The sequence below is a fragment of the Nuphar pumila genome, chromosome 2, assembly GCF_984573655.1.
Source record: "Nuphar pumila chromosome 2, dmNupPumi1.hap1.1, whole genome shotgun sequence".
NCBI classification, from domain to species: domain Eukaryota; kingdom Viridiplantae; phylum Streptophyta; class Magnoliopsida; order Nymphaeales; family Nymphaeaceae; genus Nuphar; species Nuphar pumila.
Window position 1 is genome coordinate 107,520,216 of NC_143250.1, and position 72,089 is coordinate 107,592,304.

At 37.7% G+C, this 72,089-nt stretch overlaps 4 protein-coding genes across 12 annotated transcripts; 2 read left to right on the plus strand and 2 right to left on the minus strand.

Moving 5' to 3' along the window:
- Window positions 1–334: 334 nt before the first annotated feature.
- Window positions 335–22,224, plus strand: LOC149846611 (annexin D5-like). Its single transcript, XM_089998096.1, has 6 exons — window positions 335–537; window positions 2,434–2,579; window positions 2,805–3,023; window positions 20,210–20,425; window positions 20,568–20,657; window positions 21,829–22,224. The coding sequence occupies exons 1-6, from the start codon at window positions 462–464 to the stop codon at window positions 22,030–22,032; spliced, it is 951 nt and encodes a 316-aa protein (XP_089854222.1). The 5' UTR covers window positions 335–461; the 3' UTR covers window positions 22,033–22,224.
- A 697-nt stretch (window positions 22,225–22,921) lies between these two features.
- LOC149846612 (uncharacterized) lies at window positions 22,922–23,329 on the minus strand. The gene has a single exon (XM_089991845.1). It carries the CDS (start codon window positions 23,327–23,329, stop codon window positions 22,922–22,924), a length of 408 nt encoding a protein of 135 aa, XP_089847971.1.
- A 15,197-nt stretch (window positions 23,330–38,526) lies between these two features.
- Window positions 38,527–53,172, plus strand: LOC149846613 (inactive poly [ADP-ribose] polymerase RCD1-like). Of its 9 annotated transcripts, XR_016430297.1 has the most exons (10): window positions 38,527–38,600; window positions 38,988–40,296; window positions 40,476–40,717; window positions 40,841–40,950; window positions 41,306–41,437; window positions 41,518–41,613; window positions 43,993–44,044; window positions 45,666–45,747; window positions 45,901–46,032; window positions 52,735–52,994. XR_016430297.1 is itself a non-coding variant. In XM_089996449.1 (8 exons), exons 2-8 carry the CDS (start codon window positions 39,110–39,112, stop codon window positions 52,867–52,869), a joined length of 1,944 nt encoding a protein of 647 aa, XP_089852575.1. In that variant the 5' UTR covers window positions 38,527–38,600; window positions 38,988–39,109; the 3' UTR covers window positions 52,870–52,994. The 9 variants fall into 9 exon arrangements, 4 of the variants coding, with proteins under 4 accessions (XP_089852575.1, XP_089852576.1, XP_089852577.1 ...); XR_016430294.1 differs by lacking the exon at window positions 43,993–44,044 and adding an exon at window positions 53,079–53,172 and having other exon boundaries at window positions 45,666–46,032; window positions 52,735–52,814; XR_016430296.1 differs by lacking the exon at window positions 52,735–52,994 and having other exon boundaries at window positions 45,901–46,197.
- A 12,262-nt stretch (window positions 53,173–65,434) lies between these two features.
- Window positions 65,435–69,188, minus strand: LOC149846614 (purple acid phosphatase 4-like). The gene is made up of 7 exons (XM_089998097.1): window positions 68,781–69,188; window positions 68,022–68,178; window positions 67,799–67,906; window positions 67,267–67,394; window positions 67,057–67,185; window positions 66,781–66,848; window positions 65,435–65,903 (listed from the first exon to the last, which is right to left on the minus strand). The coding sequence occupies exons 1-7, from the start codon at window positions 68,955–68,957 to the stop codon at window positions 65,690–65,692; spliced, it is 981 nt and encodes a 326-aa protein (XP_089854223.1). The 5' UTR covers window positions 68,958–69,188; the 3' UTR covers window positions 65,435–65,689.
- Between the last annotated feature and the right edge of the window lie 2,901 nt (window positions 69,189–72,089).

The window sequence follows — 72,089 nt, forward strand, 5'->3', positions numbered from 1 at the left end:
TCTTATTTTCTCTACGTTTTCCCAGCCTTAAAGCTTGGATACGTGGCGAATGGCTATATGTAGCGATGGCATATAGCCACCACTCCCTGTAATCGGACTCGTAATAGAAAAGCCACTTTTAGTTTAACGCGCGATTTTTTCCTTAAGTAAAAAAGTTAATAAACACCTAACAATTCCCTTAACTCATGTGCCGCCACGTACTCAAATTATCTCTTCACTCCGAAAATACCCTTATTTGCTAAAACTGGAACCAATGAATGACTGGGCTTGATTCTCTAATGTTTTGCAACGTCTCACAATCCATACGATCTTTGCCGCGTACTTCGAAAGCGGAGGGGATGGACCGTTTCAAATTTGGGGGTTTCAGGGCGAGACCTCCTTAAGGTTTCCCCGTTTCCCTCGGTTCGCTTCCCACTCGTCAAGAATCGTCTAGGGTTCGCTTCTCGCCCTTCTCCGACTCCATGGCCACTCTCACCCTCCCGCCCGTACCCGCTTCCCCGCAACAGGACGCTATCGCGCTCTACAGAGCCTTCAAAGGTACAAAAAAGATCCGCCGCTTCTCCCATTTCCCCTGCTTCCCCGATTCCCGCTTTGCTCTTCTCCTTCCCTTCGTCTTTGCTGGGCGTTTGCGTTCTTGTAAGAGCTTAACACTTCGAGGGCTCGACCTCGCGTTTCGGCTAATCGGACTGTGGGGTTTTTTTTCGGCTAATTTGGCGATTTCTGATGGTTGTGGTTGTGTGTGGATGGAAATTGGCGGGTTGATCCTTGTATGCGTTTGTTTTTTTATTTCTTTGATTGGGATTATTTTCCCGATTTGCACGAATTGTTGTTGAGAATCTCTTTATGGGGGCGATTGTGTATGAGTGGTACTACGCCTTGTTTGTCGAAGCATAGGGATGCATGAAACTTGGATCGTTGGTCGATAGAGCGCGTTGGAAGGTTGCACCTGGATTCTGAGAGTGTGGCTCATAGTTACCGGAAGCTTCTTGCTACATGGGAAGCTCGCTTTGGAAGCAGAAAACTCTCCCCTTCCCTGAAAGAAGGGGAAGCTTCGGAATATGGGACACTTGATTCTTTTTATTGGGAAGTACGTTTTCTCCTTGATTCCCAAATCGATTCCTTTTGCTTCTTTGACGTTTTCCTCTCCATCTTGTCACTCCCTTCCTATGTTTTTCATATTAAAAAATAATGATTTTTTTTTTATAACAAGCTAGCATGTTGGTTTTATACTTGTGTTCGTGTTATTTCTTATTTCCTTCCACCCACTCTTCGTATTGCTTTCTATGTATTTCCTTTTCATTCTTCATGTGCTTGCATTGTAGTTTCACGACGGCGCGTCCTGCTTCATACTACTTTTTAACACTCGCTTCTCTGCTTCTGCTTCACGCAACACTTCTCGTATCCATTTCGTTTCCTAGTAACTATGGTTTGGTGAACGGATGGTATGCTAGTGTTTTAGAAGTATTGAAGTAAGAGATGGTTCTATACGTCCTTGTGACGATAGTTTAATGCCGTTGTGCTTTGTTGGTAGCGTTGACATTATTTCAGAATAATTGCCTAATGTCTAGCAAGAGTTGCATTTAGGGATGTATACAACCATCTGGAATCCGTCTGTAGCATGCTTTTTTATATTGTTTCTCAAGAATCTAGTCTGGGTTTGAGAAATCCTTTGCTTGTTCATATGTGAAATGGAGTTGTTATCACTGATTTAGATCTGATTAGGCCTTATTTAGTTTGAATGAGTCTGAGACTCTGACCCCAATAAGGCTATGCCCGATCAGGTTGATTTGGCCACGCATGGTTACGTATCCATAACAATTTGCTGTATGTAGTTGATTTTACATCATGTGTTTTTGTGGTACACCCTGTAGGCAAGCATATCTTTTAAGGTATACATGTTCTCTTAGTGTGTGATTACTGGCGATTCAAACATCAATTTTTTTTTGTTTTTCACTGTTTAGTATAAGATATCCGGCTGTTCCAGTATGATGCTTGCTTGCCTTTGAAAGTGCATGGAAAAATTAACAATAGTTTCTATTTTGGTTTGTTCATATGCTTCATTAGGTGCTTCATCACAGCATGTTTCTGCAAAATTATGCCCATAATAAAACTTTGAACTCTTCTCTTGTCCTCTTGTGTTGAAAATATGGGACCTTAGATGCATGACAAGGTAAGATTGTTTTTGTAGATTCAGAAATATTCCCACCTCTTTGCTCATGACATCTCAACATGCTGTTATTTTCAAATTATGGCTTAAAAGATATTGAATGATAATCTATCCACAGTTTGAACTATATCATTTTTCAAAATCTGGTGTTTTTTTTTTTTTGGGGGGGGGGGAGGGGGGGGGGGGGGGAAGATAGAGTGCTTGTTGGTGTACTATAAGCACATCAAGAATGATTATGTAGATATCAAGTTGCTTTTGAATTTCAGGTTTTGGTTGCGACACTGCAGCAGTAATTAATATTCTTGCCCACCGTGATGCAACACAACATGGTATTATCCAGCAAGAGTACCAAAGATTGTATGCTGATGAGCTAAGTAGACGTCTTTCTTCAGAACTAAGTGGAAATCTGAAGGTCTTTTCAATTCAAAAGCATTAACTTTTCTGGAGAAAAAAGAAATAATTATTGCTTGATAGTTTTTCTTTACTTGTAAAATTCTGCTCGGTTTCCTTTAATTGGTTGTTCTGATAAAAAAACGTGCATAGAACCATTTCTAATGGTAGTATTGCTTTTGTGTACCGGTTTGCATTATGGGCAACTATTTCCTTTTGCAGAACTAATTCCATTGCTATGTTTCAGAAAGCAGTTTTGTTATGGATGCTTGATCCAGCAGGACGTGATGCGACTATTATCAGGGAAGCATTAACTGGTGATTCTGTTGATCTGGACGTTGCTACAGAAATAATCTGTTCCCATACCCCATCGCAGATTCATTTTTTTAAGTATGCTTATCATGCAAAATTTGGCAGCTACCTTGAACACGACATCGGCTACATGGCTTCGGGAGATCATAAAAAGGTGGCACTTTTCTCCTCATTTGTATACCATCATGCTATGTTATTTTGTCTAATAGCAATATGTATATACATGATAAATCTTAATTCCAGAAATAAGAAAAAAGTAATAGATTTTTTTCATAATACTTGCTAAGTCAACATGAAAATGTTGACTAGTTTGAGTCTAGTTCAAAAAGAACTAGACATCCTAAAAAGACAAAAAAATAAATAAAGAAAAAAATATAAAAAAATATATAAATATATATGTATTATATATAATTATATATACCTATACATTTATGTAGATACGCTTTTTAACACTCTCCCTCAAACTTACGGTACAATGAGCGAAAGTTTGTTTAAGAGAAAATGAAATCTAGGAGCGGCGAGAGGTTTGGTGAAGAAATCTGCTAATTGGTATTCTGATGTAACATAAGGCAGATTAATGGTTTCATGTAGATACTCCTCTCTGACATAGTAACAATTCATTTTGATATGTTTGGTGCATTCATAAAATGTTTGATTGCTGACAATGTAGATTGCACTCTTGTTGTCACAGTACTGTGAAAATGTCTTAAAAAAGACTATCGACACAAAGGCACTAGATTCTCAATATGAAATGTGTGTACAAAGTCACAAGATGAACATTTACAAAAGAATACAAATGCACAAAGGCATAAAATAAAAAGAACTCTTATTGAATAAGTGTGAGAGCTTTACAAAAGCTTACATTTACAAAAGGGAGGAATCCCCTATTTATATACAAATGAGGACCCTTGGAGGGGCTCCCTCATATAGACGTTAGAGCCCTTTCAACGGTCATATTACTGGCCGTTGGAGGGGCCCAACATCTATGTGATGTGGGCCCCTCTATGACTAAAAGACAAAAAGTAAAAAAATAAAAAGAATAGGAATAAAGAAATACAAAAAAGAAAAGAGCATATTCAAAAAGAATATGCGTGAAATAAGAAAAAGACTATTTTACCCCTAGTGGGTATTACAAGAATTATATATATATATATATATATATATATATATATATATATATATATATATATATATATTACATTTTAACATCCCCCCTCAAACTTACAGTGTAATGATCGAAAGTTTGCCACGAAAAAAATTGAATCTAGAGGAACAACGTGCCTTAGTAAAAAAGTAAATCAGTTGATATTCTGACCTTACACAAGGTAGATCTATGACTTTCTTCAGATATTCTTCTCTAACATAGTGGCAGTCCATCTTGATATACTTCGTGCGCTCATGAAAAATGTGGTTCTTGGCAATATATATTGCACTCTTATTATCACAACACATCACTTCGTGGGTCCTTGAACATGAACCCCCATATCTTTCAGCATCCGTCGAATCCAAACAATCTGCATGGTCGTAGTTGTCATGACTCGGTATTCGACCTCAGTAGATGACAAAGACACTTTTTATTGCTTCTTGCATCTTCAAGAAATTAATGATTCACCTACGAACACACAAAAACCAGTGGTGGAGTGACGATTATTTGGATCACCTCCCAAATCAGAGTCAATATAAACAATTAAATTTAATTCAGAAGACGAGGATAGAAATACTTTCTTGTTTATGGACCCCTTCGTATATATGATAATTTAAAGGATGACACTCATATGAACTGATGTAGGAGCGTGTTGAAATTGACTTGCAACATATACAACATGAGAGATGTCAGGTCTAGTGATGCTAAGATACATCAAAGATCCAACAAGTTGCCTGTAAGGGGTTGGATTTTCTAGAAGAACCCCATCATTAATTTTCATCCTTGTTTTATAAATTTTATCATCTGTAATTCCTGACCTGTCAATAATCTTAAGAGCAAGTTTAGTTTGAGACAAAAAATAACCTCTGTGAGAGTATGCAATTTCAATGCTTAAAAAATATGTCACAAAACCTAAGTCTGACATCTCAAATCTTTCTGTCAATGTAGTCTTGATACTCTTAATCCCTTTAGTATCATCACATGTGATTAGCATGTCATCAACATATAATAATAAGATTACAATTCCTGCATTAGATTTCTTGACAAATAGAACAGTGTCAGTATAATATGAAGTAAAACCATTTTCTATCATTGCATTATTAAACTGATCATACTAAGCCTTGGGAGCTTGTTTCAAACCATAAAGAGCTTTTCTTAGACGAAGAACTTTTCCTTTAAGAACATCCATACCTGGAGGAACATCCATATCGATTTCTTTATTTAGGTCTCCATTTAAAAATACATTTTTAATGTGCATTTGATATATGTTATATTTTTTAATGGAGGCAATAATAATAAGACACCTAACAATGACCATACGCCCAACGGGAGCAAAAGTTTCATCGTAATTTATTCTATATTCTTGACTATACCCTTTGGCAACGCGACATGCTTTATATCTTTCAAGATACCCGTCACTCTTAGTTTTGACCTTAAAAACCCACCTACATCTTATTGTCTTCTTACCTTTAGGTAGATATTGAAATTCTCAAGTTTTGGCTTTTCTAAGAGCTTTAAGTTCACTTTCCATTGCATCCCTTCATTCTACAATTTTCTTGACTTCTTCAAAAATTTTATATTTCATATATGAATAAATAGCACTAAGGCATGCTCTATGTTTAGGTGAGAAAGATTTGTAGGATATAAATTTAAAAGGAATTCTTTTAGCTCTTTCAGTCCTACGATGATTTAGATTATTTGTAGAAATAGGTTCACTAGATTCACTATACTTTTCAATTGTACTTCTAAAAGTGTTTCTATCTTTATGGGTATAGGTAATAGGTTCCTTGGATGTTCCCATTTCGGTATATTGTTTAAGAGTTTAAAAATGATAATCATTGTTCTTTTGTATATTTTCATCATTATTAGGAGCATCATATATCAATTCATCATCACTAGATACATCATCATTTCTTGATAACAATTCAAACAAAAAAGAATAATCCATATTATCTTCGTGAGGTTCATATTCTTCAAAACCACCAACACTTTCTAAAATGTTACATTTCTAGAAACATATAATTTATCATTTTTGACATTATAAATGTTAAAATATATATATATATATATATATATATATATATATATATATATATATATATATATATATAATACCCGATAGGGGTATTATCGTCTTTTCACATAGTTGTTTTAGCAAACAACTATTTCTTTTTCTTTTTCAATTTTCTTTTCCTTTTTCTTTTTATTTTCTTGTCTCAAAATCCAACCCAAAAGGGGCCCCACATAGAGTTGTTAGGGCCCCCAACGACTCTATGGGAGCCCCCTTTGGCTCTTCTTTTGAGACCCCTTTTGGGGTGTATAAATAAGGTTGAACCCCTTTGTATTCTTCATAGAGCTCTCTCTCTTTCAATAAAGAGTGTTTATTTTAGTTTGTGCCTTTCTCAAGGCTTGTTTATGTTGTCCCATAGTGGACTTGGTTATTATCTCTCTTATGTATTGGACCATTGTTGGTCATTGTGAATGCTTTTTAGCATTCTTTATTTTTCCGCATACTTCATTACATGGTATAGAGCCATTCATTTCCTAGAGGAAGAAGCATGATATTCTTTTCACACATATTGTCTCTATCCTTCACTTCCTTTGGTGACATCATGGAATCCAAAATCGACCTATCCTTCAAGTTAAATGGAAAGAACTACATGATGTGAGCATCGACAATGGAGAACAACCTCAAAGGTAAGAAACTTTGGGGTTATGTTATGGGTTCTATTCCGAAACCCCAATTGGAGCTCACCAAGATGGAAGGAGGTTATGAAAAAGCTCTTGAGGGAGATGCTCGCCTCAAAGCCATTGAAGAGCACAAAAAGAAAGTTGAAGATTGGGAAAGCAACCACGCCAAAATCCTTGCTTGGTTCATGAACAATGTCAAACTTAAGGTATGTGCTAATATAGCTAAATTTCACCGAGCCAATTAGGCTTAGTTCTTTATGAAGGGTATGTATACCCAAAACGACCTTGCAAGAGCATATTTCTTGCAAGAAAAAATTAGAACCACCAAACAAGGTGATTCAAGTATACAAGATTACTATAGTGCTTTAAATCTACTATGGGATGAGTTGGCTCTTTTAAAGCCAAAATGGGTAGCTATGGAGAATATTGAACTAAGGCAAAAACAAATTGAACAAGATCGATTGTTCCAACTTTTGTTTGGGCTACGTCCCAAATTTGAGCAAGTGAGGTCATCACTCCTCCATAGATCTACTTTTTCACCAATAAAAGGCGCCATTGCCGAAATCACACAAGAGGAAACTAGGCTTGGCATGAATAAGAACAGTGATGAGGTGCTTGTCGTATCCAAACCTGACAATAATGTTAATTAAAACCTATAAACCACCCCATTTTGGAAAACATGAAAACAATAGTGGTGGAAGAAAGATGATTATATGTCATCATTGTTATGAGTCGGGTCACATTAAACCCGCTTGCCCAAAGCTAAATGAAACATTCAAGCCTAAGGTGGCGTCCCTTGAAGAATCCTCTACCACCAAAGAAGATGAAGGCAAGAGTGACAACCTCAAAGAAACACTTGGTCAAATATCTATGGCTCTACAACAAATTCTCAAAGCTACTTCCTCCACATCGGGTGTGGCCATTGCGTCTACATCATCACCCGATACGTATTCTTGGATTTTAGATTCCGGAGCATTCTTTGATATGACCCCACATGAAAATGCATTGACCGATGTATACACTAATTAAAAAAGCTCATGTGTTTCTACGATCGATGGAACCTTTTTAAAAATCACAAATATTGGAACACTTAATTCTAAAAATTCTCAAAACCTTTTTGTTCCAAAAGTAAGAGTTGTTCCTAAGTTAAATTTGAACATTTTTTTGGTTTCCGAAATTGTCGACCATGGATGTGAAATATCTTTCCCATCTAATGGTTGCTTTGTGCAGGATCTCCAGTCCGAGAAACGGATTGGGCAAGGCCATAAGAAGGGGGACTTCTATTATATGGATCATCTAAACCTTCTTACAAACTCTTTTTTGTACTTATGTCCAAGATAAAAGCATGTAAACTTGGCATAAAAGACTTGGACATCCAAGTTATTCAAAAATGTATCTGTTTCCATTTGGATATAAATTTTGTAAAGAAAAGGACATTAATTGCAAAGATTGTATTTTTTGGAAAAATAAAGTCTATTCCATTTCCAAGTAGAACATTTCTTTCCACAAGACCATTTCCAAGTTATTCAAAAATGTATCTGTTTCCATGTGAATGCTTTTTAGCATTCTTTATTTTTCCGCATACTTCATTACAATGGTGACCTTTTCATTGTTATCCATTCTTACAAAAAGTGATAAGAGAGAGAGAGAGGGATAAAGAGAAGACGAGAGAAGAGATGAGATGAGATGAGAAAAGAAAAGAATGTAGGAGAAAAACAAAAGCACGAGCACCACACCACGAACTTTGAGTAGAATCAACTAGCACTCGAGCCAACAGACCACGCTTATCTTCAAATGCACAAGCACATGAACACTTGAATCACCAATGAACAAGAGACATCCTCTTGCTCCCACAAGTAGGAAAAATGAGATAATCAATCTTCAAAGGTCCAAGAGCAACAAGGCTATGATACCATATAATGAATCAAGAACCTTCAATCAAGAACAAAAGTATCCATCAAAGATCCAAGTGGACACACACAACAAGTGTCCACTAAAGGCACCAACAAAGCTCACAAAAGGGCATACACAAGAAGACTCAAATATAAAATAAATATTTTATTCATTTAACAAAATGCAAGAAGCATTGTTACAAGGTGAGGGGGATCATTCTTCAATTAGTTGTTACGAGGAATGGTGTCTCCTTATCTATGTCACTTTGTCAACCGGCAAGCCTACTTGTTTTATCTTGTTGATAAATTATGAATTTATCATAAAATCAACATTCAATTATGAAATATATGTGAAAGGGAGTGCCAAATATATTCCACTCACATAAGGCTTCACAAGAAGCTTAAAGAATACATGGGGCCAAGCCCCTTATTTATACACACTAAGGGACCCAAGGAGGGGCTCCCGTAGAGTCACTGGAGTCCCTCCAACGGTCATATTTATGACCGTTGGAGGGGTCCAACGACTCTATGTGGACCCCTCTCAACCAATAAAGAAAGAAAAGAAAAAAGGTAAAAAGGAAAAGGAAAAAAAGAAAAGATAAAAAGAGTATATCTTTTAGGATATGCGTGTACAATGTGAAAAGACTAATTTGCCCCTATTGGGTATTACAAAAGAAATATATATATATATATATATATATATATATATATATATATATTTATTTATTTATATATGTAGATAGACACTTAGACATAGATATGTAATGTGTATATGTGTATGTGTCATAATCTCTATATATATATCTATATATATACCATATTTTAACACCCCCCTCAAACACATGGTGAGATCATCGAGAGTTTGCTAAGAAGAAAGTAGAAACGAGGCGATGACAAAGCTTTGGTGAAGAAGTTCGCCAACTGATACTCGGTAGGAACATATGGCAGTTGAATGATACCCCGTAAGAACTCATCACGAGCATAATGACAGTCCATCTCAATGTGCTTTGTTCATTCATGAAAGGTGTGATTGCTGGTAATGTAGATAAAACTCTTGTTGTCGCAGCACAACTTCGAAGGAGTTGAGAATAAGACGTCCATATCTTTAAGCAAGCTTCTTAACCATACAATCTCAGTGGTGGTAGTGGCCATCGCACGATACTCTGCTTCGGTAGAAGAGAGATAAACTTTCTGTTGCTTCTTACACCTCCATAAAATAAGTGACTCTCCAAGAAACCCACAATAACTTGTGGTGGAAATACGATCATCGGGGTTACCCCCCAATCAGAGTCAGTATAAGTAAAGTAAGAGGTGAAGAAGAGGGTAAGACTAATCCTTTAGTTATGGTGCTTTTCAAATATCTGATAATCCTCATGACTACGGCCATGTGAATGGTAGAAGGAGCAGTCTGAAATTGGCTTGCACTATGAACCGCATGAGAAATATCGGGCCTGGTGATAGATAAATATGTTAGTGACCCAAATCAATTGACGATAAGGCATGAGATCAGCTAAAGGAGTGCCATCACTGGCTCTCATCTTGGCGTTGATCCCTTCTGGAGTCTCCACTTTCTTGTCATCTATCAGCCCTGACCGGACAATAATGTCAGAGGCAAGCTTCATCTGAGAGAGAACATACCCCTTGGGGGAGCATGCAACTTCAATTCCTAAAAAATACCTTAGAAAATCAAGGTCAGACATATCAAAATTTTCTTTGAGAATATTTTTAATAAGGCCAATACCCTTTTTATCATTACCTGTGATAATCATGTCATCAACATATAACAACAAAATTGTTATGTACTCATTAGAAGTTTTAACGAACAAAGCAATATCAGTATAACATGAAGAAAAACTATTATCGAGAACTACTTTGCTAAAAAGATCATACCAAACTTTTGGTGCTTGTTTAAGACCATAGAGAGCTTTATTTAACTTTAGAATATTTCCTTTACCAATTTCAAGACCTGGCAGAGGATCCATAAGAACTTCACATAGAGTTCCAAAAACGCATTTTTAACATCAAGTTGATATATCGGCCATTGCTTAATAGAGGCTAAGGCAATTAATGTTCGCACACTAGTCATTCTAGCTACTGGAGAAAAGGTTTTCTCATAATCAATCTCATATTCTTGGGCGTAGTCTTTTGCAACAAAATAAACTTTGTATCTTTCTAGAGATCCATCACATTTGGTTTTAACTTTATATACCCATCTGCACCCAATTGCCTTTTTTCCTAATGGTTGACGAATAATGCTCTAAGTTTGGGCTTTGTTAAGAGCCTCTAATTCAATTTTCATGGCTTCAATCCAATATGGATGATCTTTAGCTTCTTTAAATGAAGTAGGCTCATGATACAAATGTATTAACATAAAACAAGTCCTATAATTAGGTGAAAAAGATTTATAGGACACAAATTTTTGTGGTGGCCTACTATTACGAGAAGATCTCCTAGGTAATAGGTTCTTCTAAAGAGAAGTCTTGAGAATATCTTTCAAGAGCAGGTTGATGTTCATTTCCTAACCGTCGGGTATATACATTTATATCATTAAGGTTCTCATTTTGAGAAACATTACCATGTTGTGGTATATCATTATGATGTAAAATGCCATCACAAGTATTATCGCAAATAATTGCATCAGGGGACTCAATTCTAGGAGCTAAGTCAAATAGGAAGCAATAATCAATGTCTTCTCTAGATGTGTGGATATCAAAACGATTTTGTTCTTCAAGAAAGTTTACATTTCTTGACACATAGAGTTTATTGTTTTGAATATCATAGCATCTATAACCTTTTTGATTTTCACTATAGCCATAGTCATAGCTAATGAACACACATTCAAGAGCTTTGAGTGATAATTTATCTTGTCCTTAAACAAACACAAAACATTTACATCCAAAGATCCTTAGTCTATTAAAATCTGGAGTAATTTTAAATAATTTTTCAAAAGGTGATACATTTTTTAAAGAAGAAGAGAGCATACTATTGATAAGATATGTTGCGGTAAGAAGAGTTTCGACCCAAAAGTTTTTAGGAACATTTTTAGAGACAAGAAGTGTTCTTGTAGTTTCAATTAAATGTCTATGTTTCCTTTCCGCAAGACCATTTTGTTGCGGAGTTTTAGGACAAGATCGTTTGTGCAAAATTTCATTTATTTTGAAATAATTTTGAAATTCTTTAGACATGTACTCACCTCCAGAATCAGATCTAAATACAACTATATTGTTTTGAATTTGGTTTTGAATAAGAACATGGAATTCTTTAAAATTAGTGAAGACATCGGATTTATTTTTAAGAATGTATACCCATGTATATATAGTAAAGTCATCAATAAAAGTAACATAGTAGAAATATCCCCCTTTGGACATAACGGATGCTGACCCTCATACATCAGAATGCACAAGTTCAAAAGGTCTTTTTGACACAAAATTACTATGCGAATACGGAAGCGAATGAATCTTTCCAAGAATACAATCATTGCATGTAAATGTACTTGTATTACAAAATTTTTCCAAAAAAGGAAAGAGATACAACTTGAAAATACTAAGATGTCCAAGCCTCTTATGCCAAGTCTTAATATCTTTGGATTGAACACGATTACAAAATGATTTGGATGACAAAGACAAAAAATCCATATAATAAAAATCCCCTCTTCTATGGCCTTGCCCAATCCGCTTCCCGGACCGGAGATCCTGCACATTGCAATGGGTAGGTGAAAAAGTGACATCACATTCAAAATCGATAATTTGAGAAACGAAAAAAAGATTTAAATTAAGTTTTAGAATAATTCGGATTCTGGGAACAAAAAAATCTTTGTTTTGGTCATAAGTTTTCTTAAGGTTTCCAATGCCTTCAACATCAAAGGATGTTCCATCGGCGGTTAAAACATATGATTTGAATTTATTGAGACTTGGTTTTGACAAAAGTGATGCATTTGGAGTCATATAAAAGGAGACACCCGAGTCAAGAATCCAAGAGGTCATACCTGGAAAAGAGGAGATGGCGGCACCGAAAGTGGAGGGTGAGGAGGATAATGTAGAGGAATTCATCTTTATAAATTGTTGAAGAGTTTCGGTAAGATGAGCGATAGACTCCTTTATGTCTCCATCCTTCTTTGAATCTTCATTTGTGTTTGGAGGAATTTCACCAACGGAAGCCACCTTTTTCTTGAATTTGGGGCAATCCGGATGAATATGGCCCGGTTCATTACAATTATGACAAATATTTTTTCTTCCTCCACCACCATTATTCTTCCAAAAATGAGGTGGTTTATATAATCTTACATTGTTGTCGGGTCTAGACACAACATAAACTTCATCAACATATCTTTTCAAGGCTAAACGAGTTTCTTCTTGACATAAGTCAGCCAAAATGTCACTTAGAGGAGTACAAGCCCTATGAAGAAGGGATCCTCTAAATTGCTCAAATTCAGGACGAAGTCCATGAATAAATTGGAAAACCTCTCTTTTTCCATTTGCTCTTGCCTCGTGGCAATAGCACTACCTTCCCATTGAGGTTCGAGAAGAACAAGTTCATCCCATAAAGAAGATAGGGAACTATAATAGTCTTTAATACTCATATCACCTTGCTTGGTAGCTCTTACCTTTTATTATAGAAAGACATGCCTAGTAAGGTCTCTTTGAGTGTACATGCCTTTCATAAAGAACCACGGTTCATTAGTCTTCTTGCACTTTGCAAGATTTGCACAAATCTTTAATTCGACATTATTCATGAACCATGCTAGAATTTTAGCATGCTCACTTTCTCAATCTTTCATTTTTGAAGAGAAGTCAAGAATAGCCTTTTCTTTTTCCTCTTCGTTTAATGCTCTTTCCTCATTTCCTTCAAACTTAGTTAACTTCAACTCTTCGTTTAATGCTCTTTCCTCATTTCCTTCAAACTTAGTTAACTTCAATTGTGGTTCCGGTATGGTTCCACATACATAACCCCAAAGTTTTTTACCTTTGAGGTTATTTTTCATAGCGGCCGCCCACATTCGATAATTGGTCCCATCCAGTTTGAATGAAAGGTCGATTTTTGCATCCTTGTTGGCCATTTATAGAAAAAGAGCTTGAAAGCAAGCAAGAGAGGAGTGATATTACTTGTCAAGAGAGGATCCGATGAAGCTTTCTCAACTAAGGCTATGATACCATGTAATGAAGTGTCAAATGAGTGGGGCGATATCTCCAAGAGCAAGCACGAAAGCACGCACATACACAAGAAGCCACTAATGGGCAAGATTGCAACAAACCACAAAAGTGGTAAAACACACAAAATAAGGTGAAAGAATATATTCCACTCACATAAGGCTTGACAAGAAGCTTAAAGAATACATGGGGCCAAGCCCCTTATTTATACACACTAAGGGACCCAAGGAGGGGCTCCCATAGAGTCGTTGGAGCCCCTCCAACGGTCATATTTATGACCGTTGGAAGGGTCCAATGACTCTATGTGGACCCCTCTCAACCAATAAAGTAAGAAAAGAAAAAAGGTAAAAAGAAAAAGGAAAAAAAGAAAAGATAAAAAGAGCATATCTTTTAGGATATGCGTGTACAATGTGAAAAGACTAATTTGCCCCTATTGGGTATTACAAAAGAAATATATATATTTATATATGTAGATAGACACATAGACATATATATGTAATATATATGTGTGTATGTGTCATAATATATATATATATATATATATATATATATATACACCATATTTTAACAGATTATGCTCTGATACCATGTAATGAAAAGAGGCGGAAGCACCAATAGAGCAAAAGTCACTCTTTAAGAGTGACTACAAGAGCCAAGAACACAAACACCAAATGTGCACACACAAAACCTCACAAATATAGGAAATGACTTAAAGTCATAAGTTGGATTTATTGAAGAAAGAGAGAGAGGGGTGTAAAAACCCATACCTTTAAGAGGGGAAGACCTCCTCTATTTATAGAGGAGGGAAGCACTAAAAGGAACCACAAGGGGGGCTCCCTTGTAGTCGTTGGGAGCCCCAACGGTCAGAAATCTGACCGTTGGAGCCCCAACGACTACAAGTGTGGGGCCCCCTTGTGGTCATTACAAAAAGGAAAAGAAATAAAGAAAAAAGAAAAAGGAAAAAGGGAAAAAGGAAAAAATAAAAAAGAAAAAGGTACATATGTGGTTTTATAAGAATACCCCTATCGGGTATTTATCTAAATGAGAAATAGTATATATATATACATATATGTATATATATATACTTATATATATACGAATGTATATATATATAAGTATATATATATATAAGTATATATATATATATATATATATATATATATATATATATATATATATATATATATATATATATATATATATTTTAACACGCCCCCTCAAACTTTACGGGGAGAAGACCGAAAATTTGCTAAGGAGGAACATAAATCGTGGAGTTGGAAGCGCTTTGGTGAAGACGTCAGCCAACTGATATTCTGAAGTAACATATGGTAATGAGATAGTCCCTCTGAGATATTCGTCTCGAACATAATGGCAATCCATCTCGATATGCTTTGTCCGTTCATGAAAGGTGTGATTGCTGGCAATGTATATCGCACTTTTGTTATCACAGCAGAGCTTGGTAGGAGTGGAAATGAGGACGCCCATGTCAGCGAGGAGACTTCTGAGCCATACGATTTCCATAGTTGTCATCGCCATAGCCCGATACTCAGCTTCAATAGATGATAAGGAGACTTTCTGCTGCTTCTTGCATCTCCACGAGATGAGAGATTCACCTAAAAAGATACAAAGACCCGTAATTGAGATACGATCATTGGGATTGCCTCCCCAGTCAGCATCAGTAAAAGCAGTCAATTCAAGAGATGAGGAAGAGGATAAGAAGAGTCCCTTTGAGATGGTGTTTTTGATATATCGCACAATTCTCATTACGGCCGCCATATGAACCGTGGTAGGTGCGTGCTGGAACTGGCTTGCTGCATGAACCGCATGAGCTATGTCAGGACGGGTGATGGATAGATAAGTGAGGGATCCAATTAATTGACGGTAGGGAGTTGGATCTTCAAGAAGAACACCATCTTCAAGTCTAAGTTTTGTATTAATAACTTCGGGAGTCTCAACTTTCTTTTCATCAGATATTCCTGATTTGGTACAAATTTCAGCAGCTAATTTCATCTGAGATAAGATGTATCCACGTTCGGAATAAGCCACTTCAATACCTAAAAAATATCGCAAATAACCAAGGTCAGACATATCAAAAGTATCTTTTAGCATAGACTTAACATCATTTACTCCCTTTTTGTCATTCCCAGTGATGATCATATCATCAACATACAGCAGAAGCATAATAATGGAGTCACCTGTTCCTTTCACAAAAAGAGCAGTGTCAGTATAACAAGAAGAAAATCCTAAATTTATTAATACGTTACTAAACCTATCATACCAAGCTTTAGGTGCTTGCTTAAGTCCATATAAAGCCTTTTTTAATTTTAAAATTTTTCCATTTAAATCCATACCTGGAGGTGGTTCCATATACACTTCTTCATTTAAATTACCATTTAAAAAGGCATTTTTAACATCAAGTTGAAAAATTGGCCATTTTTTAACTGCGGCTATAGCAATAAGAGCTCGAACACTAGTCATTCGAGCAACGGGGGCAAAGGTTTCATCATAATCTACCCCATACTCTTGGGCATATCCTTTGGCTACCAACCTAGCCTTATACCTTTCCAATGAACCATCACTCTTAGTTTTTACTTTAAAAACCCATCTACATCCGATGGGTTTCTTGCCATTGGGAGGATCAATGATTTCCCAAGTTTGTGCCTTTTTAAGAGCATTAAGTTCAAGTTGCATAGCTTCATTCCAATGAGCATATTGTTTAGCATCATTGTAATGAGATGGTTCATGAAAAGAGTGAAGAGCAAGAAGGCATGCTCGAAAATTAGGCGAAAAAGAATCATAAGAAACAAATCTATTTGGTATTTTGGAAATCCGATTTGATTTTCTTTGAGAAGTCTCTTCGGTGATCTCATTTTGGGAAAATCTTTCAAGGGCACAAGGAGGATTCCTTTCATTCCTTCTAGAGTAGACTTGAATTTGTCTTGAAACATTTTCTTCAAGGTTTTGATCATCGTTTGGATGTTCAACAAGATCTTCACTAAGAGATTCATTAGAATCAATATGATCATCTCTGATGTTTTCGTTAGGCAATAAGTCAAATAAGAATGAATAATCAATATTTTCATTCGGTTGGTGCGAAAAACCACTTTCCTCTTCAAGGAATGTGACATCTTTAGAGATATAAAGCTTATTTTTAAGTATGTCAAAACATCTATACCCTTTTTGTTTTTCGCCATATCCCAAAAAAATGCATTCAATAGCCCTAGGGGAAAGTTTATCATTCTTGTGAGTTAAGACAAAGCATTTACATCCAAAAATTCTTAGTCTTTTGTAATCGGGAGACATATTGTAAAGTTTTTCAAATGGAGAAAGATTTTTTAAAGAGGACGAAGGGGTCCTATTGATAAGATATGTAGAGGTTAGAACCGCTTCGGCCCAAAAGGATTTTGGAATGTTTCTTGAGATTAATAACGTTCTTGTAGTCTCTATTATGTGTCTATGCTTTCTTTCCGCAAGTCCATTTTGTTGTGGAGTGTTGGGACAAGAACGTTGGTGGAAAATTCCATTTTCTTTTAAATATTTTTGAAAATCATTGGACATATATTCGCCTCCCGAATCGGATCTAAGAATAGATAAATTTCCCAAAAATTGGTTTTTGACCATTGCATGAAATTCTTTGAAGAAGGAGAAAACTTCGGATTTGCGACTTAGGAAGTAAATCCACGTGAATCGAGTAAAATCATCAATAAATACCACATAATACGAAAAACCTCCTTTAGATAAAATAGGGGAAGGTCCCCACACATCGGAATGAATAAGTTCAAATGGCCGAGTGGTAAAGTAACTTCTTTGTGGAAATGGAATAGCTTTAGATTTCCCAAAAATGCAATCTTTACAAGTCATGTGATTGTCTTTATAAGTATTGTTCAAAAACGGAAAAAGAGACATTTTTACAAAATTTGGATGGCCAAGTCTCTCATGCCATATTCCAATACTTTTGTCTTTTACAAGATTGCATGATGCCTTAGATGGGAGAGTCAAAAAATCCATAAAGTAGAGGTCACCCCTTCTATGGCCTTGCCCAATCAACTTCCCTGACTGGAGATCCTGCACGGTGCAATCCTTAGGTGAGAAAGAGACTTGGCATCCATGATCGGTGATTTGAGATACGGAAAAAAGATTTAAATTTATTTTAAGAACGATTCTTACTTTAGGAACAAAGAAGTTTTTGAAATCAAGAGATCCAATACTTTCAATTTTTAGTGATGTACCATCGGCCGTTGAAACATAAGAAGATATAGGTTCGGAAAAAATATTTGAAAGAGAATTTTTATGAGATGTCATATGAAAAGAAGCACCGGAGTCTAGTATCCACATACCTGGAGGAGATGAAGAGTAGGCAATGGCGGCCCCGGATGTTGAAGGAGAAGTCTTGAGAAGATGTTGATGAACTTCGGAGATGTGATTTAGAGTTTCTTTGATATCTCCTTCTTTGGTACTTTCTTCCTTCTTTGGAGAAGTTTCCCCAACCACGGCAACTTTACCTTTGAGTTTTGGACAAGCCGGTCTAATGTGACCCGGTTCATTACAATAATGGCATATTATTCCCCTTCTAGGCCCATTGATATTTTTGTTAAAGTGGGGAGGTCTATATGCTTTAACATTTGATCCGGGCCTATTAACGACCAAAACTTCATCATTCCTAATGCTCAAGCCAAGTCAAGTTTCTTCTTGACATACCTCGGCAAGAGCGTCTTCAATAGGTAGGGCTTTGCTTCTATGGAGAAGAGATGCCCTCACTTGTTCAAATTCCAGGCGAAGTTCATGAAGGAATTGAAAAAAGTGCTCCTTTTCAATTTGTTCCCTTCTTAGTTCAATGTCTTGTGGAGCAACCCATTTGGGTTCAAGAAGGGCAAGCTCATCCCAAAGAGGAGTTAGAGAGCTAAAGTAGTCCCGGACATTCATATCCATTTGTTTGGTGGAACGAATTTTTTCTTGGCAAAAGAATTGCCGAGCAAGATCCTTTTGGGTATACATACCATTAAGAAAAAACCAAGCCTCATTGGCTCTTCTAAACTTGGCAATATTGGCACAATTTTTAAGATCTACGTTGTTCATAAACCATGCCAAGATTTTAGCATGGTTGCTTTCCCAATCCTCGATTTTGGATTGATGTTCATTAATGGCTTTGATGCGCTCATCGCCATCTAAAGCCTTTTCCACTTCATTTTCAATTTTGGTAAGAACAAGAGAGGGTTCGGGAGTAGTCCCCATAACAAAACCCCAAAGTTTCTTACCTCTTAGATGATTTTCCATAGCGGAGGCCCACATGAGATAGTTGAACCCATTTAGCTTGAAAGAGAGCTCCACTTTAGAGTCACGTTCCATCGGCACCAAATATACTTCCTTTCTTCAAAACTTTGAGAGGCACGCTTTCCAAGATGTCAAAAGAGAAGCCCAATCACCAACCGAGCTCTGATACCATGTAATGAAAAGAGGCGGAAGCACCAATAGAGCAAAAGTCACTCTTTAAGAGTGACTACAAGAGCCAAGAACACAAACACCAAATGTGCACACACAAAACCTCACAAATATAGGAAATGACTTAAAGTCATAAGTTGGATTTATTGAAGAAAGAGAGAGAGGGGTGTAAAAACCCATACCTTTAAGAGGGGAAGACCTCCTCTATTTATAGAGGAGGGAAGCACTAAAAGGAACCACAAGGGGGGCTCCCTTGTAGTCGTTGGGAGCCCCAACGGTCAGAAATCTGACCGTTGGAGCCCCAACGACTACAAGTGTGGGGCCCCCTTGTGGTCATTACAAAAAGGAAAAGAAATAAAGAAAAAAGAAAAAGGAAAAAGGGAAAAAGGAAAAAAGAAAAAAGAAAAAGGTACATATGTGGTTTTACAAGAATACCCCTATCGGGTATTTATCTAAATGAGAAATAGTATATATATATACATATATGTATATATATACTTATATATATACGAATGTATATATATATATATAAGTATATATATATATATATTTTAACAACATACTTGGTTAGATATTCATGGTGTTTCTTATACAAGAATTGGCTTCTTGGCCATTGGCTGCATTGATGGCAATTTCAGTCATTAATTCATATCTTATTGGCTTAGAAGTTGCTTGATTTCTTCATTACTGATTAGCTATAATTTGGTGCGATTACATGCTATAATTTGGTGCAGTTACATTGTCTGCATACATCCCTTGATTCAACTAACAGTTGGCACACATCATCAACTCCCATTTTAACCTTTTGTTTTCTCTCTTTCTTTCTTTTGTACAATCATCAAATATCATTCACTTTCATTTCTCTGTGGTTTTGTTAATCTTTGTTTTTTTTCCTTTTTTTTGTTTCTTCTTGAGGATGCTTGGTTGTTAGCCTTGATTAGCAAGAAGGCAACATTTGACCACCTTTTACATTGGCTCATGTATTGAATATAAAGCAATCTGTGTTGATATGAAATGCGTTCTGCAGTTACTTCTTGCATATTTAGCCATAGCACGTTATGAAGGTCCTGAAGTCGATTTAGCAATGGCAGAGAAGGATGCCAAGGCTCTTTATAAGGCTGGGGAAAAGAAACTGGGAACTGATGAAGATACCTTCATTCAAATATTCAGTGGAAGAAGTAGAGCTCATTTGGCAGCTGTTGCTTCCTCTTATCATCACATGTACAAAAAGAAGCTCAAAAAGGTAATTCCATCATGTTGCTTTTGCAGGATTCTCATACTATTGATTACTAGTCCTATGTTGATATTCACGATTTATCACTCTTACAATTTGATCTCTTTATTTCTATATTGCTATTCTTAAACCTTGTAAATATCACATACAGGTGGTAAAGAGTGAAACATCTGGAAAGTTTGAAGATGCACTTCTCACAATCTTACAGTGTGCTGAGAATCCTGCTAGATACTTTGCTAAGGTGCATTATACTCATTTCAGTTGACTGTGCTAACGTGATTATACACAATCCTGTTGTTATTCTCTTAGACAGTGTGCCTAATATGATGGTAGCTTATTGAAACTTTTAACTTCATAAGCTGTATACTTGGGTAAGCTGCAAGTACTATCCCTTCATAGAAGGGGTGAGATATTGAGAGCTGTGGTAGGAGAAAAGTCATTTGATTGCTTCCAAACACAAGTGCAATTAGGCATAACACATATTGCCACCTCATTTGTTGAACTTGTAACATCTGTTAGAGAACTGGATTTTATTTTTGGCGAGTAATTGACAGAGAAAAATATGGCTACAAGTAGAATTGAAATATTTCTATAAATTGGATAGTGGCACACTTAACTATAAAGTACTTTGGCAAAGTTAGTCACTTAATATGGCAATTCATCATTTGTAAATGATGGTTTTTGTCTGCCTGGTGGTTTACTTGGCTGGGAAGGAAGGGAAGAATTTTCAGTGACCAATCTTCCTAGGCATTGAGCCATTCAAAGAGATATTTTAGTGTGCAAGGACAAAAAGGTCTGACTATGATAACTCATGGATTGGGCCTTCCAGGGCTAGCTGTCTCCTTTAGAAACATTCTCTGTACATTCTCGTGTATCTGGTTGTGGCGCCTCGTTACTTGCTTTGCCTGATCTTGATGACTATTGGTTCTTGTTAGCCTTGGTTCAATAACCTTTATGCATGAAAGGTGCATGTGACCACAAGCAAACTCAATAAGTATGACAAAGGAGATGAAATTTTGGAGATTACACAATCTCCTGGGATCATAAAGACGTGTGTTATTTTGTCAAAAGCTTATATAAAAAAAAGGCATTTAAGTGCTATTCCATGAGATTCCAACTCCTTTGTTTATGACTTCAGAATAATACCTTGCATGCTCTGTATGTGCATGTATATGATATTGCTATCTAGCCATTTTAGGCAACCAAATCTGATATTCTCAAATTTGGTGTTTGTTGTTTCTGTTGAATCCTTGGTTTTGGCTATGTTATAGGCCAACCTGCTGAATGTAATAAAGAACTCACATTTCTCAAATTTGGTCTCTTTGGTAGATGGTGCACTGACCTGTGATTTTTTCCTTTTCCTTTCTTTTCGAAGATATATATTTTCTTCGATTGTGATGCCTATTTTTCAGGTTTTACATAAAGCTATGAAAGGTTTAGGAACCAATGATACAAAACTTGTTCGTATCATTGTCACAAGGACTGAAATTGATATGCAATATATCAAGGCTGAATATCAAAATAAATACAAGAAGCCACTGCCAGACGCAATATATTCGGAGACTTCTGGCCACTACAGGACGTTTCTTCTTGCTCTAGTTGGGGGAAAGCACTAACCGGCTGGAGCCTTATTATTGTACTGGTGTACATACAGAGTCAGACTGTGAAGTGTTTGTTTATTTTCACGTGTTATGACCCAGGCATGGTATTGTATTTCACTTGTCATTTATCAAGTAGTATGTTTATGTGTTGAGTAATGCTATTTATTGTGAACACCACTGTTATTAATATGTATATTTCTGTTTAAATATATTCTGGTTGAAATTAGTCCTGATTTCTGTCTTCCCTCTAGCTATTGGAGACCACCAAAATGGCAGTTGAAGCAAAAGGTGAGATAGTGCACCTAATTTTGAGAGAACAAAAAGAAAATTTAGAACTAAATTCTTGTTGAAACTATGCAAGAGATAAAAATCTGGAAACTGTGGGGATGATGATGGTCAGCATCACCAAGTAATTTCTGTAGGATTTTATCATGCTACTGAAGGCTTTTCAGCCTGCCTATTTTAGCTGAAGCTTGACATGAAGCTTTGAGAATACTCAAAGGAAGTTCGGTTTTTTCTTTTTTAATTTTATTTCAATAGCTTGCTATGAATAAGTGAGTAATTTCAACTTATTTGTGAATTTTGGTGTTGTAAATTCAGAATCAGGTTTCTATATGGTCTTACCAACATCCAAGCATACTGAAAAGATTGTCATAGATCTCTATCTGATTTATCCTTTTCTGTGAGTCCGGATAGTGCTTTCTTTGCTACTTTATCATGCTGCATGTGCTTGAAGAAGTTATGTATTTTTATGTGCATGTGAAATGTTAGCATTCTTTCCTGCTCATGAGGTATGGAGTTTACAAAAGACTGATATCATGATATGCTTTAACAACGTTAGTGAAGGAAAATTTTACTACAGTCAAGTTTTTAACAAGAAAGATCGAGAAACCTAGAGCTTGATTTATAGCATCTCCTTGGCTCTGCTGTTGGGCTTTGCAACGGCAAATGTTGGTGAAGCAGGGGTTGCTTGACAGTTCATGATCTTCTTAAGTATTTGAAGAATGGAGCCTGCAATGTGGATTCTAGGATCAATCTTTGCCATTTCCTTGAACCTTGCACAGAGAGAGATGTGCACTTTGAGTGCTGCTTCCACACCCACTCCAAGCTTTGCCTGTTCTTCCTTGATGGCCTCTGCACACAGCCCACACACCCAAACCCCGCAGAACCGATCCTGCACCATTCCGACATAGCCCTTGGTGCACTCCTCACACATGCTGCAGCACACACACTTGGCCTTCACCAAGTCGACCTCTCCATTGGAGCAACTTTTGTTGCTAACTAATGCTTGGCAGTTGGAAGCGCCAGCCATCTTCTACCCAGCTACCTTATGTAGCCATGCCACCCTTGCCTTCTTGCATTATATGGTGTCTTCCTGTATGAGAACTAGACCTCCATGTCCTTTCCTTTGTGTAAAATGACAATGGGGGTTCAACAACAATTTTGGGAATTATCAAAGTTGGGACTGCAGAAAATTTTCTGAACCGACCAAAAGGCACATTGGATGTTCCAAAGAGAGCTTGTGAAATTTCTCGAGATTGTGTCTTCAATAAATGATATTATTAGGAATTGATGAACCTGTAACTTGAAATATCCACCAATCTGGTGGCCTTATTAATTGTGGTTCTTTACTTCTTTTCACGAAAATGTGAAAACATGGTTATCGTTGCTGATCATGATTGGGACACTTTGATTTTCAAGGCCAATGAAAGATTTGGGGTTGCTTTTTTGGGGATTCATGGGGTGTTGAAGGTACTCTTAGCCACTTTAGGAAACATGATTTGGTGGGAAGGGGCTTGTTTATTGGTGCCTAGGGTTGCTCACTGCATTTTATCCGTGAGGCATAGCAGGAGTCTGGTGACTCCGAATGTCCTTTTCTGGCTGTCAATTGTGTTATGAGGTAAACATGTGCTGGTGCCCCCTTCAAGGACGGCTTCACATGCATTGGGTTCCCAGATGTTGTTGCGGTTAATGCTTGGTGGACCTGTCTGTTATTTTGGGGTATGACTCTGTTCTCTTTGTAACCATGTGAGCCATTTTGTGATGGATCAATCCTTGCATCTGTCCTATTACATGCAGTGGTTGACATGAATGCCATTGCAGACAGAGGATGTCTTTCTTCAAAAAGGACTTGTCCAAAGAGGTGCAACTTGGAATACGGCCAAAGATGAGGCGGTTAATATAGTACTGTTGTTTGGGTTTGGGTAAGAAGTGTTCTCTCTCTCTCTCTCTACTGAAAGGACTTGTCCACAGAGGTGGAACTTGGAATGACCAAAGATGAGGCGGTTAATAAAGTACTGTTGTTTGGATAAGAAGTGCTCTCTCTCTCTCTCGTGTCCTTTATATCACGTTCAGAATTAGCGTATGAATAGTAGAGTCTGTACAAGGCTAAATTGCTTGTGAAAGCTCTTTTGCATCATTAACATATCTGACTGCGTTGTTTGTCTTGTTGCAGATGGGGACGTAATTATTTTGTTTTTATCTGCAAACGTTACCCTAAGCGTGTGGGACCAACCTATATAATACTTTTTAAGTATATTTTCAGATAAAATTGTCGTATAAGGCTGTACTTTTCAAACTTTTTCTGTTTACCATAGTTTATATTTTCTGTGAGGGTAATATCTGGTACTAATGAAGGTATGAAAATATTGAGTAGAAATCACCTTTTTTTTTTTTTTTTTTTAAATTCAGTTTTTCGTAGATAAGACCCTTTGTACACGTGATTGTAATATCTAAGAAAGTTTTCCGAAGGGATTAAAAAATCAACAGCTGACAATGAACAAAAACTCTAGAATTCAAAAGATCGTGTTTTTTATGTCAGAAAAACAAGATCCAGGTCCGATTCTTGGCAAACAAACCATGTGAACACGTCTATGTGGTGGTTAAATTGAATTGATACAAGTTTCATCTATGATTTCTAGCTCAATAATTCAGTAGCTACATTAGTACCAAATATTTTCCCTTTTTGTCACTTGGTGTGGTTTATCTGCTCAAAACTTTGTCTTTGTTAATGAAAAGTTTTAAGAAAACGACAATAAGCCTCTGAACTTTCATAAGAAGTAACAAGCTCATATCTCAAGACCTAGACATGTATGATAGTACGATTTCCAACCTAAATGATCAAGAATTCCCTCTGAATTCACCCTTTCTCGTGACATAACCTAGAACTTGTAGGACACGTTAGATTGGTACTTTGTTGGGCTTGTTATCAGGGTAAAATCTCAAGCATTTTTTTTTACCGTGATGTGTGTTTTCCCAAATGGTAAGAGAGGCAGAAGTAGACAAGGTGGTCTCTGGCATCATCACACAGAATAATGTGCAAGAACGTGAATAATTTTGTTTACAATCTTTTAGTAAGAAAAAGTGAAAAAGCACATTATCTTCTTTGGAAGGATAAAAAGTGGGAAATGTGAATGGGGTGGGTGGGAAGGATCACATGGACATTGATGATGCAGTTCACATGGACTTGGAGGATGGGGCAAACCTTACGGGCACACTGGTTATGACTTACTGGGATGGGGGCTCGAGACACCATCTCTCTCTCTCTCTCTCTCTCTCTATATATATATATATATATATATATATATATATATATATATATATATATATATATATATATATATATATATATATATATATATATATGAAAACCTTCTCAATGATTTTTTTTTTGGTATTTTTTTTAAATTCTGACCATACAGATGTGTTCAGCGTGATTGATTTACTATAAATCAACACTTGGATCATGAATTTTGGATAGAAAAAATGGTATTTGCAGCCTTGAAAATTTATGGAAATTGTACTCGATTTTGAAACTTATAAAAACATATCCATGCATCAGAATCAAATGCTCAAAGAATTGATTCCTATAAAAACAAGCATATAGATCACATCTGTATGGTCAAAATTTTGAAAAAAACAACAAAATTCAATAAAACGTCCATTGAAAAGGTTTGGGAGGGTTTTTCATTGAGAAGGCTTTCATTTTCATATATATATATATATATATATATATATATATATATATATATACGATTTATTCCTGTGAGTGTGAAGCAATGTTGTCAGTATCGGCCCTGAATCGGTTGGTCACTGATTCATCTGTCTCAGCCCAAAAATAATAATAAATTATTACATATCAATCATAAGGTGACATGTGTTAAAACCATTAAAATAATATTAAAAATATATTTTTGGTGTTTTTTTTACATTTATTAAAAAATAGCCAAGTCAGGCTTGCAGCACGCACCGATATTGATAACATTGAGTGTGAAGAGCTACCCTCTCTCTACAAGATTTATTAATGTGAAGAGCTAGGGTGAACAATTTACTACCATCTTGTTGGTGAAACGGGTGAACAATTTACTACCCTCTTGCTTGCTGGTGAAACGGTTGGAGAATTACTACTGAACTATGTCACAGGTACAGGTACGACCCCAGCACCCAACCGGAGTCCTCCTACACACAAGTTCAAATTAAAAATAAAAAGGATATGTCCATAAATATTTCTTAATTTTTAATGAACAAGAAAACTATTTTTGATATTTTAATATACAAAAAAATGTTAAGATAATATCAAAAAAATGTTCATACGTGCTAGAGTCGTGTCAGCGTGTCATAGCGTGACCAACTGGTGTCACACATGACCCGAGCATGTCACCCTAACATATCTAGGCGGGCTCATTAAGTGACTTAGTTCTCGGTGAGTGTTTTTCTTCGCCAAAAATAAAATAAAATAGTACCTCCTGAGATGGTGACTTCTACATGCAATTTGCAGAACAGAATGGAGGGGGGTTGGGGGGAAGGAAGGCAGACCATGTTTGTGATCAGTTACTACCAAAAGCAGGGGGCACACATCGCTAAAAGTGGTGGAAGCCACCTAGAAGATGTGTGAAGCCTTTAGTAAATATCAGGGGGAAGGCTAGTAAGAAATGGCAACAGAAACAAGTACGAAATGACAAAAAAGTATGGGTAAAACCTGTGTTTTTTTTTATTATTTAAAATGAATTTTTAAGCATATTTATGAAAAGCTTTCATTATATATGTAGAATTTATCATGAAAACATAAATTTTGAATAAAAAAAAGTATAATTCTTTTAACATGAGAAATATGAAACAAGATTATTGGAAAGAAGCACAGTAACTATCATTATTTTAAGAGGCAGGATCAGGTGCAATCACATGGCACAAATGCAATGTGCGGCCACACCTTATCACCCTCCATCTTCATTTGTAGGGCCCAACAGAAAATGGATGGTGATCAGATGCGGAGGCACATTGCATTTTTGCAATGTGATTACACGTGATCCCATCGCTTAGTGTAAGATACAATGTTGTGAGCTTGTCACTAGGCAACAATATTAATATATAAAAGCGGGCATATGTTAACTGAAAATATGTGAACTGGAGTATGAACCTAAATTTTCATGTTTTTGTTTTTGTTTTCATTTTAATTTTTTTCCTTAAATATCATCATAACATGTCATCTAGATATTTGCCTTTATATAAACAGATGTTTGGATCATCAGATTACGAAGTATAAGAAAAATCTTTTATGGCTTGACATCCAAATTTTAGTAAATATTCAAGCATTAAAAAATTGCATTTTTCCATCGAAATACATGATCCAACAGTTTATTCCTAGCAAATGAACCACCCCGAATGCAATTTCGGGGTTGGATTTGCAAAATAAAAAAAAAATATTCAAAATGCCTAGTTTGCACTCTGGTTCACATATTTTCAACTAACATATTCTGGCGACCCCATAAAAGCATTTCTTTATGTTGATTTAAAGGAAAGGAAAAGATTTATTTCTGATGATTTAAAGCAAAATTAGCATGGCCAATGTTTTTAAGGGAGTCGGTACTTCTGCTATTTTTCCATGTGAATCAAAGGGTGCTTAGAGTTGAAACAGATTACCCTGCTTGTGCTTTACTGTTAGGGCTAGGGGTATCACTAGTCGGGTTTGTTTCAGATCCAAGTGAAACCAGACTTGGATCAGATTTTTGGGTATGGTATCTGGTCCAAACACAAGTTTAATCAAGTCTACTATAAGAAAAACCATACCTGGACTCGATAAAAACTACATGAACCAGACCCGAATCATACCCGGTAAAATAATATTTTTATCATTTTTATATTAAAAAATTGTAGGTTTTAATCGGATCTCAGGTCGGGCCTGAGTCTGATATAAAATTTCACAAACTATACCCGGGTCCATGTATTAATTGGACCTTCAAATCCAGACCCGAGTCTTATTATTTGTCACCATACCCGGACCTTATAAGGTTTGGTCAGGGTCGGGTCTAGGTAAAACCTATCCGTTGACACCCCTAGTTAGGGCCCGCATGCCATCTTTAGATACTAAAAGTTCTTTTCTGACAAGGTGTGACTTTTTTTTTGTTTGCTAAGCAAAGAGAAACACTTCTCCCAATCACCAACCATGATTTTATTTGTTGGGCCCGCACTCGATTTTTATTTGTTTTACAAGAGCATAAGATAACGCTTATGTCACAAATACACGCGTGGACACAAGGACACATGACTTGGGTTAGACTCTAAAGTTCTATTTTTTTTTTAAATAGCACACGAGGACACAATTTTTAATTTTTAATCAATAGAAACTATTTTTTTGATATTTTAATATAAAAATACATTTTATCAAAATAAAACCTTTGAACAATAAAATATTATTAGCACGTGTTAGTGTCCGCGTCCGAGTATATTCATTCGTGTCATCATAGACATTGCCACCAAAACGGTGTGTCCCTGTGACATAGGATAATGGAAGATAAGTTGTTTTATAGAAATAACAAAAATGCCATTGGGAGGCCTAAAAAAGGAGGGTTTCTCAATAGGTGGCCAATCCCCACCGGATAAGAGAACAATGTCTCCAGTTGAGATCAAAGGAGCAGTTAAGTGACATGAGAGCAGGTTGTATGTTCCCCCAGAAACACGTGGGTGCATGTTCGGGTCCGAATGGAAGCCACGTTGGTGCTCATTTAGGCTGTTCGGGTGTGTACGGAGGAATATTGCGGGTCCCAAGATATTCTTCCATACACGAAAGCCGAATGAGTGGAGAGGGTGGTGTATGTTCCCCGTGGAACACGGGGCCGCGTGTTCGGGGGTTCGAATGAGTGCCACGTTGGCATTCATTCGTCAGTTTGGGTGTGTACGAAGGAATATTGCGGATCCCAAGATATTCCTCCGTACATAACTCCCGAATGAGTGCCAACGTGGCACTCATTCGGACCCGCGAACACGCGGCCCCGTGTTAGCGGGGGGAACATACAACCTGCTCGCGAATGAGTGCCATCATTCGGGCCCCGAACATGGGGGTCCGGTGTTTTGGGGAGGGAGGGAGGGAGGGAGGAGGGGGACATACAACCTTGGCAGTTAAGTGACATGGCTAAGTGTCATAGCCAATCACATGACAGCGAATCATGTTTTAAAATTTGAAAGGGGCAGCCCAACTTACCCTTCCATCACCCCCATTATTCTAGGGTGAGCCAACTAGGTAAACCACCCTTGGAACACCACCACCTCTCTACTTACTATCCTCTCCTCAAAAAATCAGTGTCCATGTCGCGGACTCCCTTTGCAGCCAACTCGGGAGTTCTTTCCAAGTCTTGCAAGCGAGCGTTTTTCACAAATGTATATTATGTGGCTCCCTAACAATTCCAATGGTTGTCGTCTTTATCAGGAAGATCCGACGTGAGGTCTGGTCGTTTATGGTGTGGTGGCCTCCCTTTTAATTACCCCCCACTTCCAAGCTCAGGGCGAATAACCAGAGGAAGGATGGACACTGGTGCTTTCAAACTGCTCTTATAAACTCCTTCACAGCCTTTCTAAGCTTAAAGCTCTTGGGGAAGATGATTTCTTGGTGGATTTTTTTCAAGTGGTTCTACCCCACCATCCAGTCCACCAAGACCTCCAACAGTTTTTTAAGAAATTTCATAGGAACTGTAGGTTTCTAATAGTCTTCAACAAAACCTTGCTGCTGCTGTTTCCCAAACAAAGGAGCACCGAAGGCATATCAGACTTCAGGCCCATTTGTGCAGTTCACAAAATCCTTGCAAAGACGTTACTGTTGAGGTTGAAAGGGATCATTTACAAGGTTTGTGCTGCTCTCGCCAACGAAATTATCCACAGCATGGTTCCTATTTCATGTTAAAGGTGGATTTCTGCAAAGCATTTGATTCAATATCCCGGTCCTTACTGACTACCGCAGCAAGATGGGTTTCGGATCGCACTCTGGATCCGATGGGTCAAGTGGCCTCCTCTCTACAGCAACAGCATCAGTTCAAGTCAGTGGACATACAAGTGAGTTTTTCTCAAAGGTACCAGAAGCTTCTTAGATAGGTGGGAACCCTACTTTTTTGGAAACTCGCTTCTAAAGCGCGATACTCCTTGCTTCCGAAACTTTATGAAAATCTCAATTTTCCAACACTTCTCCTATGCTTTTCACACAGCTTCATTTATTTTTCTTATATGTTTCTTACTTTATTTTTCATGTTTTTTTATGTGTTTCCTCTCACGCTTTTCGTTCACTTCCATGTGATTTCACTAAAATTGGCAGTCATCATTTTTAGATTTTGTTAAAAAATTAATTCTTACACTAAATAATCATGAAATTTAATAATATAGTCACTTTTATTTTAGTTTTTATTTGTATTTCACTTCTATTCCCATTCAATTCTTATATTGCTTTTTTTTATTCATCACTTCATGCTTCTTATACATTTTAAAATGTATCGCTTTTCGCTTTCGCTTTCTAGTTTGGCAACCTTAGTTTTTTCCTTTAGAACGATGTCTCTAATAAGGATGCCCTCTTTCACCTCTATTATTCGTGGGTGAGGGATTACAAGATTGGTCGAAGCTGGCTTCATCAAACCAATATCCTTGGACTCTTTAGAACAAATGTCCAAATTTTCCTTATTATTAAAATCCTTGGCTCTAATCTCTGGCCTTGGCATCAATGACCAAAAATGCCTTATTTACACCTTGGAGGTCCACCGTGAGTCCTGGAGTTGGGATCTCCTGCTTGGGCCATGTTTCTTGGACAACAAAACTAAATGGAACTTTATTTGGCCCTATGGTGATTCACTTGAATGGAACACAACTCTCATCTACATTCCAATGAAAGACACCCTTCCAATGAAAGACACCCTCCACTGCATATATGCAACCATATCCTCATGGATATCTTTTTAATGGCAAGACATAAATGGGGTTCGCATGCTCTTAAATGGTTGCAACTTTTATTTGAGAGGACTCTCGTGATATTTCTTAGTTCTTTCCTAAAATTTGCCTTTCTTATACTCTCATCCCTCATTAAAAATATATTTGCGGAGTTACAAGCAATTGTTGAGGACTAATATTGCATGTGAGGACTCAAAAAATGCAAATCACTGAGTTGGTAGGTGGTCTTTACTTTATAGCCTTTTTTGGGTGTCAATTCTTTGTTTGTACACAAACTTGAACCTCCTATTCTATGTTGTGATCTGGGAAATGTTCATTTAAGATACCCTGGTAATTATTGTTTTGGCTTAGTTGTTCCTCATCAACCAATAATTTGCCACTCTCAATATTGTCTTGAATAATGTGCTTGAGTACATAGAAGTCTTTAGTGTCATGACCTACCGCCCTATGAAACTGGCAAATACTTGGATGGGTCCTTACCCTTCATCTTCGGGAGATTTGATATCTCAAAAATTTTAATCAGACCATTCTGCGGCAACATACCCAAAACATGTAATCCGGTTTGGTTTGAACTTTATGAACCTATCCCTAGTCTACTTCGGATTTTCACCATACCTACTTTCCTTCTTGTTTTGTTTGTTGGGAGCAGCTCCTTGGTGACCTCCCCTCTGGCTTTGGTGACCCTGCATCCGATCTGGGTGACCTTGCTTCTTGCCCTGTTTCTAACCTTGTCTAGAGGTTTGGATGACATTGACTTAGGATTTGGAAGGGTCTAATTTTTTATAGACATTGTTATCCTTGTTGCTCTTCAGGAATCCGTCATACACTCTCATTCTAATGCCTACATCAAAAGTGATAGCCTTCTTGATGAGCTCAATATAAGTCTTCACCTGAGCCATGTTGATCAGGTTTCTCAGAGGTTGGGAGAAATTATCTATGATTATGACCAACACATGTGAGTCTAAGATTAACTTCTTCATTTTGCTAGCCATAGACCTCCATCGGTTATAAACTCATGAGCACCCTCATTCTTTTGCTTGAAGGCATACAATTGGTTGATGGTGGGTTAGAGCATCCATGTTAAAACAAAACTGCTCCATGAACATGTTGATAATTTGCTTAAACTCTTGGATGTTCTAGAGATTTAGGGTGGAGAACCAGTCTAATGCCTCTCTTTTTAGACTATTGGGGAACCAGTTGATTAACCTCCTATCGTTGTTCTAATATTTGACCGTGGTTCCCATAAATAGTGCTAGGTGAGTTAGCAGGTCACCTTTCCTTCCAAATTCCAAAAACTTAGAAAGAACTTCATTGTCTTCATTATCATACTCTTCAGGTAAGATGTCCTCTGTAGAATACTCTCTTCGGTCTATATCCACATATCTCATTCTAGTGGTGAGATTCTAGTCCATCTCCTTGAGGGATTTGATTTTCTTGTTTGACTCTGAGGATCTAGTGCAAACCGGATGAGTCATCCGGTGTTTGTGACATTTCTTCTCTCAGTCGAACACCTGAAATTCACCCTAATACTCTTATTTTTGGGCATGTTTATCCCTTCTCTCTTTGAACTTCTTTTGGCTCTGTTGGTACTCTTCTCTTTCTTGCAATTCCCTTATCTTTTTTTCCATCTTTTTCATTTGATGTCTCATATGTGCCAACACATCGCTTTCCTTGGTTAGGGGTCTGACATGTAACATCCATATCATCAGCAATGAATTCTCAGTCAGCAGATGTGAACCCTCCTTTCACTTCAATATGCATAAAAAAAGCACATTTATGAAAAAAATGATAATATTATGCCGAGGTGGTATCCCTTGTGGTAAGCGGGGTCCTATGCTAAGCCAAAGGCCCAAGCTCGAATCCCTGTGCCACATGGGTCTTAAGAGGTATCTGGTAGAGGTCTGGCTAACCCCAACAATGTTGCAAGTTTGAATCCCCTATGGTATAGTTGTACAAACCTAACCCCAACTTTCTCTATAAAAAAATATGTATATCTAGTTTTATAGACCAACAAAGCTTGTTTGATAGGATCAACTAGTGCAAGTCACCTTATGTTAGGATGTTGCAAGTTCAAATCTCAATGGTATCGTTGTATAACTGGTAGGGGTCTCTCTAACCCTAGCTTGCCTTTCAAACAAAAATATCCAGTTCTATAGGAAGGCTACCAACAACTCTATTGAATGGAACAAAATAAAACTCAAAAAGCCAATAAGATAGTCTGACATAAATAAATACTGTGGGTTGCATGTAGGGACGGTAAATGAACCAAGTAGCTCGTGACTCGGTTCAGTTCAACTCATCATGAACTCATTTGTGATCGGTTCATATAGTTGGCGAGCCGAACCACCAGCAACTCATTTAGCTTAAACAAGTCGAGCCCAAACATGAGGTGTTTGGCTTGGGAAAGCTGGTGTGTGTGTATATATATATATATATATATATATATATATTGCATGTATAAATAACATTAAATGTTTTTACATGAGCCAACTTGTGTTTGGCTCATCTCATTCAGGGACAAGACAAGCTCAAACTCAGCTCATAAAAATGAACATGAGTCAAGCTACGAGCTTATTCCACTGGTAAATGAGCCAAGCCCGAACGTGGCTCATTTACCGGCCCTGGTTGCACGTCTTAAAGATTGCAAGGAAAACCTTGAGAAAACAAAAAATCAAAAAATTATTTAACAGTAATAAAAATACTAATCAAAAGGAAAACATTGGTAAGAGTCGCAAGACCAATATGAACAGTAAGAATTCCATAATCATGGAAATGAAAAATCATATGTCTTAAAATATAAAAAAATCTAAATCACAAAAAGAGATTATTGGTAAGGTCTAAGGAAGCCACTGATATGACAGATATCCACACATCTTTTCAAAATAAAAATAAAAATTGAAAAGCACAATTTCTATTACAAGGAAGGCTTCTATCTTGCTGCGAAAAGAACCCAAAGGGGTTTGGCGTAACGGAATGCGGCCTAGGCCACTAGGCAGGGGGTCTAGGTTCAAATCTCATGAGCATCATCCCTTGTGCAACCTGAAGGGTGGTGACTTCCTAATGGGCAAGGGGTAATCCTATAGAGTTTTACGTTGCCAAGACAGTGATTGCAAGTATGGCAGGCGGAGTCAGCGCAGCTATGCTTATGATCCTAAAGGTGGTTTCTCCATGTAAATATAAAAAAATATAAATCTTGCTGTGAAGAGGTCCAAACCAAATGTTGATTCACCTCAACTATTGAGTTTGAAACACCCTTCTCATCAATCCACAAAGCAAAGGACCTTGCATTTAAATGGATAAAGATGGAATAACACAAAACAAAACATAAATAGATAAATATACAAAAAAAGTAAAGGTACCTTTTACGATAATTCTACAACTAATGTAATATCTTCACGAGGAACATGGTTCTAACTAATCGGGAATTAATGAAAATACTAAAAAGACAAATATAAAGACTTTTCTTTCAAGAATTGAGTAAGTTTGATCTTGTAAAACCTACCAAATTAAAACTAAAAACAAAAAGTCTAGACAATAAAAGAAATTTCTTTTGTTATGACTACAGGGTCAACTACCTTTTCAAGAATTTCTTATATCATGACAACTTTAAAAAGGTCACTTCCAAAAAAAATGTAAATATCCATGTTTTTGAACCATCAAGAAAATCTAAAACCTACTTGACTTCCTCTAACAAGAAAGCCCAATCAAATGCTTGTCTAAGGAGGGTTCACATCTGCCATTATATGACAAAAATGGCTTATATAAAAGACACTAAAAGAGAAGAAGTTCAGGTCAAATCCAAAAATAAAACAAAATCAACTTTCTACAATAAGAAAGTCTGGAAAAGCTGGTGCCTGTCAGAATTTGGCCCCTGACAAGACGGTATGCAAAACTCTGGCAGCAAAGGTGCGAGGGAGAGAGGTTTGCAGCGGGGAGAGGGACTTCTATGGATTTACATGGAAGGAGAAGGAGAGAGAGAAAAAGTATGACAAAATGGAGGAAGAAGAGCGTTTTCACCTTAGCCAGCAAAGTGTAGAGAAGAAAGGGTGAGGGAGAAGTATGTTTCTTCTGAGTCAGAGATTTGGAATCAGAACAAAGATTAGAGATTCATCTCAATAAACTTCATTGAAAGATATTCAGAAACAAAATACCTATATACATAGTTGTAGACACTCAAAATTTTCACAATGCTCAAAATACTATCTTTGAAAGAATTAATCTCCATGTTGGAGTTCACAAAAATGATAGCGTGAAAAAACCCAGAGGATCCGTTGGATGGCTAAAGCAATTTAGTCGTCCGACCCTGAACGACTATCTCAGTTTAGTCGTCCGACCTTGAATGACTATCTCAGTTTAATCATCTGATCCTGGATGACTATCTTAGTTTAGCCGTCCAACACATGCCTTGTTTTCAAACGGCTACTCTACTTCAGCCGTCTAGTTAATTCAACATTTGGTTTATCGTCTCCAAAGGATGACCAAACCAGTTTAGCCGCCTATCTCTAGACGGACAAATCAGTTCGAACAAATGAGACACATTTGCCTCATCTCCAACTACTTTTGCATAAATTTAAGAAAATATTTTTCTCGAATAAACTTTCTTTCAGGGAGCAGTTCTCAAACTTAACCTCATCTCTTATCTGTGATGAGTACAAATCCATTTAAACTAGATCCAAACCTGAAGAATCTCATGATCTGGATCCATTCTTAACGCCTACAATAGGGGGCTCTCCCCTATGATCAGGGATCCAAAAATTTACACGTCCGAACATTGGCCTTGAAGAAAAAGAACCATTGCATTGCCATACTTGTGTTGAGGTGCTTTTGAAGTCATTGTTATTCTTATCATACTAGGATGGAAGTGTTGTCGCACTAAGAAAACCTCAAATCTAAATAGACCCTCGAGTCTAAAAAAGGTACATTTCTAGATCAATTTCTTTACTTTATTCTTGATTTTATATTTGATTCATTTAAAGATACTTATACATTTTCTTTTATTTGATTGCATAAAATCGTTCGGTGCAATTCGAGCTATAGAAGTTCAAAAACCTGTCTTGGCTTTAACTTCCCTCTGAAGAATGACGACGAAGACTTGATCAATGTCCCCACAATTTTTAAAGGAGTTTTATTTTTTAGCAATTTAAAAGGTAAGTCTCAAAATTTTTTATCAACGGTTTTGGCAATCACGAAGGAATGTTGTAGTTTTTTTGAATTTCGTAGTTAGAATTGCATTTTCAGGTTTTTTAGTTTTCTGTTTGTCTGAACAACTAAACTAGGTTTGGTCGCCCCATATTTAGTCGTCTGTCGGCTCTACCTTTCGCAAAGTTTACCTTCTATTTTTCTTCTTCTTTTCTCTATTGCAGGCGACCGTCTATGCCTCCAACCTTTGTTTTTTTTAGTCTTAGACGTCCTATCCCTTTAGCCCGATCATTCTCCAGGCAAAGCCATATGTGGCCTCTGTTGCCTTCTCTATGTATTTTTGCAGGCTCAATCGCCTAGGGTCAGCCACCCAAGCTTAGACATCATCCCTTGCAGTTCGAGGGCATGTCTGCTTTGCATAATTTTTTCTGCTCTATCGAACGCCTAAATTAGGTTTAACCGTACATCCTACTTTTTTCGGAGACTTGCCCATCCGAGGCTTTGACTCTGCTGTCTCTGACAGGTCTACCGTCTATCCAAACTTTGTTTCTGACAGATTTGGCCGTCCGACCAATTTTTTTTTTCTTTTTTGTCTCTGCAGATTGGCTATCTATGTCCTCTAGATCCTTTTCGCAAACTTGGTCATCTTGGCCTTGCGACCTCATTGCAGATTTGGCCATTCATGCCCTGCAAGTTTCCTGCAGAGTTGGTCGCCTAGGCCCTGCAACCCTTCAGTCTTTGGCCATCCATGGCCTTTTTTTGTTTTAGCCATCCGACCTAGTTTGGTTGTCCGACTCTATTTTGTTGTCTCACTTAGTTTAACCATCTAGCTAGGTTCGACCATCTGAACCTTCACCGTTTTGATTCTGCCATTTAGGTAGTGCCATCTCGATCTGTTTGGCCATCTGGGACTCTGTCATCTGTCGGCTCTGCTGTGCGGTCGTCGGATTTTCTTATTATCAGCATATTTTATTTTTATTTTAAGATTTCTGTTAGTTGCTTTCTTTTTTACTTTATTTTTTTTAAATATATGTATTTTTACATTAGTTTCATGCATAAATATTAGGCTAGGTTTTATATTTTTAGAAACTATTGTTGGAGAAATTACATGACACTTAAAAATTACATGACATTTAGAAATTAAGAAAACATAACCTCTAACAATTTTAGGATATTGTCTGAAGATCTTGTTTTTTTTCAATTGTGTGCTTCTTGCCTTTTCCTATTTTCCTTCTTTTAGGATTAAAATCCTTTTTTGTTTTGGATTTTCAACTCTTTGATCTTGTCCTGCAATTTGGATCTTCGGATCCTCCCACTCGTACATTTAAGTTGTTAGTTTGGGTACATTGGTGGTGGTATCATTTGAAACTGAAATATTCATACCAGTACTTTTAAGTTGTTAGCTTGAGTACATCAAGTATTGGAACTAGAAGAAAACTCCTATCCTAGAACCCGAAGAAACCTCACACAATTGTGAAGTAATTTTTAAGGAGATTTATAATATTCGTCTAGTTGCAAAATCTTTTTTTATTTGTTTGAGCTTCTTTGAATCACTTGTTTGGGATAACATGAATACCCAATCTCGAACCAAGAAGATCAATCTTCTATCTATTACGAAGGAACCACCTTAGAAAAATCTCACTTATGAAATGTCACCTCACCTGTTTAGATCAAGAAGAATGATTGTGGGAGGGCAAAATAATGATTTTTTTGTGTCTTACACAAACTTGAAAGTCTTTTCTGATCTTATATTTGATTTTTTCTTTTTGTGATATTTAGATGGAGAAAGGCTTTGCATACAGTACTTATGATTATTGTCTTAACAGCTTAAAACTATGTGGGCTTACTCCTTGCCCCAAAGAGTCACCCAGCTCCTGTTTGTACAAGGTGGCGTGATGCACATAAGAAATTTTGTTTGTCTTCAAACCTTAAATTTCCATAAGCCTGAAGAATGAGGTAAATGGACACAGAAGGGCAACTTTTCTAGTCTACTTGATGGAGAAATTTTAGGCGCCATCAAACACCAAATTGGTAAAAGTTTTCACCCAAGCCTAAACTAGATCCGAACGGACTCGGGTTAATATCCGAACCATTTTACTTTGAAACTCCCAAAAGACGGTTCTGGGAAACATACCCGCCCTCCGTTTACTCTTTCTTCTCTGTGGGTGAGCCGTTTCTTCTCCCCATCTTTTTTTGCTCCTTTTTTAATCTTTTTCTTTTCACAAATGGCTCCACCGGACAAGGTAGATATTTTCCTCTTTCTTTTTTTTTTTTTAATTTTTTTTCTCAGTAGAAATGTTTTTATTTTATTTTTTATTTTCATTCTTTTCCATCTATTTGGTTTGAATTTCGTTATTTTTTTCAAAAAATAAAATTTTCATTTACTGAGGAAATTTCGTTGCCATTTGGATGAAAATTTTCGCCATCATTAGGGTTTCTTTCCGATCGCGCGATCGATTATGGTTTCTGGTGACCGAAGTAATGAAGAAAAGAGAGTAATTGAGTAGTTTTTTTTCCTAGGCGATGCATCTTCGAGATGATCGGGTTAGGTTTTTTCGCATGGAAATTTGATTTTTTGGGGGGTTTTTGTTAGGGTTTTGATTTTTTTTCGTCGGCTCTTGTGTGAATAGGTTGCTGTTGAGTGTCGTCGATCCGGTGAACGTAAAATATGTGTAGATCGGTAGTTTTCTTTCGTTGATTTGTAAGGTCTTTGGTTTTTCGCCGGAGTTGGATCTCTTGTACAGTTTTGAGTATGGATAGGGTGTTGGGAGAGATCGATCGGGGCGGAGGGAAGGTTGCGGATTTGAAGCGGAAGCAGGCTTTGCGGTGCGCGGCGTATCTGGCGGGTGTGGGGCGGACGCGGAGCCATCGTGCTGGTTGGAGGAGGGAACGGCTGCCGTCGCTGCCGGCAGCGGCGACGACGGTGGAGGGTTTCCGGCGTGGGTGCGGGTGTTGTTCCGGGAAGTCCGTGATCGACAACTACTCGAATTTCCTCAACAGCGGGTTGCCCAGGCGGATGATGTTCTTCTCGAAGGGGTGGTGGTGCGATTTCCCTGTGCATGTGATCGGTCCCTTTGCCGATGCGTTTGGCGGCAAGATATCCGCTTTGGAGGTGGTGTTGGACGGACGCCGCTGCCTCGTCGATTTTCTTCGCATGGTGCGGATCGATCTCAGAAGTGGGTTGCAGCGATCGATTGCGTGGATTGATGAATCGGAACGGTGTTTCTTTCCCAAGTTTTTCTTAGACGGTAGTGGTAGTAACACTGGCGCGGGGAAGTGCAGACATCCGAAGCTTGCAGATTCGCCGAAGTTTGAGGTGAAACTTGAAATTGGTATTAGTCGGGCAGATAGTTCGAATACGGAGGATCGGAGCGATGTATCGGTTTCTCATGCGAAGATTGTAAAGGTTCCGTTGAGCGACGAGCATAGTGATTTAGATCAGGATTCTGGTGGTAGCCGAAACCAACCTGCAGAAATGAGAGAAGTAATTGGTGAAAATGGCGAACTGTTGTCTGAGGGTGGAGCTTTTGGGAGAGGGTCATACAATATGAGCCAGGAGGTTCTAGAGGTTCTTGGTTCGGAGGCTCTGCGTGATAAGGTGGTGGCTTTGGACAGAGGTTCTAGTGGTTACATTGCTGTTCGCGATGTGTTTCTTATGGGAGTCCATACGCTTGTTACAGCTAGTCATATAGTTGGGATTTATTGTTACTCTCCCTCCTGTAGGTTTGCACAGGATCGGATGCAGTTGTTTGAAAACCAGGTGCAGGTCATGAAGAACTACCGCGGCGATGCAAATGTTCGGTATGCATGGCACGGTTCTTCAAGAGAAGGTATTGTTGAGATCATGCTTCATGGGTTTGGAAGAATTCAAAAACCTATGAATGGAGTGGCATATGGCAGTGGCATCTATCTTTCACCAAAACAGTGCTCCCATATCAGGTGAATGTTTTTTGCATTATTATTTCTGTGTCAATAGCACATTATCTTCCTTTCCTGGTTGCTGCATTCTGTTTGATTCCTCTGTGAGCCAGCCATTATATTTCAGTGTTTGGCCCTTACTTTGCATATTACCTTTGTGCTGAGAGATGCCTAATGCTAATTCGATTGTTTGTGTACAGAGCCAGTTATACTGATATTGACGAAAAAGGCATGCAGCACATGGTATTATGTCGTGTGATAATGGGAAATATGGAGCAAGTCCCTATTGGTTCTGAACAGTTCTATCCTAGCAGTGAAATTTTTGACAGCGGTGTGGATGATCTTGGGAATCCTAAGCATTATGTCATATGGGGTACCCATATGAACACACACATACTTCCAGAGTATGTTGTTAGTTTTAAGGTGCCTCCTATTGTTGAAGGTAATCTGTCTGCATCAAAATGATTGGATGATTGAATGTTTATAATAGGCCTTCTGGCTTCATGCTCACTTGGATACTGTTATTATTTTTCCGCATTATCTTTTGTTTTTGTAATTTTTTTAGAGTGCTTGGCTGAACTGAAAGGAAGACACAGCATAATTGGTTCAGTGGCAGACACAAATTCCCAATTGCCTGGTAGCAATATGAAGCGAGTCTCCACAACTGCTGATTTGGTAAGAACATTCTGAATTTTGGTATATAGTGGCCATTACTTGAATATCATGGTTTTAAAGTTTGTTCACTTAGTGTATGGAAGCTGGTAAGCTGTTGAATCAGTGGAGCCCTCTGATGAGCAGTTGGTACCTTACCAAGTATGGAAGTTCATGTGTTTGGAAGCTGAACTTTGTGTCTTTGCTGGCAGAGGTTTACAGGGCTGTGCCATTTGATAGTGTAACATGAAAATTTGTCTGGGTATCTTGTGTCTGTGCCGTATGTTTAAGTCAACAATTAATTGCCTTTGTCTATTTTAAGGCAATCGTTGGATACCACTTGTCCAACTTGTCTAAGAGTGGTCACCAAAATATACAGGGAATTGCCCCAGAGCCAGTGAAGAAGCCAACTTCTAATTGGATGGCGTTTCCACTACTGTTTGCTGCAATTGAGAAGTATATGATCCCGGAAGATAAGAAGGACCTTGATCACTATTATGATGATTTCAAGGTGCGAAAACTTGGAAGACTGATTGAGCTGTATGTTGTATTCTGAACTTGGTTCATGTGCTGTTTTTCATTTTGTGCCAGGCGAAAAGGTTGACTAGAGATGATCTTATTAAAAAGTTGAGATTGATTGTTGGAGACAAGTTGCTCATAGCCACCCTGAAAAATTTGCAATGCGATGTGAGTTTGTACCTCAAAGGTTTCATGAATTTTGTTTTCTTAAATCCATACTTCCTTTGTTTTCTTAAATCAATGCTTCCTCCCTATTTCTCTTCTTGGCTAATGAAAGTGAAAAGATTGGACCCTGGACTATTTTACCTGGTACTGCCATTGGGTATGGTGTGGCTGTTTATATATTTATTTTTACTGTGGTATATATTGAACAATGTTACAGAAGTAAATTGGATGTCCTGGTGCATATAATGTTGTTAAATTGTATTTTGTTTTCATTGTAGACCCATTAACAGCAGTGCCTTTTTTATTCCAAATAAGTAAATATGATGCCTCCTTTCTCTGGTACTCTTTGAATGCCCCAGTTTCTTCAAAATGTTTTGTCATGGGCTAAATTTTTTGCAAGCCTGTGCGGCAATGGACAATCCAATCTGGCCATCCTAACAGCCATAGGCCTCACACAACACCATTTTTTGCGACTGTCGAAATGATCATTGGCACTACACACCACCCCCATATGCAGCTGCCTAAACGGATGTTAGGCCCCACGCACCGCCTCATGCATAACGACCTAGACCAAGCCAAGACTCCGTGCATCTTCCCTATGCGTGGCTCCACAATGCTCTTCAACGAATGTACAAAAGCAGACATCGTTCGTGTTCCGAAGAGAGGGCGATGCTCATGCCCCTTCGAACTAACAACCCAATTCAACCGCAACGTCACGCCACCAAGGCAGCGATGCGGTCTCCTGAAAGCGTCACTCAGGAGACCTATAGATATCTCAACGGATGGGAGAAGGTCGTTGCTGACCCCCGTCTTGCGGCCAGTTGATAGTTGTATGTCTTAGTGAGCAACGGTACTCAATCACTCACCGGCGCTTGAGTGTTCACTTGCCCGGCCCCGTGTTACTATACATGGTTGAAACCACTTAATGTGCCCCCTATGGGAATTAGCCCTAACCTACACGCACCCCGTGTGTACCAAATGCTACGCATGAAAAATCTTCTCCGAGTTAAAAGGTACTGAAACAAATCTCCAAAGGCATCCTCTAGTCCGCTAACCTAACTCAATGTAGAACACTACACCACATCCGTGCCACCACATACTATTGCAACAACACCAATATCTTTGCCCATCGTATGGCATGTTACCACTACACACCATTAATAGCTCAACGCATACTGCCCGCTGCCACGGCATATGCCATCACACACCGCTGCACCAACGCGCGTTGTCTACCTGAACACCAAGTGCCTTTCTATCACCTGCACGTCAGGTTGTGCCAACAATGCTGCCTCACAATGCCTATTGCACACAAGGTCCATCCGTCTCGAGACTATGCATATACATTGTTCGCCAAACATCGGGTGCCCTCTTTCACCCGCGTGCCTAACAGTGCATACGAGGTTGGTCTGTGACACTCTTCCCCACCCAACCCTTCGACATCCTCGTCGAAGTTGGTGCAGGTAGGAACATGGTCTTCCCTTCAAATTGTCAGTTGCCCTTTTCTCTAGGGACAAATGACAGCAAAGTGGCGAAGGTTGACGGGTTGAGGCTTGCTGAAGTGCCTTTAGGTGAAAAGATGTCATATGTTGAGTCTTGTGGATTAGTGGTTGTTTCCTGCTTGGGGATATTTGGCCTTACAAGATTTTGAAAAAGAATGTTAAGGGCTATTTTCTTTCAGAGGCCCTCTTTTCCCTTGAAGATAGACATTAGCATTATATCAAAAAATGGGATGCAATGTTGTGCACCATATTTCTCAGACTATTCTGTAGTATGGGATACTAAGATCCTGTGTAAAAGCAAGAAAAAAAAAACAGCCCTTAACTGTAGCAGTTTCCATTTGTCTCTTGCTATGGACTGTGTTCTGCTCCTCTTTAATTAATTTTTGGGCGATATTTGTTTGTTAATGTGTCAGTAATTGTTCATAAAGTAGATAATTGCAATTTTCTAGCCTGTTCCTATTTTTAATGGAGAACTGGTTTCTGGAGTATGGCAAGGTTGTTTCGAAGTATTGGAGGAGTTTTTAAGGATACAAGAGGTGTGTGTCAAGGCCTTGTTATTTATCCTTCACGTTCTGGTTGACTTGCTATGGTCTAGGTAGAAAAGGATTGCACTTGCTATTGGTTTCAATCTTCATGCATGAAATAATCAATATACAAGTAGATGGAATATAAACAAAGATGTCATGTGCTGCTTAACTTGATATGGTTGCGATGATGAACTACTAATCTGTGTTGCCTCTGAAATGGTCTTGGGTTCATGCTGTTTGTTTTCTTTGGAAGTTGAAAATTTCTTTAAAATAAATTCCTTAAATATTAATTTATAACATAAGACCTGAACTAGCTTAAGTTTTCTTTCTTATTTGTAACAACATGATGTTTGCAGAGAAGTAGTATCTACCAACAATGTTCGGGAAGCTTTAGGAAGACAAAAGCAGGTATACTTGGTGGCGTGAAGTATTGCTGATTATATTTGTAACCTGCTTCTCTGGTTGGACTTTTGTTGCTTTCGATTCTTCATGAAAGTAGGACATAAAGCAAATGTAGTCATCTTTTGTTAAAATTAGGGTGGACTGTCATTTAATGTGTTGTTATTAATAAAAATACTGTATATGTACTGTGAGCAACCCAATTTAACTAGGGATCTATAATTTTCAACCAATAGAATTTTTGTCTGGTGTTAAGGACCTCCATATATGGTGTAATTTGTGGATTGTATTTCATTTATGGGGAGGCTGGATGAGGCAGACGGAGGTACTGGATGTATCGAATGTGCTGTGGTGAGAGGCTTCCCTTCTTTTTGGGTTTCAAAATTTATTTATTTTGGGAAACCTTTCATTGAGCGGTTGGTGTATACTAAGATTATTTCAGTAGACCTAATGCCATGCTGGATATTGTTAACGGCTTCCATACAACTTTATCTCCTTGTTGCTTTGGGCCAATCATCTTATTTTCTTTCTTTCCTTGATGTCTTCGGCCTCAAAAATTGGAAAAAATGGCTGCAGCCTTCATCACATATATTTTTCATTTGGAGAATTAGTGCATAGCTTTCATCATTATTTCTTCTTTCACTGTTTAATTTGCATATCCAATCAACTCATCTTCTCATACTCCATGTCTCACCATTTTCTTTTTTGTTTTCCTACTTTTCCCCTTTTCTCCGCATTTATTCTTCGTTTTGGTGCTAAAACCAGTGTTTTCATTTAATCAAGCAAGAGTTTGCAGAAATCTATGATACACGTGATCTGAATTGTTCTGCTTTGAAAAGAACCATTTACTGACTTCGTTGGCCAAGGCATCTGGCAGTTTCCTTCACAAAAAATTGATACTCTACTGATTATGCTCTATCTTGAGTTTTAAACAGTGCTCTATTGCTACAACGTTCTGCTGAAGTTGTATAGATTACTAATAGAGTAATATTCTGTTGTTGTGGTAGATTCTTTGCATATTCTAGTTTTGTGCTTGTGATCGTTGCTGGGAATATTTTCATTTTTTCACCAATCAATAATTACAGGTGTCCAGAGTTTTCTGTTAACCTTATTTTATTATGCCAGTGAATAATGTCACAGGAAATAGTTTTTTTTCTTTGTCTTGTCATGTTTGAACTTGGCAGGAAATTCAAATCTAAAAACTTTGGGAAGCTTTCAATCATGGTCTTGACATTGAAGATATTTTGATGAAATTCCACATGGAAAATTTTATTTTGATTTAGATGGATGCAAAATCTAGGCTTCTATTTCTCTAAATCCAGTTAGATGACATGGAGACGCAAACAATTGGTTTCTGAAAGAGTGTGTGTTTGTGCTTTGTGTTGTTTTGCTATGTGGGCTTTCAGACCCCACCATAGCTTGTGTTTGTGAAATTTCATGTTCCATTTGCGTTACTTGTTCTGCCTCTTTGTGAGTTTCTGGTCTCAATCCTTAAACAAGTTTGCTCTTGCACAGAACGAGTATAAAACTATGAGGGATTGTTTCTGAAGTGGGCAAAATTTGCAATTTTTCTTTTATGCTGTCCCAGTTGCATAGCGCAGATCTCACAGATATGTTTTCTAAAATGCAGGGTAGAACACAATTCTTGCAAGGTTTCAGTTGGCCATTTTCTACAATATTTGAAGTTCAGGGTGTGGTTTCATCAGTTTTAGGTAATTGTTGGTTTCTGTTTCTGTCTAGGGTTTTGTTCCTTTGTAATAGCTATGGAGCAGGTTGGGTATATCATGCAACAGATAATGGTCAACGCTGTAGAATTTGTCGACTAGAAACATTTAATCGTTACAGTCTTTTAGTTGTTTTTGTAGGTTGACATATATTCTTCTTGCACATCTCTGGACATTTTCCCTTCCCTTGTAAATGATTGGGCCTATGATAGTAATCACATATGTTACTATCTGGCCCAGAATGCAATGGGATAAGTCATGAAGAAATACCAGGTACGCATTGAATGCAACTGCATCATGGAGTTGTTTCATGCATGATGGTGTGCTAAACTTGTAGTAGGCTTGCTGCCTCTGATTATTTTGTTAGTTGGATTTGGTTGCTTTGGATTGTCAGAATGAGTTTTATGATTCTAGGCATTGGATGTATTCTTGGATGTATTCTCTTGAGAGTTGGCTATTTGTGAATGTGGCACACGTAGTGATAAATAGTTTAAAACGGCAAGATAGTGGTTGTCAAGTTCTCTGTTCTCATGAGAAGCTGAAATATTTTGTTTTCTTTCATTTTGATTAGCAAAATAAATAAAGACATAAATTGAAGAATATAAGAAGTATATAAATGACCTAAAATCTCTTGGATGAGTAATAGTATAAAGAATTGGTAAGATTTTAAATGGTTTATTTACAAACTGATACTACAATATTCTTTATATTTGTTAAATTAACAAGTTCTTCGCCCATCTAGGGAATGAATACAAGTGAAGGAGATAAAAGATTTAAATAATGAAAGATTGTAAGAAGATATGTATGGGTATGTGAAAATTAAAATAATTGTCATTTTTCCTGTTAAATAGCCAGCTTGAAGTTTAACATTGTGATAATTTGTGTGTAAAACAATAATATGGTGATATCTCAAAAAATGGGGTGATACTGCCGGATGTGAACATGTGTTGGAACCAAGTTTAGACCCAAACGGAAAAAATTGCGTCCATCTCTTTACGATGTTTGGGCCTGTTTTGGCACTTGTTTTCATGCCCAGTCCTAGTGATGTGAGAAGGTTATTGGCCTACACCTATTTTCCACACCTTGGATTGTTTTATGCATCTTGGACGATGGTTGGGTGGGTTTTGATGGGTTGAAAATCTTCGTGTGCTATGTTGGTGTCTCCATGAATTATTGTCTTATATTGCCTCTCCATGCATTAAGGCACCTTCGTTGTGTTTTGGAACCTACTACCGAAGAAGAAACCCAAGAATGGAGAGGCAGATGATTTGACTGTCCACAAGAGTAAGGCAAATAAGATTCTAAAGATGGCGATAGATTAATGAGTCCGGATCGGGTGCAATCACATGGCACAAAATTTGTGCATTAAGGCCTTAGGGCCCCACAACTGACAGGCTTAGAATAAAGAACAGAATAAGGAAAACAGATATACGTGGTACAACTAGTACATTCTCAAGATCAATATTGCCATGCTTAGTTGTAAGAATAACAGAACCAATGTGAGTAATATCAAGTCATTTTTTACCATAATTTTTTCAGTTCCAATATAAGGCATGAGTCGAGATAGATTACTTGAGTCATTGGTGACATGAGAGCTTGAGCTTGTATTTGGAAACCATGCTTCATCTTGACTATTAGAAATGTTCATGGCCGTCAATGCTTGAGTAATATCTGACGCCTGATACATATGATTGAACCTATGATAACACTTTAAAGCAAAGTGATTAGGTTTCATACAAATTTGACAGACAAATTTTTCCCTGTTATCCGTCTGCTTGCCCTTCTGATTTTGATTGTGATGAGGTTGCCATGTGGGTTGATTGTTCACTTGGGAAAAACCGTGACCACGTGATGAGAAATTATTATAACCTTCTTCTCTATTGTTGTTATATCCTCCATGACTACCTTGTTTTTTAATATAGAATGCAGCATGTTGATTCACATTGGGGCTATGTTTACTCGGTTGTAGAGATTTTTGAGTTTCATGCCCTTGAAGAAGCATTATTAACCGAGAATAGGCAGGAATCGATGGTTTCAACATGGTGGTCACAAATGATTCATATTCAATTCCCAGACCGTTGAGAAGTGAAAAAAACTTTATGCTTGTCCGATTGGGGTTTACCAATGGCAGCAAGCTCATCACAAATGTTTTTAAAAGCAGCAAGATATTCAGCCATAGTTAACGTTCCCTTTTTAAAGGTTTGCATTTTTTGAATGAGAAAATACTTTAGTTCTTGAGAGTCTAAAGCAAAGTTATCTTCTAATGTTTTTCATACCTGAGCTTCTCAATCTATACCAACCATGAAGCCAAGCACTTCTTTTGAGAGAGTGCCGGCCATCCACCCATGCAAAAGCCGACATAGTCTAGATTTACCATAACAGTGTTATCATCCTCAATGATAGACTGTGGTGTAGCAGCTGTGGTACCATCAACAAATCCTTGAAGATCTTGAGATTCAATAAGCATGGTCTCCCTGTCAGGTAGTTAGAGTTTGAGAGTTTGATAGAAACAAAGTTTGCTACATTGATACGCGTATTTGATTGTGGCTAAGACTGAATAAGAGGTTGTGACTTTGATACTATAAGAAGAAAGAACAGAATAAGGAAAACAGATATACGAGGTTTGGTTGAATAGCCTACATCCATTGGAAGGAGCTTAATTTTTTTTCTATATTTCAGCCTTCACGGTATTACAATATATAGAGCCCACTATTTGGCTCTATCTTTTGGAAATGTAGATTTACAAACAGAAGGTTTGTTATACATGATATACTTGCTTTCTTTAGCATGGATATACATGTCTTGCATATCCGTGACCTGCATATCAGGTAACGCCATGATTCTTAGGAGAAGATCGACTCTCCTTACTTTCAGGAAGGCTTTTACTGATAGCCTGCTCCCCAAGATGGAGGGTGATCATGTGCTTAACACCCAAATATTTATGCAATCATATTGCACCTGATCTTTTCACTAGATTAATGGGGCTAAACTTGCTACCTATGACAACTATCTCAATTTTCCTAAAAATGATCAAAATTATTAAATTATTTATGAGGAATTAAATGATGGTGATGTTCCTGCTGCATTGGAACACTCTCTAAGATGAAAGTCGTGTTCTCTTCAGTTTCCTAGATAAGCTCTGGTGAGGGGTACAAGTTGGAAACTTGATTACAAGTCCTCGGCATCCAGAGAGGCGAATCATATCCTGTGTTAGCTACATCCTCTAAATCTGCCCCGTCCTTAATTGGCACCTTAATATTGATCAAGCACATTTGAGGCAAGGTCCGCCTCTGACTAGGAATGTCTAGTGTTTTTTAGCGGAAATGTTAAAGTCTTCAACCAGTCCTTTTAGCAGGATGAGGGCCCTGCGAAGTTTTCTCTTATGGGAGGAGTTGAACTTAGGTCTACCAAGCTTCAGATTTTAAGTTGTTTATGTTGTTAATTGGATGCATAAGGATAATGCAACTCGATCTAATTTTCAGTGAATTACAAGTTTTAATTTGTCATTGCTATGGTTAATGGATATTGCACAAACGTTGCCTGCCAACCAGAAAGTAGAAGAAAAAAAATGTAATAGTGTTCCTTTGACAGGTGTGCTACCTGTATTTTGGAAATTTGGAAGAGCATCATTCACTGTAGCATAAACCTCTGGCGTGTTTCAGTGGTTGAACAATAAATTTTAATATAGGCATAAATGGTTGCTGAAGTGGGTGCATAGTCTATGATGAAAGATATTTTACGCTAAAAAAAGAAAAGAAAAACATTGTGAAATGCATAATTTCTGAAACGAGGAATCCACTGAATGGCGTGCATGCTTTTCATAACCGATCCACATTCTAAAATTAATTCCCGCTCAAGGAAACAAAGATATGATTTCCATTTATAAAACTCCCAAATCAGAGGCAAAAATATAAATTAAGCTCGGGACTTGAAAACTGTATTGATTGCTATTGTCCTAACCTTTCAGCAAGCTGTTAATCTCTGCTATTAACTTACTAGACCCTCTCATCTTTCGGTTGAGGGAAGTTTCTCAAGTTAAATATAGAAATATTTTCATGTGGAAGCGAGAAAGTTGTCCTTTATGACCTTTTTGAGAGTGTTTTGCAAAATATGTTCACATGGGTTAGGACTGCCTCTGGTTGTAGTATCAGAATTCTACTGTGAAATGCAAGGTACTGAAGGATGATTAATATTATTATATGACAGAGCCTATGTGTTTTTATCAGATGACACTTGTTCGAGCTTAGTTTACTCGTTCTAGGCCTTTGTGGTAGCTATTGTTTCTTCAAAGCAGGTTATATGTCCCCCCCCCCGAACAGGGCAGTTAGCTACATCTCATGATCGGGGGTCCCAAAGAGCACCACGTATGTAAGCATGTGCGTCTCGTATCCCCATGTTTGTCAGCATTAATTAGCGTTGGAGTTTGATGCGATTGCAAAGACTTAAGTACCCTCTCCTCCATTGGTGCAAAAAAAATGACGGTTCTTGAAAAGGAGTGGTTGTAAAGACTTAAGTGCCCCGAAGATGATTATTTAAGACCCAGTCTCTGCACTGCAGGATTATCCGAGAAAGAAATCTCCCCTGGAGGAGGCCATGAACATCAACCCTCTTACTCTCTCTCTCTCCCTTCTATTTCTGCTTCTGTGCACATCCATTAGAAGATCATACATTGCTCCATCAAGCACCGACTGACCTGCACATTGACTGTTGTGGAGCCTGATTCAAAGTTTTTACCCTTACAGGAGGAGGGTTTGGGGGCTCATCCCAGCGTGGGTAGCATCATTCAACTCTCTCACACTCTCTCTCCCTTCTATTTCTACTTCTGTGCACATCCATTAGGAGATCATACATTGCTCCATCAAGCACCGACTGACCTGCACATTTATTGTTGTGGAGCCTGATTCAGAGTTTTTACCCTTACAGGAGGAGGGTCTGGGGGCTCCTCCCAGCGTGGGTAGCATCACCAGTGTGGGTAGCATCATTCAACTTGAAGAGTTATGGAGTCTTATTCAGAGCTTTTACCCTTACAGAAGGGGGGTCTGACGGCTCCTCCCAGCGTGTTCATGGCCTTTTGCCCTTACAGGAGGGGGGATTTACATTTCGTAGAACACCCGTCACCGGAACGAGATGAACACCCGTCACCAGAACGACGGCTCCGCTGAGACCTCCTCGCTAGGGAGAGGAAGACGACGTGGTGGAGCTTTTGCTGGCCATCCTCAGCGTGACTGCACCGACTGGGTTGCTATCGAGGAGGAGGGCGAGAACGATGACTCTTAGCTTGGGCAATCTTTCTTTTGATGATTGTGGTTGTAATGTATCGTTGAAGTTAAAATAGGGAATGAAATGACAATAGAAATTGCTGAAAATTTACAGAAATAAACTAGACTAAAAAACGAAGACACCACTTTTTACGGATTTGGAATATGACCTCCGGTTAGGGAGATATGTCCCTGACAAGTTGATCCTAATTCGGGTAGCGATTTACAACGATTTGCTTACTGAATAACACTACAAATCGCTATAGCGATTTGCGGAAGACACTACAAATCGCTATAGCGATTCACGGAAGACACTACAAATCGCTATAGCGATTTGCGATTTGTAGTGTCTTCCGCAAATCGCTATAGCGATTTGTAGTGTCTTCTGCAAATCACTATAGCGTTTCGTTGGAGACCCAAAAATACTACAAATTGATGTAGGAAAGTCCGATAATACTACAAATCATTGTTGGAAGGCCCAAAAAAATTTGGTCCGGAGGGCGCTGCCCCCCGAGCCCCCGGACCCCCCGGACCCCCCTCCTGTAAGGGCAAAAACTCTAAATCAGGCACATAAGTAGAGAGAGAAGGGAGAGAGAGTGAGAGGGTTGGTGTTCATGGCCTTCTTCAGGAGGAACCCTTTACCTCCCTTGATTTCTTCTCTAGAGAGAGAGAGGGTTTTACAATGTTTTACGAAGAAGGAAGAAGAAGAAGATGACGATGGAGCAATGTAGGATCGTCTGTTGGATGTGCACAGAAGTAGAGAGAGAAGGGAGAGAGAGAGAGGGTTGATGTTCATGGCCTTCTACAGGAAGAACTCTTTGTTTCCCTTGATTTTTTCTCTAGAGAGAGAGAGAGGGTTTTACAGTATTTTACGGAGAAAGAAGAAGAAGACATGTTTGTCCTTTTTTTGAACAGAAAAAGAAGAAGACTTTGAAGAGTCAACATCATCCTCGACTTTCTGGATGGAAGACATGTTTGTCCTTTTTTTGAACTGTTTGTTTTTTCTTTTTTGAATGAAGGGCATTTTTGTCATTTTCTCAAACCATCACTTTATGAGAAGAATAGCAAGAAAGGGTACTTAAGTCTTTGTAACAACACCAGAGTCCGATGCAAAGTTATGTCAACATACACGGGAATACGAGCCCCATGTACTTGTATACGTGGTGCTCATTCAAAGCCCCGAACACAGACGTGGGATTCAGTGAATCATCGGGGGCGAACATACACCACCCTCTCTTGTTTCTTGGATCGTTCTTTGGGCAAAAAGCTTGTCCACGTGTATGGGTCACTCAAGTAGTTCTATTTTGATATATATGGTCTTTCCCTTTTCATTGTGATCTCACAAAAATTATGGCATGTCTTGTTTTCTTAGAGAAGCCTAGGAATCGAATCGAATTAGAGCATTTAAAATTAAAATTAATTTCTAATTCAAAAAACAGAAAATAACAAAATATTTAGAAAAACAAGAAAGAACAGAATTTTAAAAAAAATAAATGAAAAAATAAATACCAATAAACAATATTCATAAAGATGATATTTTAAAAGAATGTCCCTAGCTAATGTAGCATCACAATCCAAGTTTAATAAATAATGTCAACAACGTAGCTAATGCCTTTTCTAGCGGCTCTTTCTTTTTATTTGTCTCATATTTTTACCTTAAAATTTTGAGAAATTTTAATTTTTATTGAAGCCCTAATTGTCTTCAGCCATGTATTAGTTCTTTGCAGGTTCTCTAATGCTGATTGGGCAAGGTGCCCTGCAACCCAGAGATCTGAAAGCAACAACATATCTTAGAGTGTACGTGAGGAAGCAGCTTATCATTGCCAGATCCAATTCTGAAGTCGAATATTGATCCCTTGCCTTGATCACATTCATACTTTGGAATCTTAGACTCTCTATCTCCCAAATTCCAACAATTTTTTGCGATGACATGCACATGTCAGCTTTTCATATAACAATAAATTGGTTAAAGCATGCATGTAGAGTTTGACTATCATTTTTGTTCACGAGAGGGTAGATCAACAACAACTCGTCACTTGATACATCCCTTCTCATTTACAGGTTTTTGATATATTTACGAAGCCTCTCGCTAAATCTATCATTCAGTTATTAATGTTCAAACCTAGCTTTGTGGTGATCTCGAACCCAGACCAGTTGGTGACTGCTTGTGTGAATCAATCCCTGGTAGGATGTGGTTGGTGACAACACGAAGGAAAGATGAAGGTGGTGACAGAACGTGTAAAGATAACAACTTGTGTCAATCCCGTAAGAAGGAAAGATAGGTTGGTGACATCATAACAAGGAATGATAAAAGGTGGTGGCAAGGCAACCGAGTGAGATCAAAGGAGCCGTTAAGTCACGTGGCCAAGTGCCATAACCAATCAATTGACAGCATTGCATGGATACCACAGTTACAGAGTTCAGAGTGAAGCCCCCCACATGAAATACTGTCATGCCATTCTGCCAATGGCACTTAGCCATGGCACATAGTGGCACCCTGCTCGGTGACAACAACGCCTATAAATCTCTGATAAGGAAAGATAAAAATGAGGGTGATGACAACATGTTTAAATCTCTAATAAGGAAATCCATTATAGGGAAGAGATATCCACTATATATATATACACACACACACGGAAATGGGTCCGTGCTAAACCCATTTGGTGCTAAACCGCATGTTAAATAGGTTTTTCAGCTTTTCCGTTTTTTTTTTTATGTAGTTTGGGCCCCATAAATGTGTTGGGCATGGTCGATTTACTAAGAAACCTTACTTGGATCATGTGTTTTCCATGAAAAACATGATGTTTGGAGCCTCAAAATTTTACAAAGATTTTGGACGGTTGGTTTTTTGAAATTTATAAAAGCCCACCCATGTGTTGGAATCCAACCCTTTAAAAGCTAATCCCTATAAAACTATCACATTTGTACATCAGAATTTAAAAATAAATGATAAAAACCTGAAAAACCCATTTAACACATGGTTTAGCACCAAATGAGTTTAGCATATATATATATATATATATATATATATATATATATATATATATATATATATATATATATATATATATATATATATATATATATATATTTGCTTGGTGACAGTTGAACAGCAATTGAAGCATCCTTATCCTTGGAGGTGACCGGATTTTCTGTTTCGGCTTAATTCAAACAACAATCGGTTGATTTTGGAGGGGGAGTGGGTGTCAAATCGAACCCTCTTTCTAATAGAGAAGAGGCTAGGTCAATTCGATCTGAATCAGCCGATTCAAACCGAACATTGTGGTTCCGATTCTGAACGAATAAAGTTGAATTGACCAATTTTTAACCAGTGAATGGCATGTGTCAGAAAATAATTTAAAAAAAATTACAAATGTTAAAGTGTATTTTTAACCCTTTTTAAATACTATTTAAAAGATAAGCCGATCCAGCTCATTTTGTAACTATGTTTTGCGAGAGCGGATCCTGTCAAACACTGAAATGTCACCCGGTTTACAACCACAAAAACCCACCCCTCTGTGGGTCCAGAGGGGTGGGTTTTGTGGTTGTAGTTTGACAGGATCCGCCCTCATTTTTTGCGGATATGATAATAATCGACTAATTTGTGATGATACTGACAAAACTGCCCTCCCCTTCCCCACCGTCCCCAATCCTGTCCTTTCCCCATGCCCAAGAACTGTAACGAGAAGATTTCTTTTGTTTTGTTAGATTGGCAAGCTCGGGTTAGGCAGACCCCACCAGTTATTCAACGTACCATTCATTAGGTTTACCTAGGGGTGTCAATGGGCCGGGTTTGGTTCAGACTCAGGTGGAACCAGGCCTGGCCCCGATTTTCAGGTATGGTATCAGTTTTGGACCCGAATTTAATTGAACCTACTATAAGAGAAACCATACCCAGATCCGATAAAAACTACATGAAGCAGACCCTGTAAAACCATATTTTTTTTATTATCATTTTTACATTGAAAAATTGCAGGTCTAATTAAGTGAAACTTGGGTTGGGTTGGGTCTGGTATAAAATTTCACAAACTATACCCGAATCCATGTATTAAAAAAAATCTGACCTTCGGATTCGGACCTAGGTATTAATCGGGTCTTCTTATTTGGATAAACTCGGCCCATTGACACCCCTAGGTTTACCCCCGCCCACTGGTTATTCAACGGGTTTTGAACCTGCAACGTCCCACCACAAGGTGACGGTGCACTGATAGCTCCTACCAACTAACCAACCAACCAACCAATGGAGCCCCCGTTGGTAGCTGCAACCAGAAGATGGCTCTATTGAAACACATGAGTTTTTTTAAGAAAAAAATTCATTTAGGGCCCAATCTTTGGCCCCTAATTGCAAATATGGGTCATACGTTTCTGAAATATCAAATATGAGCCAACCTTTTACTACAAACTGTCAAAGAGAGTTGGGGTTAATGCTAAGTTAGAATTATGGAGACAGACATTGGAAGCAAGAGGTTTTAAGTTAAGTAAGAGTAAAACAGAATACATGGAATGTCGATTTAGTAAGCAACGAAATAGAGATGGGAGTGTAGTGAAGCTTGGTGAGCAAGAAATACCGGTAGATGATTCTTTCAAATATTTGGGATCTATCATTCAAAAGTATGGAGAAATTGATGGAGATGTAAATCATAGGATAAAGGTTGGGTGGATGAAATGGAACAGTGCAACTTGTGCGATCGTAGAATGCCATTGCGGTTGAAGGAAAAGTTTTATAGGACGACTATTAGGCCCGCTTTACTATATGGTACGGAATGTTGGGCTGCCAAGATGCATCATATTCAAAAAATGAGTGTAGCTGAGATGCGTATGCTGAGATGGATGTGTGAAAATACAATAAAAGATAAGATTCGGAACGAGAAGATACGTAAGAAGGTAGGCGTTGCACCCATTGAAAATAAGATGAGAGAGAATCGTTTACGGTGGTTTGGACATATTCGACGAAGGCCTAATGATGCTCCAGTTAGAAAGATGAAGAAATGGGAAAATATATTAGTTAAAAGAGGTCGGGGTAGGCCTAGGAAGACATGGATGGAGGTGATAGGAAAGGATATGAATGCTTTGAACCTCACCAAGGACATGGCATTGGATAGAAATGAATGGAGGAGAAGGATTCATGTGGAAGACCCAGAATGATTTTCTTTGTTGGTTCATATCGCCGACCCCAATTGTTTTGGGATGAAGGCGTAGTTGTTGTTGTCAAAGAGAGACCTCACATCATATTAAAAAAATGCGACTCTTTTTTTGTTTCTTGTATTATCCCTTGAAAATCGAAAAATACTTATCCTCATAAAAGAAAAAGAAAAAGTAAACAGTATGAAGTTTTAAAGATGATGAACATTATTTCAGTTTGACTTATGGTTTAACTACCATAATAATTGCAAACCCTTATTTGACAGTTTTCAGAAAATATTTGAAATTTCAAAAACGTGTGACCCATATTTGGAGTTAGGGCAAAAGGTTAATCCCTAAATGATTTTTTTTTTTAACAATCCGATGGGATTCAAAGCACAACCTCCTATGAGCTTTAGATAACCATCTTAGATGGGTCACGTACCGGACTGAATGAACTTGTCCATTACCTAAGTGAATTAGGCTCTGTTTTGAGAGGCCCTAATGGGCAATATTGTCAGTATCAGAATTGGACCAGTATCGTTTGGCCAACAATTCAGGTGTATCGGGCCGATACTCAAGTGTATCATTCTGAATCGGTAAAAAAATAACTAAAAAATATTACATGCCAATCAGAACGTGACGCATGTTAAAATCATTAAAATAATATTAAAATTTTAATTTTAAGCTATTTTATATTTATTAAAAAATTTCTGATTCAGGTCAATATCATATTTATTTTCTAGCTATACGATAGGTATCAGCAGATACAGGGCGATACACACAGATACTGACAACATTGGTAACGGGGATTCAGAGACTCCTCCCATCTTCGCTACTTGGTTTCCCGATTTTGGAAGAGGTGGTAGAGATGAGAGAGGGGTGACACATTTGAAATCAACGAATTTCAACAACATCCACACGAGAATGTTGTTGGGAAATCTATCGATTTCATCTCCTTCGCTCCCATTGGGGCTCCCAAATAGTGAATGGATTCCACTCATCTCCTATGCCATCCCTATCTTCATACTCCTTCATAGGATTTCAATGATGCAAGTTGTTTTGATCAAATTTGATTTCAATGATGCAAGTTTCGCCATGGGTCGTCAATAGGAGTGTTGTCGCCGGAGATGCATCGTCGAAGTTGCATCGCCGGGGGAGGTGACCATTGCCGGCTAGGCACCGTCAGTGGGTCGCCGTGGGCGACAAAGAGGAGAAACCCTTTCGGTTTCTCAGAAAAATGCAAACAGAAACCCTCAAATTTCTGTTTTATTTTAACAGTGGAATTAGACCGGGTCCGCTATATGACCCAGTAACAGGCCCAATCCAAACCCATTCTGGGTGGATCGGGTCTGCCATTTTTATTAGATTGGACTCAGACCCATAATGGTTCTGGGTCTGGGTCTGATCCAGGCTAGACTTCAGACCGGGTCAGCCCCGAGCATTGTTTGGACCGGGTCAGCCCCGGGTCCAGTTCGGATTGGGTCAGACCCGAATCCATTTCAGACCGGGTCCAGTTCAAACCGAGTTAGACCGGATCCTATTTGGACTAGATTGGATCCGTGCTATTGTAGGATCCAGGCACTATTTGGCCTGAACTGGATCAGGAACTTATTCGACCTTTTTTAGGACCGGTTCAGAGTCATTTTTAACCAGTTTCTTTTAGTTTTTCACCGATTCTTAGATACTAAGGCTTTATTTTCATAAATATATGAAAATACAGGGATTTTGGCATACGGTTATAGGCTTTTATGAACTTTTGTTCATATTTGGTATCGGTTCATAAGGTTCAGAACCGGTTTGAATCCTTAGATGACTAGTTCGAAGCCGTTTCAGACCGGTTTAAGGTGTTTTCAGACTAGTTCTTACTTGAGGACCCTAGGTTTTACCCATATGAGCATGCTTTTGTTATTTTTCATGCTTTATAAAGTATTTATTCTAAATAATGCATGACTTATGCATGTTAATTCATGTATTTTGTGTTGGTTAAGTTGTGCATGATGATTTTAAGCATAAATTATGACTAAATTCATGACAGTTAGTTTATGTATATTAGTTGAAGCATGAATTTATATTATGTCATGAATATACATGCATTAAAGTGTGTGCATGAGCGTGCTCCATAATACAAATATGTTTTTGGTAAAAGATCTTGATTGATCGATTCATATAATCACCAAAATGATCTAAGTCATGTTGATTAAGGATTCTTTAGACCGTATTAAGATTCGTTATTATGATTGCGTGTGAATTTATGAAACATCGATTCTACCTAAAGGTAGGTCGTTGTGTTTCAAATTTACATAGGGTGTGAAAGTAGATGTGTATTCTAGCCCATGAAGCATGTTCGTACCCAAATGTATAGTGATGAATTGCATTTGGATACATGATCTGCTAGTTTCACCAACTGAAGTAAATTCTTTGAGAATTGAAGAGACGGAGCAACTATGAGTATTGTTGTTTTCACCAAAGTAGAACGATAATGACTCAACTATGCTTGTTTCAGAAAAGGTGAAAATAAAGGGTCTCATTTTTACCTTTTCAACATGAGTCTCGTCTGAGTAATAATAGTAATGTCTTTCTGTTTTTCATTCCTTGTTGTATCAGGTTCCTTCTTTATCGATGGTTCTAGTAATATCCTCCTTTTAGACGGATCTAACTTTTTTGATTGAAAAGAAATCGTGTTATTCACTTTGGGCTATATGGATTTAGATCTGGCCTTTAGAATTGACGAACCTCCCGCTTTTACAGAATAGAGTACAACCGATCAAAAGGTTGTCTCTGAGAAGTGAGAGCGCTCGAACAGACTTAGCCTATTGCTTTTGTAATCCTGGGTGGCTAAGAATATTCGAGGTGTCATTCCTCACTGCAGAACAGTGAAGGAATTTTTGGGAGCCATTGAGGCTCAATTCATCACTTCTAATAAGGACAGGGCTAATGCGCTCATATCCAAATTAGTGTCTATGAAATATTCCGGCGATAGTCACATCTGACAGCATATTTTGGAAATGAAGAATATTGTGACTTAATTGAATTACATAAAGTTTGCCATCTCTGACTCCTTCTTGGTCCATCTAATCTTAACCTCATTACCTACTGAGTATGAACCCTTTAAAATCTTCTATACCACAAATAATGACGAGTGGTCTTTTAATGACCTCTTAGCCAAATGTATTAAAGAAGAGAAGATATTAAAGGGTGAGAGAGTGTCAAGTCCACATATGGCCTCTCATAAGAATAAACAAAGGTCGAGATCAAAGAAAGTTTCTTCAAGAAGAAGAATCAAAAGAAAGTCACTGGGGAGAGTTTAAACTCTCAGGCAAAAGCTAAATCCCAGTCAAGAGGCTCTTCTATAAAGTATTTCTTCTGCAAAAAGAAACGACATAAGAAGGTGAACTGTTTGAAGTATAAGAAGTGACTCAAAAATAAAGGTAGTAAGTCATTCGTTTCCCATAAGTGCAATTTAATTCATGTTTCATTTCATAGTTGATGGATTAATTTTGGTGCCACGGTACACATTGCCAACTCTTTGCAGGCATTTCTGAATAAGAGGAAACCAACAAAGCATGAAAGAAGCATCTTTTTTAGAAATAGGATGCGTTCACATGTCAAGAATGTTGGGACCTGCAGAATTATGTTGGAGTCGGGATATATTTTGGATTTGGTTGATACATTCTATGTTTCATCCTATAGTCGGAACCTGATTTCAATTTCAAAATTTAATAAGTTTGGCCACGTTTATTGTCAAAATTTCAAAATTTATAGTCGGGATAATAAGTTTGGCTTTGCATTTAAATTTGAAAATTCTAAACTTATTATTATAAAAAATTCAATGAATATAGGTTCTGCATATATGTGTGATGGTTTATATCGATTAAGAACCAAATTCTAAATTCGGGAATCTCACTCCATTGAGAACACAATGATTGACAATAAACGTGGCCTAAAGGATGATCAATCCTATCTGCTTTGGCATCGAAGGTTAGGACATATCTTGAAAGAGAGAGTCCAAAGACTCGTGAAAGAGGGAATCCTTGGATCCCTTGATTTTATGAATATAGAGCCATGTGTTGACTGCATAAAGGCTAAGCAATCTGACACGTATAAGAAAGATGTCAAACGCAACAATAAAAAGTTAGAAATAGTACATACGGATGTGTGCGACCCTTTTTTACTGTGTTATATGGGTGAAAAGTATTTTGTCACCTTTATAGACGATTACTCACGGTATATGTATCTCTACTTATTATTTGAAACATCAGAAGTCTTTCAGGTTTTTAAGAACTTCAAGAAAGAAGTAGAGAAACAAACTGATGAAGTTATTAAGGTTGTCAGGTCTGATAGAGGTGGTGAATATTATAGTCGTTTCACTGAGATGAGACAAAAAGAAGAGTCATTAGCATGATTTCTAAAAGAGGAAGGCATTGTACCTCAGTATACCATGCTTGATAATGCTTATTAGAATGATGTAGCTGAAAGGAGAAATCGTACGCTTAAAAAAATAGTTTGAGCAATATTGAATCACTCAAACCTTCCTTTGACCTTGTGGGGTGAAGCTCTTAGGGCAACAATGCATATTTTGAATAAGGTTTCTACGAAGGTTGTTCAAAAGACTCTTTATGAGTTATGGATAGGTAGAAAACCTTCTTTGTCATATATGCACATATGGGGATGTCTGACAGAAGTTAAATTGTATAACTCACGTATAAAAGCTTTTGATTCTAGAACAACTAGTGGTTTTTTCATTGGTTATCCAGAAAGGTCAAAAGACTTTAAGTTTTATTGTACATCTCATACACCACAGATAGTGAAAACAGATAAAACAAGATTTCTTGAAAATGGTTCTGTTGGGATAAATGCGTCTCAAAATATTGATTTTGAGGAAATATAGGAGTTAGGTTTCACATCTGCTAAGGATAAAGGACCATTTTTTCTATCATTATCCCTTCGATTAATGTAAGAGAAAGTCTGGTCAATAAACATCAATCCCAACTAGATCCGGTTGTTGATGATGATATACAACAACAACAAGATACATAGGCTCATTTTGAACCACCTGTAGCACCTGTATGAAGGTCCACTAGAATCAAGAAATCTGCTATCCATCCAGACAATGTGGTGTATTTACAAGAGTCAAATGATTTCATAGACATTGATGAAGATTTCATCACATTTGCTAAAGCCATTAAAAGTGAAAGATCAACACATTGGATCAATGTCATGAAAGCTCAACTCTATGATAAATAACTAAGTGTGGGATCTTGTACCTTGACCTGATGGAGTTAGACTTGTTGGTTGTAAATGGGTCTATAAGACCAAAAAAGACTCTAAGGATCATGTGGAGAGGTACAAGGCTAGGCTTGTTGCAAAAGGTTTCACACAGATAGAGGACATTGATTATAATGAGACTTTTTCTCTTGTCTCAACTAAAGAATCATTGAGGATAATCATGACCCTTATAGATCATTTTGATTTAGAGCTACATCAGATGGATGTGAAAACTACCTTTTTGAATGGAGATCTAGATAAGGAGGTATACAAGCAACAACCTCTTAGTTTCAGTATAGATGACTCGAATAACTTAGTTTGCAAATTGAATAAGTCAATTTATGAACTTAAACAGGCCTCTCGCTAGTGGTATAAGAAGTTCAATCAGGTAATTATGAACTTTGGATTCACTGAAAACATTGTTGATTAGTGTAGTTACATTAAGACTAGTGAGAGAGTAAGTTCATAATTTTGGTTTTATATGTTGACGATATTCTTCTTGTAACTAATGATTTGAGTCTATTATATGAAACAAAAGATTTTCTTTCCTCTCATTTCAATATGAAGGACATGGGTGAGGCCACTTATATCCTTGGAATTGAGATCCGTCGTAACAGAACTAAGGGTGTCCTTGGACTCTCTCAGAAATCCTATATCATTAAGGTTCTTAAAAGATATGGGATGAAGAATTATTCTCCTGGTTCGGTACCTATAGTGAAAGGAGATAAATTGAGCTTAAAGGACTGTCCTCAAGATGTTATTGTGATGACTCGAATGGATGTTGTTCTATATGCTTCGGCAGTTGGAAGTTTGTAGTACGCGCAAACCTGCACTCGACCTGATATAACATTTATTGTGAGAATGCTTGGTAGATATCAGTCAAATCCAGGCATTGCGCACTGGAAGACATCAAAGAAAGTCATATGTTATTTACAAGGAACAAAAGACTATATGTTGACCTACAAAAAAACTGACTACCTAGATATCGTTGGATATTCTGATGCAGACTTAGGATGATGTATTGACAGTAGAAAATCAATCCACTACTTGATACATTTTTCTACTAGTGGGTGGCGTTGTCTCATGGAGAAGTGAAAAACAGTCTATCACTGCTACTCATACCATGGAGGCAAAATTTATTGCTCTATACGAGACTTTGTCACAGGCTATTTGGATAAGAGACTTCATTGTAGGTCTTGGTATTGTGGACTCTATTGAAAGACCACTAAAGATCTTTTGTGATAATGAAGCAGCCATGTCCTTTTCGAATAACATCAAGAGTTCAACATCGTGTCGATACATGAAGTTAAAATATTTTATTGTTAAAAAAAGGACTGAGAATCATCTGATATGTATTGATATAATTGGGATGAAGAAAATGACTGCGGATCCCCATACTAAAGGGCTAGCACCGGGATTGTATTTCCAACATGTAAAGGAGATGAATCTTTTTTATTCCTTCTGATGTATAACAATACATTAAGTGATCATATTTATGTATATATATTTGATTCTTTATGGCTTTGTATATTGTTGATTTTGTATAAATGATCTCTCATATGGGTTAGAGAGAATAACATAATAACAATATTAAGAGACCAATAGAATAGGTAAGAGACCAACCTATTCATAAAGGTAATTTCAACATGCTTAAGCATCGAAGGTGAATTATAGTGTAGTACATGAGAATATGATATTTCATAAAGGAGTGTCCATCTCCATGGCTCATATGATTCATCCTTGTGATAAAGGATAGCATGTGAACCCACATGAAGAACTAAATTGAGATAACAATGTAAACATCAATTTAATGCACTTTTAGTGTCAATGGGTCAAGTGAGAGAATGTTGAACATATGGATCGTGTCCAACCCATTGGGTGACCCGGTTTGGCATTAAAAACATTGTGGAGTAGTGGGCTGCATAATGGAGGACGGTTAATGCTTAATGGAGGACGTTATGTGAATGTGGAGTGTCCACATTCACTGAACCACCTCCCTTACCTCCACTATATAAAGAGGTGGTTGGACAATGTATGATGAGAGACATTGCATATCCTTAGCCTAGCCCACGTCAAGTTTATTGGTTTAGGGTCCTGCTCACCGTCGACCTAAGGCCTAGGCTCATTGTGGGCGTCGATCGGCTGAGGAGAATGTCGAATACCCTGCACACGTTCTATGGTGAATACATGTATGCTTTCTGTGTTTGTTTTACAAAAATGCCAACAAGTATCATATTTATTTTCTAGCGATACGATAGGTATCAGGCGATACACACGGATACTGACAACATTGGTAATGGGGATTCAAAGACTCCTCCCATCTTCGCTACTTGGTTTCCCGATTTTGGAAGAGGTGGTAGAGATGAGAGAGGGGTGACACATTTGAAATCAGCGAATTTCAACAACATCCACACGAGAATGTTGTTGGGAAATCTATCGATTTCATCTCCTTCGCTCCCATTGGGGCTCCCAAACAGCAAATGGATTCCACTCATCTCCTATTCCATCCCTATCTTCATACTCCTCCATAGGATTTCAATGATGCAAGTTGTTTTGATCAAATCTGACTCCACAGATGTCATCTGCATCATTCATTTAGTAAAGATTGACATTTAAAATCATGGAAATCCGACTTATGTGCATGATGTTTTGGTGATTTAAAAATATTTTTTTCCAAAAACAAAATTTTGTGATTTGAAAAATCATATTTTTTGTCAAAAAATATAACTATCCAAAGGTAGATTCTTATTAAATTGACTATGCTGAATTAATCTATAAGGTCAGATTTGATCAAACCAACTTGAATAATAAGATTTAAGAGGGGTACGAAGATGGGGGTGAGTGAAACCCAACCGCCCAAACAAAGCCTTGCAAGCAATGGGATGGGAAGCCAATAGGAAAAGCATTATCCTTTTATATTGTTTACAATAAATAGATTTTAGGGCCATTTCCAAACTGACACCTAAAGTTTTTTTTTTGAAAGGGCACCTAAAGTTTTCAACCTAGAAAAATGCACCTTTATTTTTCAAGCTTACAAAAACACACCTAATATTTGTTGTGGTCAATAAAAAAAAAGAAAATATTGAGGGAAGAAGTTGGATCAAACTTAAGATTGGCATATAAGGCCAAGAGAATCCTAATTTCAGAGGATAAAACGGTAATATTTTTGTTACCAACCCCCGGATATGTTAGTAACTGCAGTTGGTTTAAAAAAAAGCTCTGCCTTTGATTTACATAAACAAAACTTTGTTTTTTTTTTTTTGAAATTTTCCTAATTTTAGGTGCATTTTTAAGTTAAAAAAAAACCAAAAAAACTTAGGTGTCATTTTTTAAAATACCGGGGCGAAGGGTAAGCCCTCGTAGCAGTAAGTGTAAGTATGGCAGGCAAAGCCAGCGCTAATAGGTCTACGATCCTGAGGTGGTTTCTTCGAGCAAAAATAAAAATAAAAATAAAAATAAAAATAAAAATCGTTTGATTTAACTAGTAATCCATGCATAAAGCTGTTGGGGGTCCATGTTTTATTCGGTTTTAGTGCTTATCTGATTCTGAGGCAGGCATACCTAAGTTGTTAATGGTCCTTGTCACAAGCTCACCTTTTTGCACATCAACATAAGAGATGCCGTGCACACCTCCAACCTACCCTAAACCACTTGGTGTAAGCTGCCCATGCGTATAAGTGGGTCAGGAAGAAGCACCATAAGCAACCAAAAAAAGTGATGAATGTGGATCCCCTCAAGATCTATGGTCGACAACAAATCATCATCATTCCTTGGTTATTTCGTAGTTTTGTGGCTATTGCTACTCACTGTTATGAAAAACTAATAATAATAAGTTTAGACGGTAAGCGAGTGGTTTCAACTTTCAACATTCCATATCATAGCTGCAGGAAGCGCGCTTCTCATTTAGAAGAAGGATGCTTTTCAGTCGCTTCCTTCTAGCTAGTATCCTTTCTTTCCCCAATCGCTTATCTTTCGTTTTCCCTTTGCCTTCTTTTTCTTGTTTGTGTTTTTCATGTTATTATATTTGGTTTTTGGGTAACAATGGATCGGACCTTTTTTTTTTTAGGTACATTTCTTCACCAATCCTGTATATATACCATGCTTGCAACACAATGGGGTCACAAATTTCAACTGACTCGTTTTGATGATTCCCAGTACAGCGTGGGATCATATTTTGTGACGACACTAAGGTTAAAATAAAGGCTATAACTTATGTCGGTGCCGATAGGATATGGGTCCAAGGCACCCAAATCCACAGGCAATAATCAACTTGAGCATATATTTTACATGTAAAAGGGTAGCTGCTTGGATGAGCTCCACGTGTGAAGCTTGTCACCGTTGATGTCGTAGAACGCAGCCCCGGCCTCCGTCTCCGTGAGTTTCAGGGACATGAACCCTTGTCCGTCATAGTAGAACTTCAGGCCAGACATGTTTGCGGCCGTGTCGATCCCTCTCCATGCCTTGGACCCACCCCCACTTGTGAGGAACTGGATCGGACTGTGGGTCCCACACCAAATCACAATAGCGTGAACCCAAATGAGAAAGATGAATTAAGTGGTTGCATGACTACATTGGATATGAAGACCAATTTTGCTTGGATCATAGGTGGGTCCAACTGAAGATCCAAGGAACAAGGCTGGTCAAGCATTGGATCCTCTCATATCCCCAGGTCCATGGATTCTACATTCTCAAATGGCCCCGAATCTGGAAATGGATCGGGTAACGGTGATATTACCACAATCACCTAATCAACCAAGCCCATTGAAGAATGTTGGACCCCACAACTGACAAAACATGGGGTTCACAAGCACACTCTTCCACGCAATTGGTCTATTTGGTGGTTGGCTCATCACCTCATCCCGATCCCAAGTTCGAGGCTTTTATTAATGTAAAGTCGGATTCCAATGCAAAGTCTTTGGGTTTTTAATATGAAATTCATAAGATCCAATATAAATTTGTAATCTTGATAGCATCTTTTTGGTCAATTTAAATAATTTTTACTGATAACATTTAAAATTGGCAAGGATCAATTTTCTCTCTACGTATGAATCAGAATCATAGTGACAAAAGTTAAAAAACGGCAAAATCTTGGGAATAAAAAATAAATAAAAAATATTAAAAATAAAATTTTAAGAAAATATAAATAAAACACATTTAAAAATAAAAATTCTCAGGGGTTTTCATGATAAATATCTTTAAAAAATATAAATATCACGATATTTGTCACGGTTTGACAATCTTGCAAGAAATTGCCTTTTTAAATTTTCAGGCAAATTCTCACGATATATTGGCGAGATTTTTATAAATCTACAGAGATCAGAATGTGTAAAAAACGAGACAATAACGCAAAGAAAATAATAAAAAATATTATTACCTATTGGTGCTACTTATATGTTCTAGGCAATGATCGTGTCCGTTGATGTAAAGATCGACGCCATTGGCCTGAAAAGCACATATACAAATGTTTAAATTTCAGAATATCGTATTAAGCTTCTCCGAAACACTGGAATAAAGCTGATGTACTACTCAATTGAGCTCCATAATGCAAATATCCCAACTTATCCAGATTTCCAAATAACTCAGTGCAACCAAATTAACAGGCACTTATAAAAAAAAGAAAAAAACGTGGCGTGGCATTTTTGTAATTTACCTCGAGGATGGGGAGCAATAGGTTCTGGAGCTCCACGGTGTCACCGTGGTGTCCGACGCTTCTGATCGTGTGATGGCCAACAACAATCTTCCACCTCGCTGACGATCGGCTCAAGGCGAAGTCCAGATCCTGATTTAGTCAGAAACAAAACCCGACCGTTCATGAACAGCCAAACTGGAGCGGAGGATGGCATTTTGGTAAATGTTGTACCTTGAGGAGGGTATTGATGTAGTTTTTCCTAGGAAGGACTCCCCTCCAATCGTAAGTGTGCTTATTGGGGATGGTCCAGTAGGAGTCCTTCAGTGGGGTGGTGTCCACCATGAAAAAATCGGCGATCCCTGAGAATTAATCGGCAACTCATAATAATCTATCTTTTCCTTTTAAAAAGAATAAATCTATCTCTCTCTCATTTTTTTTAGGGTTTCCATCCTTGTATTGGGCATGGTCCATTTACTAGGAACCCATACCTGGATCATGATGTAAAAAATATATTTGGAGCCTCAAAATTTTATAAAGATTTTGGATCGTTGATTTTTAGAACCTTATAAAAATCTACCCATGTATCATAATAGAACTCTTCAAGAGCTGATTCCTATAGAATCAAGTAAATAGATCACATCTGTGCGGTTAGAATTTAAAAATAAAACAAAAAAAACCTGAAAAACTCATTTAGCACGAATGTATTACTCTCTCTCTCTCTCTCTCTCTCTATATATATATATATATATATATATATATATACCTGCGTTGAGGATGAACGATCTCATGCAGATCCACCGGCGATCGATTATGTTGAGAACCCGGTCGAGCTGAGCCAAAGTGTCTCCACGATAGTCATGATTCCCCAGTACTGAAACGGAACGGATTTTGTAAGACGATGCGAATCGGATTCTTTGTCCTAGTTTTTTTTCTATTTTAGTGAAAATTTCAGGTGAGCATTGAGGCTTCATCATGAAGAAATTCACCGTTGTACCACGGCCTCTGGAGGGCCTCTGCCGTGTAGATATCAGAGAAGGATTGCTCGAACGCCATGTCGTTGATTCCGGTGAGTCCGTCTTCGTAGAAATTATCGCCGGTGGAGATCACGAAGTCGATGTCTAGCTCCTTCCCGATCACTCCCATCTGCGGCAGAAAGCAGGGGAGAAAAATGAGAAATCTGCAAAGAAAAAGGCATAAATCGGGAAATTCACGAGATCCGAGCTCGAACGATATATATATATATATATATATATATATATATATATATATATATATATATATATATATATATAGATAATGAATAATGCATAATGCATAATGCATAAATGATATATAAAAAAAAAGGATGAATGAAAATTATATACATAAAATATAAACTATTAAGTATACTGTATAAAAGATATATATTTTAAGTATAATATATAAAAATATATATTTCATGCATAAATAACAAGAAATGTTTTATGAGCTGAGCCACAAGCTCAATCCACTGGTAAATCGAGCCGAGCCTGTTCGGTTTTACCAGTGGCACATCCAAAAAATGAGAACCGCTTCGTCTACATGAAATAACAGAGAGAAAATGAACGAGTAGTTTACAGAAAATAGAGATTTTCGTGAAAAATGAAGAAGTTTTCCATTTACTCAAGATGAGAACTTTCAGGATATCCGCCGGAAAAGAGATCGGAAACCGGAAAACAAAAACAAAGAAGGAGAAGAAGAAGTGGGTGGGAGAAGAAACAGGGAACCTGGAAGGCGATCTCCGACTGGTTGTACGTGCCTCTCCTCCCCCAATCGCCAACGACGAGCAGCCGGAGCGACCCGTCTGCCTGCGGGAAGTGCTCAATCACCGGCAGCAGGGACTTTGCAAGCTCGAGGAGGCAGAGCAGCTGGATCACCAACACCATCACCCTCTTCCTCCCCATCTTCCCTCTCTCTTTCACGGCGACAACGGGCGGGCTGTGAGCCTTCTATAGTGTTTGCTTGTGGGCTTTCCACTTTTTCGTTCTCTTTTTTGCTGATTGAGTAGGGAATATGAACACTTATCAACGGAGGATTACGTCGGGTTTACCGCTGGAGTTTCTGTTTGAAAGCTTGATGTATATATGTGGGTGACGCTCATGTAATCGTGACTCGGCATGCGGACAAATGTCCCCAACTTCGCATATGCTGTGGATAATTGGGATATTCCATTGGTTATCGGTGGCTCCTGCCAGTCAATATCCGACGGATAAGAATCCACATCATATGCATAATCACAACTTTGTGATTCGTGATAGGACATGATCTGATGTGAATTCTCATGACCACAACTCGCAAGCACCTAATGTTCAAGGGTTCCCTTTTCTGGTTCCCTTTTCTTGAACATTAGGTCCTTGCGATACATGCCCAACACCTAATGCTCCTACCAAACAAGTGAGACGTTGTACATTTTTATTTTTATCTTACTTTTTTATTTTTTTTCATGACTAAACATCAAATCATCATGGTGAAATCCTTTTATACCCCCTTACCCACAAAAGCATTCTCATGAAATGCTGATCTGGCAGTTTTTTTTAGACATCCATGTTTATTTCCATGAAATGCCTTTTTCTCTCACTAAAATAAAATATACAGTAGACGTATTCACTTGGTATACAACAACTACGCTTTAATCCCAAAACAATTGGGGTCGGCGATATGAACCAACAAAGAAAATCATTATGGGTCTTCCACATGAATCCTTCTCCTTCATTCATTTCTATCCAATGCCATGTCCTCGGTGAGGTTCAAAGCATTCATATCTTTTCTTATCACCTCCATCCATGTCTCCCTAAGCCTACCCCCGACCTCTTTTAACTAATACACTGCCGGTCCCAAGCCCGGATAAAGGAGGAGGGTTGCGATAGGCCTGTGACAGCCAGAAACAAGCCCATCAACGATTGATTTTTTTTTCTTCGAACCATAGTTGAATTGTTAATGCAATATGTAAGCTAACCACTATTACAAGCAGTACAACCTCTTTGATGGCCAAATATCGATTGATTGTTTAAACTTCCTTTTTCTTAAGCAGTACATCTTTGACAGCCAAATATGGATCTGTGTTCCGGTGACAATCGGGTGACATACACAACACATTGTTTTTTAAATTATTTAGTACTTTGAATTGTTGGTAGCTGCCTGCAACAATGAACCTACAGTAAGGGAACACGTGTTTCCTTGGTTGTTTTGGCAAATCTGATCTTGCAGATATGTTCAGCATGGTTGATTTATTAGAAAACAACACTTGAACCTAATTTTTTGGTTAATTTATTTTCTAAGCACTTAATTTAAAAAAATTAGATCAGAGAATTTTAAATCGTATAAAAACCTATTGAGCGAAATTGATGGATCAAAGAGTCAATTTCTATAAAATTAAGCATGGACAATACAAAGAAAAACATGAAAAAAAAATCCGTTAGAAACTGGGTAGGCTAAAAAAGTGGCAGGCAGCTACCACCTCTCTCTCTCTCTCTCTCTCTCTCTATATATATATATATATATATATATATATATATATATTAGGATGTATCATCATACACAAAGTGTTCGATGAATTTTGGATGAAACGTCATCGATGATCGTGTGCAATCAACAACAGCGTTTTATTTTTGTGTTTTGACACTTTTAGTGGCGGTCTTGGACCACCTAAAAGTGTAATACACATAAAAAAAAAACACGCATGATCCGATGCCCAGCGCGCCTGACGTTAGGCAGGATCCTATATGAGAAAAGAATTGGTCCTCCCACTAATGGTCTATTCACGTTTATTCAACTTCAAAATTTATATGCAAATGTTTATTTTTTTGGCAAATTAACATGGTAAAAAACCTACAAAAAGACTCTTAGATCAAACCTTTTGATGTATAAGTAGATTTATAAGCATCTAAAAATCAATGGTTCTGAAATTTCTAAGATTTTCTACTTTACAAAATCCTACATATCAAACAAGTTTGATCAAAGAGTTGTAGGTTTTTCACCATGGAAATCACAGCCGTATGGTCAAATTTACTGCACATCCAGATGTGAATTTTGAAGATGCGGACAGTTGGGTATCTCGGTTTCCATGCACACACATCTATATATATATCGTGGAGATAAGATGGAGTGAGTGAGTAGTGTTTTTATTGTGTTAATACTGCAATAAAATTAATCAAAATATCTTCAAATAAGTGGTGTATTAAAAATATTGCAATTTTTAAATACAATTTTAAAAATCACATTATTTCTAAAATGTGTCAACATCTGTCATATGGATTTGCATCACCGGATAGGTTTGGGAAATGTAGCATTACTTGCAGGAGTTTGGTAAATGGTGCACTGTTTTGAGAAAAATAATATATAGGATAATTGGATAAAGTCAAACATTGATCTGTGAATTGCAATAAAGAAGTTCCTGCTGAATCATGCACGATTAAACAATTCCTGGGTATGGGACAGGTCCAATAATGGGACCTAGCGTGTAGCATCCACTCAATTGTATACTGTTTTTTTTTAAGGGAAAATATTCACTCAATTATAGAATCCCATTAGTTGGGTATGGTTCTACAGTTCTACTTTAAAGTGTGTCAGAAACTCATATTATTAGAGATGGACCCATATAGCTAGTGAGATCCGAAAGTATTTTCAGACTCTGACTAAGCAGTTCCGGGAATCGGATATCCAATCCAAACCTACACCATTGACAATGACCAATAATCCCCACTCTCAGACTGCCACGTATCCATTTTTACCAGTCCAGAGTTGAACATGCTTGAAGTTAGGCCCATTAGCTGAACAAGACTAGGGAAGTAAATGGTTTGGATTCGGACCGATGTTGGCTAAGCAGATTCAAATTCAGATTCAGGTTTAAATGATGAAAAGCCCATACTAGATCCGTTTTTTTACATGTAAATGGGTTTGGGTGTCCATAAAATTCGGATATTTGTCAGAATTCATTGGATAAAGTCTGATTCATTGATATCCCTAAACAGGCCAAATGTTGGCTACAATCCAAACTGCACATGACCTGAATCTATTATGACTTTACCTGGAAAAAT

Excerpts from the sequence above, each read along its gene's own strand:
- LOC149846611 (XM_089998096.1), top strand. The coding sequence starts at position 462 with ATGGCCACTCTCACCCTCCCGCCCGTACCCGCTTCCCCGCAACAGGAC. Across the intron at positions 538-2,433 it reads GCTCTACAGAGCCTTCAAAG|GTTTTGGTTGCGACACTGCA; the intron begins GTACAAAAAAGA and ends TTTGAATTTCAG. Across the intron at positions 20,658-21,828 it reads CTGCTAGATACTTTGCTAAG|GTTTTACATAAAGCTATGAA; the intron begins GTGCATTATACT and ends CCTATTTTTCAG.
- LOC149846612 (XM_089991845.1), bottom strand. The coding sequence starts at position 23,329 with ATGGCTGGCGCTTCCAACTGCCAAGCATTAGTTAGCAACAAAAGTTGC.
- LOC149846613 (XM_089996448.1), top strand. The coding sequence starts at position 39,110 with ATGGATAGGGTGTTGGGAGAGATCGATCGGGGCGGAGGGAAGGTTGCG. Across the intron at positions 40,297-40,475 it reads AAACAGTGCTCCCATATCAG|AGCCAGTTATACTGATATTG; the intron begins GTGAATGTTTTT and ends GTTTGTGTACAG. Across the intron at positions 40,718-40,840 it reads GGTGCCTCCTATTGTTGAAG|AGTGCTTGGCTGAACTGAAA; the intron begins GTAATCTGTCTG and ends TAATTTTTTTAG.
- LOC149846614 (XM_089998097.1), bottom strand. The coding sequence starts at position 68,957 with ATGGGGAGGAAGAGGGTGATGGTGTTGGTGATCCAGCTGCTCTGCCTC. Across the intron at positions 67,186-67,266 it reads ACATCAATACCCTCCTCAAG|GATCTGGACTTCGCCTTGAG; the intron begins GTACAACATTTA and ends TGACTAAATCAG. Across the intron at positions 65,904-66,780 it reads CATATAAGTAGCACCAATAG|TCCGATCCAGTTCCTCACAA; the intron begins GTAATAATATTT and ends TGGGACCCACAG.